Source organism: Budorcas taxicolor, chromosome 15, assembly GCF_023091745.1.
Source record: "Budorcas taxicolor isolate Tak-1 chromosome 15, Takin1.1, whole genome shotgun sequence".
NCBI lineage: Eukaryota > Metazoa > Chordata > Mammalia > Artiodactyla > Bovidae > Budorcas > Budorcas taxicolor.
This window is the reverse complement of record NC_068924.1, coordinates 48374842-48446930: the sequence shown is the minus strand read 5'-3', so window position 1 is coordinate 48446930 and position 72089 is coordinate 48374842. Positions and strand designations below refer to the sequence as shown.

At 38.8% G+C, this 72089-nt stretch overlaps 6 protein-coding genes and 1 pseudogene across 6 annotated transcripts in view; 4 read left to right on the top strand and 3 right to left on the bottom strand.

Moving 5' to 3' along the window:
• Window positions 1-955, top strand: part of LOC128060891 (olfactory receptor 51H1-like) — a 957-nt gene extending 2 nt beyond the window's left edge. Inside the window, exon 1 of the mRNA XM_052653254.1 lies at window positions 1-955. This exon is cut by the window's left edge and continues 2 nt beyond it. Coding sequence (XP_052509214.1) covers window positions 1-955 — 955 coding nt within the window.
• A 7996-nt stretch (window positions 956-8951) lies between these two features.
• Window positions 8952-9902, bottom strand: LOC128060686 (olfactory receptor 51H1-like). The gene has a single exon (XM_052653062.1). The coding sequence runs from the start codon at window positions 9900-9902 to the stop codon at window positions 8952-8954; it is 951 nt and encodes a 316-aa protein (XP_052509022.1).
• Window positions 9903-28095: 18193 nt separating this feature from the next.
• LOC128059898 (olfactory receptor 51H1-like) lies at window positions 28096-29046 on the top strand. Its single transcript, XM_052652159.1, has one exon. It carries the CDS (start codon window positions 28096-28098, stop codon window positions 29044-29046), a length of 951 nt encoding a protein of 316 aa, XP_052508119.1.
• Window positions 29047-35480: 6434 nt separating this feature from the next.
• LOC128060989 (olfactory receptor 51T1) lies at window positions 35481-36485 on the top strand. Its single transcript, XM_052653351.1, has one exon. It carries the CDS (start codon window positions 35502-35504, stop codon window positions 36483-36485), a length of 984 nt encoding a protein of 327 aa, XP_052509311.1. The 5' UTR covers window positions 35481-35501.
• Window positions 36486-44731: 8246 nt separating this feature from the next.
• LOC128060569 (olfactory receptor 51A7-like) lies at window positions 44732-45906 on the bottom strand (annotated as a pseudogene).
• A 14338-nt stretch (window positions 45907-60244) lies between these two features.
• On the top strand, window positions 60245-61183 carry LOC128060089 (olfactory receptor 51A7). Its single transcript, XM_052652332.1, has one exon. It carries the CDS (start codon window positions 60245-60247, stop codon window positions 61181-61183), a length of 939 nt encoding a protein of 312 aa, XP_052508292.1.
• Window positions 61184-65304: 4121 nt separating this feature from the next.
• On the bottom strand, window positions 65305-66246 carry LOC128060088 (olfactory receptor 51G2). Its single transcript, XM_052652331.1, has one exon. It carries the CDS (start codon window positions 66244-66246, stop codon window positions 65305-65307), a length of 942 nt encoding a protein of 313 aa, XP_052508291.1.
• Between the last annotated feature and the right edge of the window lie 5843 nt (window positions 66247-72089).

The following is a 72089-nucleotide window of genomic DNA, read 5'->3' as shown; positions in this document are numbered from 1 at the left end:
GGCAGATAATAACCACTCTCGCTTCCAACACCTCTACTTTGTCTTAACTGGAATTCCAGGGCTTGAACTAAAGTATTACTGGATGGCATTCCCACTGGGTGCTATATATGTCATTGCCCTCTTTGGCAATGGTGTCATCATCTCTACCATCAAGTCCGAACTGTCCCTGCACATCCCCATGTATTACTTTCTGTGTATGCTGGCACTGGCAGACACGGGACTTGCCCTTTGTACTATGCCCTCCATGCTAGGCATATTTTGGTTTAACTACAAGTCCATCGCCTTTGATGCCTGCCTTGTTCAGATGTACTTCATCCATACCTTCTCAGCCATTGAGTCGGGCGTGCTGGTGGCCATGGCCTTTGATCGGGTTGTGGCAATCTGGAAACCCCTCAGGTACAGCACCATCCTCACCAATGGCGTGGTCTGCAGAACAGGGGCAGTCATCTTGACAAGAGCCATCTGTGTGGTCTTCCCGGTGCCTTTGCTCATCAAGAGGCTCCCCTTCTACCGCTCCAATATCCTCTCCCACTCCTTCTGCCTTCACCAGGATGTCATGAGCCTTGCCTGTGCCAGCATCCGGGTCAACAGTCTCTACGGCCTCATTGCGGTTATCTTCACCAAGGGCTCTGACTCCCTCTCCATTCTTCTCTCCTATGCATTCATATTTCGAACAGTGATGGCCATTGCCTCAGGGGAGGGCCGGCTGAAGGCACTCAACACCTGTGTTTCCCACGTCTGTGCTGTTCTCATCTTCTATGTGCCGCTCATTGGGGTGTCTGTCATTCATCGTTTTGGAAAGCACCTTTCACCACTGACCCATGCCCTCATGGCTAATGCCTATCTTCTTATTCCCCCTGTGCTAAACCCCATCGTCTATACTATGAAGACCAAAGAGATACGGAGGAAGCTCATCCAGATATTTGTTCCAGCCAAGGTCACTGCAGAGGGTTAGGGTCTGCCAGTTTAAGAGAGGAAAAATCTCTTCTGTAAAGGCTCAATTATGACTATAAAAAATAGTTGTTATTTTTTCACATTTTCGGTGTGATTTGAATTGGGCAGAGATATTTCCCTGCTCTCAGAACATACTTTCCTCTTCGTGTACTAAATTGTCCTTTGTGCAGTATATAAAGAGTGGCATTTATAAGAACTGTTCCATGTACTTTCCTGTGGCCTTGCATTAGAGTTGGCCCATAAAAAATGAAAGGGGAATATTGCTAATTCCATTCTGTAATAACTCTTTTGAGCAGAAATAAGCCACAAGCCTAATGTCTTTTAAACTAAAGATCATTGAGTTGATTTAACATTCTAGCTCAAGAGTTAGGAATGGCCTCTATTAGCTTAATAGGGGAGAAATGAACTATACTCATTAAATAATAAGACAACACCTGGGGATAATACATTGCTAAATAAAACATGGATTAGAAAGATGGTTAAATTTTAGGATTAAGAATATAAATGTGTATAATTGAGCAGGGGGCAACCACATTGTATAACTTGAGATCAACAGATGAAGGGTGAGTTTTAACTCTTCCATGTGTGACATTGGATGTTCCCTTCCCTATCTCTAATGGCAATTTCTTCATTTTGAAGCTGGAAATATTATCACTTAACAAGCAGTGTGGCTATGAAATTAAATTTAATCATATAAGGACAAGTATTTGTAAACTATGAAGGGTTGTGCAATTATAGGAAGTGTTCAAGAATATTGAATGTAAGAAAATAAAAGTACTTACAGACTGTCCACTAAGCAAAAGACAGTACCAGAGCCTTTTACATGCTGTCATATTGGATAACTACAGCATCCCTATGGGGGACAGTGTTGTACGCTGTTTCCAAAGCAGTTCATGTGTTGGCCAAGGCTCAGTCAGGCAGATTTTCTGGGGAATGTTGAACTATCTGTATTGTGGGAGACAGATAAAATGGGTTGGTCAGGGTGGGGATGACACTCAGGGTAGAAGGTTAAAGAATTACTACAGATTTAACTTGAAGACAAAGTATCAGATTGGTCAAAACATTAATTTGGATTTATCCTTAAGACGTTATGGAAAAACCCAAATAAACATTTTGGCCAACTCAATATATGAAGAAGAAGAACAAAAGCACGCATGTACAATGTATACTAATGAGCGACTTACATTCTTTTACATGATCTACATGACTTTTGCTCAAGTTTTTATTTGACTTTTAAAAATAACCCAGAGGGATGGTATGGGGAGGGAGGTGGGAGGGGGGTTCAGGAGTGGGAACTTATGTACACCCATGGTGGATTCATATTGATGTATGGCAAAAAAAATACAGTAATGTAAAGTAAAAAAAAAAAAAAAAGGAAAAATAAAGAAAAAGAAAAAAGAAAAAAAAAAAAAATCTAACACAAAAGATTCTTTGGGTCCTTCATGGTATGTAGTTACCTATTACTCAAATCAGTAGCTATTTTATAAGTCTGTCAGAACAGACACCAGCCTAGCTAAGACAAATTTAATAATACTGTGTACAAGAAAGCTTATTCCCATTTTAATACTGCTTTCAGGTTCACCAGTCTTTCTGAATTAGTTTTAGATAGGTTCACAACAAAAATTTTTCTTAACTCTATTAAAAAACAAAGGCACATTGCTGACATTTAATAAAATGAGTAGGAAATATCATTTAAACCATCTGGAATTTGTGGGGAGACTGAGTCCTGTCCCCTCTGGAAGGGCTTGCTAAGAGTTCACCAATACTATCACAGTCCTAAGCTTGGAACAGGAATTGCTAGGGGTTATTGTTAAGAAGGGATTTTCCTGGTGACTTGGTAAAGAATCTCCGTGCAGTGCAGGAAATCTGGGTTCAATCCCTGGGTTGGGAAGAGCCCCTGGAAAAGGAAATGGCAACCCACTCCACTATTCTTGCCTGGGAAATCCCACAGACAGTGGAGCCTGGAGGGCTACAGTCCATGGAGTTGCACGTCAGATTTGACTTAGTAACTAAACCACCACCAATACCATTGTTAAAAAGATAGGTCTCTATTTGCCTGTTCCAATATGAGAGCAAAGGTCCTAGTAGCAGTGTAGTGACCAATATCCTTGAGATGAGCAAATCTCTTTGAGGACCTTCAGCTCTTGGTTGTTTTCACTCAATGCAGTGCTTGACATTTAATTGATGCACCAAATTTCTAAATCACACTCTACATTTCAGAGACAGGTGGAAATGCTCTCCATAACTATCGTCTTTGGTCCTGTAAATACTTAAAAGCTGACCCCAGAAACAAGGGTATTGGTGAAGGAGTTTTTGAGTTTCCCTCTATGTAGTTTGTGTCTCCTTCACATTTCTCCTTTAAAGATGAAGATGATGATTGCCACAGCAACTGCAGCATCAGCAGTAATAGTAATACATGCAATACCATCTACTAAATAAGAACCACAGTAACAGGTATTTTAGGTATGGTCTCATTACTCCCAGATCAACTCTACAAGTGAATATATTGAGAGGAAGGGCTTGGGTTTAAATCCTGGCTATGCCACTTGCCATCCTAGTAATATGGATAAGATACCTAGTTTATTCAATGCTAATTGTTCTAGTCCACAAAATCAGGACAAGACTAGTGCTTATTTTATAGCGTTATAAAGATTAAAGGAGTTAATGGATGTAAATTCCCAGGGCCTAGAAATAATGAGCATTCAATAAATGTCAGTTGGTATTATTATTTTTAATTAAAATGAAATATACTAAAGTGTAGAGGGTTTGTATAACTTGATCAAGTTCACACAGCAATAAAATAGAAGAGCTACAATTTGAAACCACATCTAGCTCTCAAATCCATGCTGATTCCTACTGGGTCTCATTTGTACCCTCTCCCTCACATTCTTAATGTCCTCTCCCTGGTGTCATGAGGAAAGAACTGTGTAATCTCCATACCAAAGAGGAAGTATAATCTGGTCTCTCACAATAATAAGATTTTCATTCCAAAAGAGAGATCAAGGAGAAAAACTAAAGCAGGGGGTGATCTACTACAACACTATTGAAATCAACACTATTGTTGACCTACTACAACACCAGTACACCAGAAGCATGTACTGGTGCTTGTCTGGGAACAGTCTAGTGTGTATCTGTGTGATGAGGCAAGTACAGAGATGGAGGGCATTTGAAAATCAGCATAACAGTTTGACTTTGCAGTGACACTGAAACACACAGTTTTGTGTACAAACTCAGAACAATAACGTTGTATTTGTTCCAGATAAACTGGAGAAATAAACAAAACTCAAAGTGAATTTACCACATACAGGCTTGAGAAACACAGATTTATTTAAAAAGAAGGGAGGATATTTCATTTTCTTTCAGTCAGTTGAGTTACCTATAGTTATTTTAGGCACAGAGCTGCACAATAAAAATAATGAAACCAACACTGGTTTCATTTAGTGTCATGACTGGACCCTCAAGGCTAAATTCATAGGGCCACACAATGTAATTTCAATTTCTCTCTTTACCACTTTCAGGAATCTAAATAGACTACAACTTCCCTTTACAATGTTAAAAAGCCTGAGTTCTGCTCTTTGCAATGTTGGAAAACAGCACAGAGTAGCTCCAATTTTATCTGAAGTCTTTCATACTGGCTTCTACCTCAGCTCTCGTTTCTCAAGGTCTCAGGGTCAGCTTTTCTTAAGACTGAAAAAAGGTTTCAGGCAATAATAGCATGGGACCAAGTCTCCTGGCTGAGAAGCGTATCTAAATCAGGCACAGGTAATAAACTTGGTCGTATATTCAAGATATGTTTTTCTAAGATATCTTCTTTTAAGATGTGAAGTGAAGTGAAGTCGCTCAGTCGTGTCCGCCTCCCCATGGACTGTAGCCTACCAGCATCCTCCCATGGGATTTTCCAGGCAAGAGTACTGGAGTGGGTTGCCATTTCCTTCTCCAGAGGATCTTCCCCACCCAGGGATCAAACTCAGGTCTCACATATTGTAGGCAGACACTTTACCGTCTGAGCCACATATTATCTCTTGTGCTGGTTGTTTTCTTCCCCCTGAGAAAAGTTCCCCCTCATTCCATATCACCTCCAAATTCTGAGGTGATTCACATTTTCCATTTAGATAGCATCTGTCTATATTGAGGCCTTGGATGATTGCATTCTGCACAAACTAACAATTCTCAATTAATTTTGTAACATTGAAAATGTAAACTCCAAGGCAAACTTGAAAATTTATTCTGACTCTGTCTCTATTTCTGGTTTCATCTTGGCAAGATACAAATATGTATCTTACATTTGTAAGAGCACTAAACTAGAGTGATTACCATGGACATGGACAATCCCTCCATCATGTCTGACTCTGCAACCCCATGGACTGTAGCCCACAAGGCTCCCCTGTCCATGGATTTTTCTAGGCAAGAGTGTTAGAGGGGGTTGGCATTTCCTCCTCCAGGGAATCTTCTTGACCCAGAGACTGGACCCACATTCTTGTGTCTCCTGCATTGACAGGTGGATTCTTCACCACTATGCCACCTGGCAAGCAAACATAGATGACAGAGGCAAATAAATCAAAGACAGAAGGACAGTTCCCAGATATGTGCCTGTATGTTTTTGAATGTTACGTGAATGGAGAATTTATACCTTCAAAGAAATGGAAAGTGATTATTGTGGGGGAAAGCAAGAGTTAAATATGGCTTGTGTGAGACGGAGGTATACAGAAAACTCCATGTAGAGATTGTGCAAAGGTAGTTAAAAATTAAGAGTTCAATCTTAAGAGAAGGGGAGGAGAAGGAGAGGGAAAGAAAGACGCATGTGGGCTCTATTTTAAAGCTGCTAGCATGACTGGTATCATGAAGAAAGAAATTTACCGAGGTTACTGAATGGCAAGGGGAGAACTTGGAGAAATACTCACATCATGTGTGAGAGGAAGACGTGAAAGGAGGTAGGTTAGGAAACAAAGAAGGTGGAAGTAGAAGACGCAATAGAATGCCATGAAACCAGAAAGAAGACTAAAAGGGAGGGGACTGTAAATATTTATAATCTACTCAAATACATCAGGTTGAAGGAGGATTGAGGGGAAACATTTGACTTGCTATTTCAGACTAAATCTGAGTCATGGGAACAGCTTTCATCTAGCAGTGGAAACCAAGTTAGACTGCAGGAGCTAGAAAAGAGAGTGTAAAGTGAGGATGTGGAGTTTGTGTGTGTATTGCCAGTAACAAAAATTAGACTTTTGATCTTGCCACTACATGGCTCCATCAGAGAATCAAAGATAAATGGGCACTTTCTCCTAATTGCCTCTGTTATTACAGTATTTGAACACTGTAAACATAATCCATGGTGGTTGGCTTTTATCTCTAATTTAAGGATTTCAAATTTTGGTTATGTAATTGTTTAAGAAAAAAAAAAGACACTTCTTAATATGTTTTTTAATGAATTAATTTATTTTAATTGAGGCTAATTACATTACAATATTGTAGTGGTTTTTGCTGTACATTGATAGGTTTATATTTTATGTTTATTCAGTCAAATATTATATATAGGCACACTTTACTAACTTGTATATGACAACACATTAAGAAAAATAAACATTTTTTAAAGATGAGATAAATTTAACTGAAAATAAAAGATCTACTATTTTCTCCTTATAGGCCAATTGACTATAATGTGCTTTGTTTGGGATTCATGTTTTCCATTTAGATAGCATCTGTCTATAGTGAGGCCTTGGATGATGTTTGCATTCTGCACAAACTAACAAATCTCAAGCAGTTTTGTAACATTGAAAATGTAAACTCCAGATCAGTCTTGCAAATTTAGTCTGACTCAGCCTCTCTTTATTTTCTTGGGCTCCAAAATCACTGCAGATGGTGACTGCAGCCATGAAATTAAAAGACACTTACTCCTTCGAAGAAAAAGCTCTGACCAACCTAGACAGCATATTTAAAAAGCAGAGACATTACTTTGTCAACAAAGGTCCTTCTAGTCAAGTCTATGGTTTTTCCAGTAGTCATATGGATGTGAGAGTTGGACTATAGAGAAAGCTGAGTGCCAAAGAATTGATGCTTTTGAACTGAGATGTTGGAGAAGACTCTTGAGAGTCCCTTGGACTGCAAGGAGATCAAATCAGTCATTCCTAAAGGGAATCAGTCATTCATTGGTAGAACTGATGCTGAAGCTGAAGCTCACAATACTTTGGTCACCTGATGAGAAGAACTGACTCATTGGAAAAGACCATGATGCTGGGAAAGACTGAAGGCAGGAGCAGAAGGGGACAAGAGAGGATGAGATGGCTGGATGGATGGCATCACTGACTCGATGGACATGAGTTTGAGTAAACTCTGGGAGTTGGTGATGGACAGGGGGGCCTGGTGTGCCACAGTCTATGGGGTCACAAAGAGTCAGACACAACTGAGCCACTGAACTGAACTGACCTGAAATAACGTTTCTATAATATTGATTACTAACATCTCTCACACATCACATCTTAGCATCACTGGTTCTTTCCCTCTCCCTCAAGTTTTCTTGTAAGTCTAGAAAACCCTGAGACATGTGTTAAGTCTCAATTTACAGGTTTTAGAATCAACAGATCTAAACTTGAATCGAGTTCTTCCACTTAGAAGCTGTATGATTTTGAGTAAGTTACTTAACTTCTTTAAACCTCATTTCCTCATCTAAAAAAGGTGATAACATTATTCTCAAAGATTGTTGGGAGAATTCACTGAGAGAATATATAAAGGCAACTAAAACTACTGGTATAGCAAATTAAATGTGATGTTGTAATGTAATACCTGCATGACTTGTATACATATTTCCTTGCAGAGAAATATGCCAGAAACTGTCCAGAAAGTTGGTGCATTTTTCTCTGTGTCTTCAGGGGCCAGAAGGCTTCCCAGGTGGAACAGTGGTAAAGAATCTGCCTACCAATGCAGGAGATTCAGGAGACTTGAGTTTGATCCCTGGATTAGGAAGATTCCCCTGGAGCAGGGAATGGCAATCCACTCCAGTATTCTTGCCTGGAAAATTCCATGGACCGAGGAGCCTGGTGGGCTACAGTTCATGGGGTCACAAAGAGTTGGATACAACTGAGTGATTGAACCCACATGCAGGGTCCAGCATCACGACTGGCATTTCATTAGTGTTAAATGTGCATCTGTTTAATAAGTCATCCCTCTAGCAACTTGACTGTGTAATGATTAACAAAATACATACAGCAGGTATGAGCTTCAGCGCAAAGACATATTGCCTTTGACATACTCATCCCCACACATGGGTACCCTGCTTTCTTAAACTTCTCAGTGCTGCAAGTGTTCACTTGTCCTTATACAAAGCACGGCAGTACTTTTACTTAAAGTTTTGCTGGGTCCTTTGTACACAGCAAAATAGAGTTCACTCCTGCTGGGTTTACAGGGTAAAGGCAGAGCACCTGTTATTCTACTAAATATGTGACTGAAAACTAGAACTGTAAAGAAGTAATAACCCTTAAATGAAAAGGCACATATTGAGTAACCACACATGTGTTTGTTTTAATTTTAACATAGGCACTCTTTACCCAATAAACATTGAAACAGCAAAATAAATGCTGTTTGATTATGGAACAAGTTTCTTTCCCCATATTAAGAAAAAATATCTCCGACCATTCAGCAGTGCTGTATAGCATTTTGAATCTTTCCTTATCGAATTATTTAATTAATAACTAGAGAGCAATATTACTTAACATTATATGAATAAACACTCAAAAATGTTACCTGGATAAACAGGTGATGATTTATGTCTTCACTGATGCTCACCTCCAGTTTCAGAGAAGAACAATTATATTAATTACATTAGATTTTGCAAGTGACACCAGATATAAAAAAATATGTATTCCAAAGTGGAGCATATACAGAACAAGAAAGATTTCACCTACAAGCCTTGCCCACTTTTGATTTTCCCAGATGTGCATAATTTGACTGCATTATAGTTGCTCAAAATGCTACTTATTCTCCATATTACATTTGATTCCACTACCCTAGACCCTGTTCTTTCGCCTCTGGAACACATGGATGATCCTCCTCCGTATCTGCTTGGTTTTCACACTATAGACAACAGGGTTTAGTAAAGGAGGCAGTAACAGATAGGTATTGGCCATGAATGTGTGTACCACTGGTGACAGATGTTTCCCAAACCTGTGGATTATGGTGACACCAATGAGAGGAACATAAAAAAGGAGCACAGCACAGATGTGGGAGAGGCAGGTGTTGAGCGCTTTGAGCCTTTCAGCTCTGGAAGCGATACCCAGTACTGTCTTCAGGATGAGCACATAAGAAAAGAGAATGATGAGGGCATCAAACCCCAAAGTGAAGATGACCACTATGAGGCCATAGAGGCTGTTGACACGAGTGCTGGCACAGGCTAACCGCATTGCATCTTGGTGGAGACAGTACGAATGAGACAAGACATTGGAATGGCAGAAGGGTAGCCGCTTTATAAGAAGGGGCACAGGGAAGACCACACAGACTGCCCGGATGATGATAGCTGTTCCAATCTTGCCAATGATGCCATGGGTGAGGATGGAAGCATAGTGCAGCGGGTGTCGGATGGCCACAAATCTGTCGAAGGCCACAGACAGTAATACTCCTGATTCTACCCCTCCAAAACTGTGGATGAAGAACATCTGTGTGATGCATGCATCAAAGGGAACCTCAGGGGCATTAAACCAGAAGACGCTCAGCATGGAGGGCATGGTGGACATGGAGAGACCAACATCAGCCAGAGCCAAAATAGAGAGGAAGTAGTACATAGGCTCATGGAGACTCTGATCTACCTTGATGATGGCTAGGATGGCACCATTTCCCAGGAGAGTCACGGTGTAGAGAAATCCCAGGGGAAAAGCCATCCATGGGTTTTTATCTGGCATTCCCGGGATACCTGTCAAAATGAAGCTATGGTGGTTGACATGTGATGAGCTACTGTTCATCATGATGTTCTTACCACTGATTGAGGCTGGACTCTCCCACCTGGCTTCCAGCTCCTAAACTGAAAAAAGGTTTTTAGATAGGTAAATGGCTTTATGGATGTAGAAGTGGAACAACAGAGGGGAAAACTATGTTTAAATTAGTGTCTGAGAGGTTTTTGCATCTTTTTACTTCTTAGATAATCACATGCAATGACCTCCATTCATTTGAATTTAATTTGCTTATCTTAAAAAGGGAGATAAGATGAATCAACTAGTGTTTAGACAGAAGAAAATTTTGATATCTTCCTTTAACAGCACTGAATATTTGGCAGAAAAGCAGCAGCAATATCCAAGGACCTAATAGCATTGAGAATTTTGCTAAATAATCAAAGAACAGAACTCACAGTATCATCACCACAAACATACCTACACAAAATTTCATCACCATCCAAACCTATATCCCTCATCTATATAAATCCATGTGTATGCATGCATATATATATGTATACATATGCATATATTCTCTTACACACACATATATGTGTGTGTGTATATTCTTGCACATGCCTAAATATCTATTTCACTGTTTTTATAATGGTGGCTAAGCGGTAAAGAATCTTCCTGCCAATTTGGGTTCAGTCTCTTGGTCAGGAAGATGCCCCAGAGTAGGAAATGGCAAACCGCTCCAGTATTCTTGCCTGAAAAATTCTATGGACAGAGGAGCCTGGTGGAGTTCATTCCTGGGGTCACAAAGAGTCAGACAGGACTGAACCACTGAGCACATACATACATTTGTAAATAGACACATTAGTGGACATAACTATTCAAATTAATCTTCACAAGTTTTAACTTTGAAGTTTCCATAACCTCATTTTAAAATACATGTCTACCTCTCTAGTGCCAATTCACACCATTCCCCCACCGCTCCCCAACTTTGGTCTCTTCAATCCAGCCAAATTTGCAGTCTTTAAGTTCCTGGATCTCACTAAGAAACTTCCGGATATGGAATTTCACATGTGTCCCTTCCTGTTTCTTGTGCCGTCCTCCACCTTCTATAAAGTTCCTCTTTGCCTAATCAAAGCCTATCTATCCTCAAATAGAAAGAAAAAGTGAAAGAAAGTGAAGTCGCTCAGTCGTGTCCTAATCTTTGCAACCCGGTGGACTGTAACCTACCTGGCTCCTCCGTCCATGGGATTCTCCAGGCAAGAATACTGGAGTGGGTTGCTACATCCTTCTCCAGGGGATCTTCCCGACTCAGGGATCCAACCCGGGTTTCCCACATTGCAGGGAGACGCTTTACCCTCTGAGCCACCAGGGAGGCCCAAATAATAATCCTTCTCAAATCGGAAAAATCCTTTTCCGATTCTCATGAGTTTAAGACTCCTCAGTACATAGTTTTCATGTTCTTCTTATAAGTAGGTACAGTTAATTAGACATCACATAGATATTTGTTTAGTGTCTATCTCTCCTACTAGAATTAAACTTCCTGAAGGAAAGGACTCTGTTTATCACCTAAAAGATCATATGCTGGGCTTCCCTGGTGGCTCAGTGGCAAAGATTCCACCTGCCAATGCAGGAGAAACGGGTTTGATCCCTGATCCCAAAAGATCCCACATGCCATAGAGCAACTATGCCTGTGCACCACAGCTATTGAGCCTGTGCTGTATACAGTCCACGGGGTTGCATAAAGTAGGACCCGTGTGCCTAGAGCCAGTGATCGAGCCACAGTAAGAGAAGCCACTGCAATGAGAAGCCTAGACACCGTAACTAGAGAGTAGCCTCTGCTCACTGCAACTAGAGAAAGCCTGCAAGCAGCAACAAAGACCCAGTGCAAGCAAAAATAAATAAACGAATAAATCTTTAAAAGACCATATGCCAAGCATATGTTAGCTTTCCATAGGTGTTGAATGAAGGAATGAAATCAAGAATAAATGAATATGGACGATGAAATATCATTCTTTTCAGATATTTTACAAACTCTCAAACTCCTCCCTGATTTTCTGCATGTGGGTTGAAAATCATTAATCTAGAGAAAAATCTCTTTTTCTAACAGGGCACAAACGCTTAAATGAAAGGTCTTTGGGAGGAATTATTATTATTATTTTTTTTGTTATCATCCAAGTACTGATTGTGAGAAAGGAGAAAGAAAAAGCAATGAGTGTTTCTGGGAGAGTTGGGGATGGGAGGTGGTGGTGTTGACAGGTACACAAGACCAGGTGGGCTTCCAGGCTCGTTCTTCCATCTGTTTCCCTGCTGTGAGAGGAGAGTTTGTGGTTGGGGGACAATACTACAGAGAAGGTATTTTGCAGATTCTGATCTGACACAGGAGGTCTTTGAAAGATTCTGTAGTCTTCTTACAAAGGTTGTGCTGTGTGTTGAAAACAGAATCCAGATGTCTCTCCAAATAAATCACAATGCTCAGATCTAAACAAAGCACTCTGTGCTGCCCAGCTAACCCTCTGGAGCACTTTGAGGAAGCGACATTTTTATACTTTATAAGTTAAGTGAGAGCCCTTCAGTTGGCTGGTCCCTCTTCCCAAGAAATTAGTGATGGCTTTTACTTGAGAAGAATCAGTTGGCTCATCCCTATTAGATATTTTTCTTGGAAAAACTTATACAATATTTGATAGTCTCTGATCAAGCCCCCAGGGCCTGCTAAAGCACTGCTGTTCTATGGAAATTGATTATTTTCTTTTAATTTTAATTTTTACTTTATTTTACTTTACAGTACTGTATTGGTTTTGCCATACATTGCTTATTTTATTTCCCCCTTTCTTTTATGTGCCTTTGACTCTGTTTTTCTTTACCTGAATATGTTTTACCCCATCTTCTCCTTTTTAAACAATCTCATTTCTATCCCTAGTCTTCATCTCTTTTCCATTCTCCCTGATTTTTTAGACCCTTATTTTCCCTAGCTTCCAATTCACTTCTCATTTACTCTTCCATCCACTTTTTGTTTCATTTTTTTTTCTATATGATAGACCCTCCCTCACAGTGTATCTCTTATTTTACTCCTAATAACATTACCTACATTTTACTTTTTTTCTCATCTTTTCTTTGTCTTCCAGCAACCCCATGACACTGGACACTCTCTAGGTGCTTCTCATCTGCCTTTGTCATTTTCCTCACCAGAATTTTTATGAAGATTTGATGAAATAATGTGCATAAATAATCCTACACAGAGCTTGGTATATAGAAGTCATGCCAAAAGATTTTAAGATAAATTTATTACCTGTATCAACCTCTGTGCTCTTGTTCAGAAATAATTTGGCTTCTTTCCTTCCCTGAGACTAGTAAACAGAGTACCTATGAAGTCTCCTCAAACTTCTGGTGGTGTCTCAGCCATCACGGTTCTTTATGCTCCTTAATTCCTCTGGAGAAATCCTCTGAGGCCTGTTATGTAGTGCTGCCTGACCTATTCCATCGTGAATTCCTAAAGAACTCCAAGCTGCTCCTTCATCTGTAAAATTGCCCTTTCTTCTACCAACACCTGTTTCAAAATTTCCTTCATTTTGATTTTATTTGTGTCCTGTCAGCCAAGACTGAGGAAGGAATAAGGATCTACTTCTCCCAAACACACACACACATACTTTATACATATATGTGTGTATGGCTGTGTGTATGTGTATGTGTGTATATATATATATATAATATTACTTAAGAAGTCCTAGAATTCCATCCTAATTTTTCCCTAGAGCTTCTGATTCCAAAACCAGTTTCAGTCTCATTGCTAATATAGTGCTGAGATTTACCTTGAAATAGCACTGAAGTCTATTGTTGTTTTGGATAGAGAGAAGAATTGCTTGGAATTTCCATTAGGAACAAAGAAGACAGAGTTCTTTAAATTTGTTGGACTTTGGTTTTCTGCACTGTTATTCCAGTATTGTAAATATAATTTCTTTCATTTGTTTTTATGCATTTTTTCTATAATCATATTTTTTTCATCAATGAGGTAATTCTTAGGATTGTGGAAACAGCTCATTATTTCATCAGTGTGTGCCTTTGTGTGGTCAGTCATTAAAATGTCCACAAACCCTTTCCACTACTTCATGTCTCTTTTGATACCATTTCTTTACCTTCATAGGCATATTTACATTTTTTAAAATTTTATTGGAGAGTAGTTGATTTACAAATTTGTGTTAATTTATGCTATACAGCAAAGTGAATCAGTTATATGACACATATATCCACTCTATAACCATATACATCATTATAGAGTATTGAGTAGAGTTTCCAGTGGTGTACAGTAGGTCCTTATTAGTTATTTCTTTTATAAAAAGTAGTGTGTATATGTCAGTCTTAATTTCTCAGTTCATCCCTCCCCTCCACTTCCTCCTGATAACCATAAGTTTGTTTTCTACATCTGTTGTTTTATTTCTGTTTTGTAAATAAGTTCATTTATAGCTTTTTTAAGATTCCACATATAAGCTCTCTATCATACAATACTTGTCTTTCTCTGTCTGACTTAATGAGTATGATAATCTCTGGGACTGTTCATGTTGTTGCAAATAGCATTATTTCATTTTCTTTTTGTGTGGCTGAGTAATATCCCATGGTATTTATGTACTACATCTTCTTTATCCATTCCTCTGTCAATGGACATTTAATTGCTTCCATGTCTTGGCTGTTGTAAATGGTGCTCTACTGAACATTGGGATGCTTGTATCTTTTTGGATTATAGTTTTCTCTGGATAGATGTCCTGGAGTGGCATTGCTGGATGATATGGTAGTTTCACAGATATAGATCTTTTGTGCTTTGTTTTGAATATTTTTCTTGAAGCCCAGAGTGTTACACAATGGAGTATTACTCAGCCATTAAAAATAATACATTTGAATCAGTTCTAATGAGGTGTATGAAACTGGAGCCTATTATACAGAGTGAAGTAAGCCAGAAAGAAAAACACCAATACAGTATACTAATGCATATATATGGAATTTAGAAAGATGGTAATGATAACCCTGTATGTGAGACAGCAAAAGAGACACAGATGTATAGAACAGTCTTTTGGACTCTGTGGGAGAGGGAGAGGGTGGGATGATTTGGGAGAATGGCATTGAAACGTGTATAATATCATATATGAAATGAATCACCAGTCCATGTTCAATGCAGGATACAGGATGCCTGGGGCTGGTGCACTGGGATGACCCAATGACCCAGAGTGATGGCATGGAGAGGGATGTGGGAGGGGAGTTCAGGATGGGGAACACGTGTACACCCTTGGCAGATTCATGTTGATGTATGGCAAAACCAATACAATATTGTAAAGTAATTAGCCTCCAATTAAAATAAATAAATTTATGTTAAAAAATAAATAAAATAAAATGCAAAAAAAATCATAAAATATGGGAAAAAAATTCTGAGGAGTCTCTACTCTAGAACAAACTAAATATTCTCTAGAACAAATAAAATTTCCTATTCCTCTTCAGTCAAAAGTATATGCTAAACTATTTGTTATGATTTAAAGGTTAAAATGGTTTTCATAGAATTTTCCTAAATAAAGCAGACTAATGTGCTTCTGCCATATTTACATTTTTAACAGCAGAAAACAAAAGCCAGATATAAACAATTCTTTTGAAGATACTTATTTTCAGGTATGATAGAGAATGTATGGAAGAAGTTAATCTATTTATTTTTAATTTGGATTTTTCACTTTAAATTGGGTTTAAATTTAATTTGGGTTTAAATTTTTAATTTAAACCTATTAAGAAATATGTGTATTATAATCTTCAGGAGACTAACTTTATCATAAATGTGAAGGGTTGGTGTTTTACAATAGATATTTCTGTATATTTTTTACTATGAGTATGTGACTACATCTAGACATCTATAATTTTCTGTATATTTATATTTTACATAATTATTTATGTGGGCTATATATATATATGCATGTGTGTCTATATGTATATATAGATATATATTACTATATATATATATACTATATATAGTATATATATATAAAGATTTATATTTCTTTAAGCATCCCTTGCCATTATGTGTAAGGAGTTAAAGAATGAAATCCTTGTCCTTAAGGAGTTTCTAATCTCTGAGAATATTTAATGCTTCCCAATTTCTCTTGAAGTGCTGTTAGAGACAGAAATAGCCATACACAAAATGCTTGATCTGAGTGTTTAATGGATGACTTGGGCTCCTCTGCAAACATCAGGACTTGCCTCATCCATATCTACAGAAACGGATGTCCCCTTTAGAATAGCTTCATTCAGGAAAGCCCTCATATTATTCTAACAGAATTTCCTAATATCTGGAGTTCTGCTTTATGAAGGGTATGCCTTTGCAGACCCAAAATGGTAAAATTCAGCAGAAAGAGTAGAGTCTGTGAAATCAGATGCACCTTGCTTGAAATCACCATTTTAATTTTCTGGAAGTTTGATCTTAGAGAAAGTTATGAATTTTTTTATTCAATCAACATTTCCCTGTTATCTATTACTAAACAACATCTACTGTTTAAGTCCAGCTGTTTCCTCTCCTCTCCATCTGCATTGATGAGCCCAATACACTTAGAGGAGATCATACAGCAATGTTGAGTACTGTATTCTTACTTCAAATGTATCACCAAAGACCTCATGTACTCCCTTACAGCTTTCAAATTATCATTTTTTAATGTCTTTTCTTCTATTCCATTACATCTTTCCAAATTCTTATTCTTTGTTGATGACTTTATTTCCTACATCATCAAGAAAGTTGAATTATCAGAAAACAACATCCAGTGCCCCGACCACATTTACTCATCTATTAACAGGGTCAAATATATGCTGATTTCTTTGTTACCTTGTATAAATTAGATGAACTATTCATCCTCTTTTCTAAAACCAATCCTTCCATTTTTGTACTAGATCCTGTCCTTATCATTTACTCAGCAACATCATTTAGATACTTGTTTATCATAAAGTTTTTACTCTCTGGTTGGTTATTTTTATCAATACCATACGTGATGTGATATTTTTCATCAGAAAGAAAGTGTTCCACTGGTATTGTCTCGTTTCTTTGCTTCCCTTTAATGTAAAATCTCTAGAAAAAAAATTAGGAAAAGATGGATTTCTGGCTACTTTAAAAGGAAGAGGTTGGTAAATACTCTCTTCATAGAAAAAAAAGAAAAGAAAGAAATGTATAAACCTGGATAAATTATTTTTTTAAATATAACAACAAAAGATTCTAAGGTTCTAGAAGTTTACCAAAATCAAACAACAGATTGAGAAACATATTTGAAAACCTTTTACAGTTTCAGGTAAGGACACATTCCTTCACAACTGATTTAATAAGCAAATTTTTAAAAAGTAGTTTCACCAGGTTGGAGCTGGCTCAAAGCCAACTGCTATGCTCTCAGAGAGTACAGAGTTAACTTGAGATGGAGGGAAAAAAATCCAAAGCTTTGTCAGCTATCAGCAAACCTGGCAGCAGTGTTACCCAAAAGTGAGGCCTAGCTGCTTACCACTCTGAAATCAATAAAGTCTTGTACCAGCTTACTATTAACAAAAAGTTCATTCATCTAATTAAATTCAATCTAATCTTAATCCTGACAATGTACAAAGTTCTTTTCTCAAATTTCCTTTTTCACAGACTTTTTCTCACTTTCTGGATCCAAATTAATTTGTCCCTTATTATCCTTATATACATAAGCAACCAGCTCAAGGACAAAATTATTTTCCTTTTCTTTCCTCAATAAAAAATATCGCCTGTCTTTATACTTTCTCTCACTGGCAACACATATCCTAATGCTTAACAAACTGAAATGTTTCCCCTATCATTTAAGTAGGTTTAATTACATATTCTAATTTTTAACTTTTAAAGAACCTTACGGGGGAGCCTGGTGCGCTGCCATCTATGGGGTCGCACAGAGTCAGACATGACTGTAGCGACTTAGCAGCAGCAGCAGCAGCAGCAACAAAACCAAGAAACAAGTAACAACTGTTATATATCAGTATTTTCTCATTGGTAAACTTAAGAACATATTCCATAGCCTCTAAAAACACACATTTTTCTCATACCACAATTTTCCTTTGATGTAGTACAAGATGTGTGTTTAATGAACCCAAATATATTTTAAAGTTCTACTAATTAACCCAATGCTGAGGCTTCAAGCAATTCGGGTTGTCGTGTATTTCAAGGACATGATAAGAGTTTACTTCAAGCTTTTTCTTAGGCATATTTTTATTCTCACAGGGTCAGATTCTGAAAATGGCATTTCATCAAGCTAGCTTTCTCTGTGTATGCAAAAAGTATACATTTTTAAATTTCAAAACAGCTTCACCTTAACCAAGTTTCTTTGGAGTCTAAAGGATACTGTTGCCATACGATGATTAATTTATTCATGATTTCATGGCTAATTTTTTTCTAATGAATTGACCCTGTAGTTCCCCTTTTACAAAAGACAACAATGACACCAGTCGCACAAATGGAATATATACTCACACACCAGAAGACAGAACTGTCACAAGTCCCCCAGGAAGATGACCAAATAAACACTTGCCCAACACAAACAGTTCCTGACATGACACAGGTCAGATCAATTGGCAAAATGCCCAAATAACACTCAGCGTTCACAAACTGACCCTCAATGGTAGACACATATCAGATCAATTGGCAAAAATGTCCAAATAGTACTTCAAGCTCACAGATGGTCCTTGACATCAGATACACATCAGAACCAACTGACAAAATGCCCAAATGACACTCTGTGCTCACAAACTGTCTTTGGTGTCAGATACATGTCAGAACCAACGGGCAAAATGCCCAAATAACACTTCATGCTCAAAAGACAAGTTTACCTGAATCCACACCGGGAGACTTACTGAGTCTTGGAGCTTCTCAGATGTCCAGATGTATCTTTCTGTTTCATCAAGGAAAAATGTAAGTTGGCAGCCAAAGATTCTGCCGGAAAGTGAAAGTAAAGTGGGATTTGAAAACTGGTTGTAATGAATGTAAAATGATTCAGCACACTGGTAAACAGTTTGACATCTTCAAAATAAGACAAACACCTGTCATACTATCCAGTAATTCCTTTCCCAGATATGTACCCAAACATGCCAACACAAAGACTGTCCATTAATGTTTTTAGTGGCATTATTATAACAGTCAAATCTGTAAACAATCCAAATATATATCAACTAGTGATTGGATAAATAAATATGCTTTATTTGTACAGTGACATACTTTTCATTAAAGAAAAGGAATGAATTATGAATATATTCAGCAATAGGAGTAAAACTCATAACATTGCATTACTTGAAGGAAGATGGACATAAAGAATAATATATTGTAGTAATATGACTCCATTTACATGAAATTTCTAGTAAAGGCAAATTATATAGATAGAAAGTGTATCAGTGGTTTCCTGGAGCTAGAGACAGGCCCAGGACTGACAAACCACCATCAGGGAATATTTTTATGTGGTGAAAGTCTTAAAATCAGTTTGGTATAATAATTTCACAGCTGTATAGATTTAAATTGAAACTCTTTAAATTGTACATCTAAAATGGATAAATTCTATGGTCCATAAGTTATACCACAACAAGACAAACAAGTAAGAAAACTAAAAAATCAATAATTAGGGGGCTATTGTTATATTACAGATGAGGGGTCATGGTGAATTCCTAAAATGACAGAGGTGAAGAGGAAGAGAATTTGAAGTATGTGGAAAATATTTTGGTTTGGACCTAATAGGATTTGGCAATGATAGAAGGAAGAAGGGGAGAAACTCTGTAGTTTTGATTTGAGCAGCTGAGTGAATTGTATGGTTAGTCTGATTTCTTGAAATTAACCAGCAAAAAAGTTTACTGAAGGGCTAATAGGGTAGCAAAGATGTGCCTGCAAATGGGCCTCTCTGCTAGGGCTGGACGTCCTTGCAAACGAGGCTTTCTGCCAAAGAGTCTGGACACAGCCTTGAGATTGATGGTCCCTTGCAAACGAGGGAGCATTCCCTTCTTGTGATAAAGAAGGAATAGAGGGCTTTGTACAGACTCTGCAGTAGACTAGGATTTTACTCCCCTTTGCTATATGGTAACATGTATGCACCTGCGCTGTGCTGAAAAGGCTTATTCATGCAGTCTGGAATTCTGCCTAGGGGGCTTTTATAATAAACGGCAATTAGTTTTTTGCCCAGTTCTGTTCCTCCGGCCGGAATATGCATGTCGTCTGTCTCTTGTGTGTCTTGTTCTGTGTCACGTCACTCGTAATCTCCAACAGTTTACAGTATTCATCATGCTAATTTTTAGCTTCCTATTTGATATCCAAGTGGAATTATCAAGTAGAAAGCTGATCCTGGAGATTAAGGCAGAACTAAATCAATATATAGATGGTATGTGAAGCCATGGGACCTGATAATATCCTTCAGTAGGAGAATGGACCTCATAAGAGATACATTAACATTTAGTGTTGTAGGAAGAAGATAAGCCATCAAAGGATATTGAAAAGTGGACATTAAAGCTGGAGAAAAACATGGTGTCACACACATGAAAAAGAAAACAAACAATGAGAAAAACAGAAAAGAAAGCAATTCAACATCAAGGCAATTTTCCACTGTATTGAATTTTGCTGAAAAGGAAAGTAAGATGAGGAATGTTTGGCACTAAGCAGACCATTGGTGACATACACAATGACAGTGTCACAGGAGTGGGAAAGAACTCTCACTGAGGCTGACTGAAGAGAAAATGGGAAGCAAGTGGGAAAAGGGCCGCAGATCGCAGCATTGAAAGGCTTTACAATCATGAAGCAGAAGAAAGAAACAAGATAGTAGGTGGGTGCAAGACTGAGCTCCACATTTTCTTTTAGTTTCTTTCCCTTTCTCTCTGCTTTCCTTCCTTCCTCTCTCTCCATGCATTCGACCCTCCCTCACCTCTTTTTTTTTTTTTTTTTGACTGAATTGTAAAGATTAGGCAGTAAAGTATATCTGTAATTTGATACAGTTGGTGAAATACCATTCATATGAGATTCAGATTGATTCTGTATTAGAATGGTTGTCATCACAGGTTTGCATTAGGGAAAATTAGGCCCAATATGCCCAGAAGCCTGGGTGTATATGGTCTATGCCCCTGGGCACATCTTCAGCAAGACTGATACTCTTGTCTCCAGAGAATCACCCCAGAGGGGATTCTAGACTAGATGCTGCTAGTTTATCATCCCAGTTTTACTGCTGTGGCTGTCAGTCAGCATCAGAAGTGATTCTCATTTCCTAGACTGGATTTTTGGTAAGTTGGAGACCAAGATTTGGGTGGTACTTTTTCTAGAATGCTGTCACAGAATGCAGGGAACTGTAGTATATGTGGTTTTTAGGAAAAAAAAAAAAAAAAGGTCAGTGAACTTACAGATGTTCAAGCTGGTTTTAGAAAAGGCAGAGGAACCAGAGATCAAATTGCCTACATCTGCTGGATCATCGATAAAGCAAGAGAGTTCCAGAAAAACATCGATTTCTGCTTTATTGACTATGCCAAAGCCTTTGACTGTGTGGATTACAATAAACTGTGGAAGATTCTGAAAGAGAATGGAATACAAGACCACCTGACTTGCCTTTTGAGAAACCTATATGCAGGGCAGGAAGCAACAGTTAGAACTGGACATGGAACAACAGACTGGTTCCAAAGAGGAAAAGGAGTACATCAAGGCTGTATATTGTCACCCTGCTTATTTAACTTATATGCAGAGTACATCATGAGAAATGCTGGGCTGGAAGAAGCACAAGCTGGAATCAAGATTGCCGGAAGAAATATCAATAATCTCAGATATGCAGATGGTACCACCCTTATGGCAGAGAGTGAAGAGGAACTAAAAAGCCTCTTGATGAGAGTGAAAAAGTTGGCTTAAAGCTCAACATTCAGAAAACTAAGATCATGGCATCCAGTCCCCTAACTTCATGGGAAATAGATGGCAAACGGTGGAAACAGTGCCAGACTTTATTTTTGGGGGGCTCCAAAATCACTGCAGATGGTGATTACAGCCATGAAATTAAAAGACACTTACACCTTGGAAGGAAAGTTATGACTACCCTAAACAGCATATTAAAAAGCAGAGATATTACTTTGTCAACAAAGGTCAGTCTAGTCAAGGCTATGGTTTTTCCAGTAGTCATGTATGGATGTGAGAGTTGGACTGTGAAGAAAGCTGAGCACCAAAGAATTGATGCTTTTGAATTGTGGTGTTGGAGAAGACTCTTGAGAATTCCTTGAACTGTAAGGAGACCCAACCAGTCCATCCTAAAGGAGACCAGTCATGGGTATTCATTGGAAGGACTGATGCTGAGGCTGAAACTCCAGTCCTTTGGCCACCTGATGCGAAGAGTTGACTCATTGGAAAAGACCCTGATGCTGGGAGGGATTGGGGGCAGAAGGAAAAGGGGATGACAGAGGATGAAATGGCTGGATGGCATCACCAACTCAATGGACATGAGTTTGAGTAAACTCTGGGCGTTGGTGATGGACAGGGAGGCCTGGAGTGCTGCAGTTCATGGGGTTGCAAAGAGTCAGACACAACTGAGTGACTGAACTGAACTGAACTGATTTAGTGGTAGGAGTGAAGGAAGTCAGGTCTATTGAGGCCAATCTACTGTTCATTCTTGAATCTGAATTTGATGACAGAAATTTTCTGTATGGTTAAAAGTTTATCTTCTTTTTTTAAGATCAAATAGAACTTAAAAGAAAAATGGTCAGAGCACCCCAATGTAGCTTTTACTTTTGGGATTTGGGTCAAGTTAATTAACTTGCCTGACCCTATTTTTCACTCATGAATACAGTGGCAATAATAAACAGTAATTTTCCATTAAAGTTTCATGATCATTTGAATGGAGAACATGTGAAAACTTGGAACATAAATAAGCACTTAGCAAATTTTAGATGCTTTTATTATTAAATTATTTATTTTAAAATGTCTGCCCATTATCCCTTCCATTGTCTGTCTATGACAATATGAATCTATTGCTTGTGATTTCCATTTATATAGAAAGCCTAGAGTCACCAGAGTCTCAGCAAGAATTGTCTATTTCACTTCCTTCTATTTTTTTTTCTTCTTTTTTAAGGTTTTTTTTTTTTTTTTTTGCTGTTGGGTCTTAGTTGGGGCATGTGGACTTCTCTCTAGTTGTGGCACATGGGCTCAGTAGTTGCCCAGTGGCATGTGGGATCTTAATTCCCTGACCAGGGATTAAACCTTTATACCTTGCATTGGAAGGCAGATTCAAAGTGAAAGAGGAGAGTGAAAAAATTGGCTTAAAGCTCAACATTCATAAAACGAAGATCATGGCATCTGGTCTGATTACTTCATGGGAAGCAGATGGGGAGACAGTGGAAACAGTGTCAGACTTTATTTTTTGTGGCTCCAAAATCACTGCAGATGGTGATTGCAGCCATGAAATTAAAAGGTGCTTACTCCTTGGAAGGAAGGTTATGACCAACCTAGATAGCATATTGAAAAGCAGAGATATTACTTTGTCAACAAGGGTCCGTCTGGTCAAGGCTATGGTTTTTCCAGTGGTCATGTACGGATGTGAGAGTTGGACCGTGAAGAAAGCTGAGCACTGAAGAATTGATGCTTTTGAACTGTGGTGTTGGAGAAGACTCTTGAGAGTCCCTTGGCCTGCAAGGAGACCCAACCAGTCCTTCCTAAAGGAGATCAGTCCTGGGTGTTCATTGGAAGGACTGATGCTAAAGCTGAAACTCCAATACTTTGGCCACCTCGTGCAAAGTGTTGACTCATTGGAAAAGACCCTGATTCTGGGAGGGATTGGGGGCAGGAGGAGAAGGGGACAACAGAGGATGAGATAGATGGCTGGATGGCATCACCGACTCGATGGACGTGAGTCTGAGTGAACTCTGGGAGTTGGTGATGGACAGTGAGGCCTGGCATGCTGCAGTTCATGGGGTTGCAAAGAGTCAGACACGACTAAGCAACTGAACTGAACTGATATATATATATATATTATTAGTAGAGAAATAACACTTCTAACTATAAATGAGAGAATTAGGTGGAGAGTGTGTCATTTTACCAAAGGCCAATTAGAGAAATAACAAGATCCCCCCAAATTTTGCCCTTCCCTCCTAAGTTCCAGCTCAAGGCCAATAGCAAATACATTTCTTCTCAAAGTGAACGACTGGTCTATGGTTCCTCAGAAGACAAATCCAAGGGACCAGAACTCTGTTTCAGCCTGCAGCTCAGACACTTTAAGAGTATAGATTTCTCAGTCAGTCTTTCAGGGAATAGTTCTCCCTGACTGCCTTGGGTAGTAAAGAACATTGAATAGTACTTCAGTGTTCTTCAATGTTGTGAGTAGAAAAGGGAAAAGTCTCATTTCCTACTTCTCCTCCACCTCCCCACATACTCTTCTTAAGCCATAAAGTTTCTGTCCTTTTGCTGTGAGGAAAGTTTATGTTTGATCTTCATTGTCTGTCACTAGTACTGATGGAGGGCAGAGTTCATTTGAGTCCAGTTGAGGATACATAGGTGAAGAAGGTGAACACATTGACCCATCTGTAAAGCTTATTTTTATTCAGCCTCAAAAACACATTCTACTCCTCTTTCTGATCTTGTTTCTCATGTGTTCTTTGCAAAGGGTCTTGGAAGGCAAAAAAAAAGAAAAAAAAAAGCCTCATTTTGAGCCTCTGATTATTATGACTTGTCTAGAACTTAGTAGGCATTCAACAAAGTCACTTATCAGTAAATTAGCTAAACATGAAAGCTTTTCCTGGGTTCATCAGATCTTCAGGAATCAATAGGCTTATGTGCAAACCTCACTTTGAATTTTGGGTGGGCTGTGTTAATCTCTGTGATGAATCTCCTCAGATGGTCAGTGCAGAGTTTGTTTTGTACTCCTAGTCCCTCAGAATCAATGTTCTTTATTCCTCTCTTCCTCTTACTGATTTTCACTACCTATGATTTCTACTAGTGTATTATCTTTTCATCTCTATTTTATCTAGGATCTGTTTCCAATAAATTCTTCACAATAAGCATTCATGATTAAGTGAAGAGTCACTGAGCACAGATCAGTAGAGTTCATGATCTTGAGCACTGCAAGAGTCACTGCATGCGAGCCAGTGATACTGAGTGATGGAATAAATTCACTGATGGATACAAAGATTTAGATAATATAGAATTTGATTAAAATGCATCAGTAATATATGGGTAGGTAGATATATCTATCAGTGTGTAAATAAATTCCACAGCCTATTGATATTTTTGAGATTAATTTTCACAGTTAGGCAAATATGACAAAGTTCAGAGAAAAAAAGATGCTCATTAATTATAGCTGAATTTTGAGTGTTAATTTGTCTGGTGCTTCACAAAATGCCCAATATCCCCAGTGAATACTCTTAACCATCCCACTTATTTTTAAAAGGTGAGGAATAAATCACAGAGATTCTAAAGTAATTTGTCTAAGGAAATAGAACTATGATTCAAACCCAGGTGGTTTCTCTCCAGAATCTTCAGTTTTAGTGGTACTTTCCTATTTAATTTCCAAAAAAAAAAAAAAAAAAAAGACAAAGAGAGATAGGTAAAGAGAGGCAGAGGTTATGCAGTATGAAAGACTCTTAAATCCACTTGGAGCTAAGATTTGGCAAGAGGTCAGCTAGAATGTTGGTATTCTCTAAATCTGCAGTCTGCATCATTAATTTTTCAAATCTTAATAGAATTTTTTGGAATGTTGAAAATATTCTACATGTGTACTTTTCAAATACAGCAGTCACTGGCGACATGTAGCTACTGAATACTTGAAACACAGCAAGGGCAACTAAGGTATTGATGATGTAATTAGCTTAATTAATATAAAGATAAATGGGCACAGGTCTCTAGTGGCTACCAGAGTGGACAGTGCAGCACTAAGCTATCAACTCTCAAGAAACTTGGAGCAACTTTTTCCTGTCTGCATTTATTCCCAAGCATCCAGAGTTTTCTGCCCTTTGTGTCTAACCCTAGATTTTGTCTAGTGACTTTGCTCTTTCTGTGACTCAGGCTTTTGTTCCATTTTCTTTAATATGGACTCTGAGATGGGCTTCAATAATATATGAATTAACTTAATTTCTATGCAGAATTTTGCTTATTCATGTATGTGTATATATGAGCACTTTTATTTTAGAAACTCATTATGAGATGCTCAGTAAGGATCATAACACACGGTTAAGAGCCATTATAGCACTGTTTTTTCCTTCAATCCTGAATTCTTATCATTTGTGGCTAGACTGACCCCCTAAAAGTGATATCTCAGCTGTACATTTGGATACATCTTCCTAAAAATAACAATTAGTTGAAATAGAAGATATTTAATTGTATGACATCAAGATTTTAATACTGATCTTTGTTACTGCAACTGTTAGGCACTAACATGTAGAATGATTTTTGAGTTCATCTAGGTCTTACTCCGGAGAAAGCAATGGCATCCCACTCCAGTACTCTTGCCTGGAAAATCCCATGGATGGAGGAGCCTGGTGGGCTGCAGTCCGTGGGGTCGCTAAGAGTCGGACACGACTGAGCGACTTCTCTTTCACTTTTCACTTTCATGCATTGGGGAAGGAAATGGCAACCTACTCTAGTATTCTTGCCTAGAGGATCCCAGGGACGGGGGAGCCTGGTGGGCTGCCGTCTATGTGGTCGCACAGAGTAGGACACAACTGAAGCGACTTAGCAGCAGCAGCAGCAGGTCTTACTCAGAATTACAATAGGAAATAGATCTGCTGGAAACTCAAGGAGATTACTAAAGAAGCTGCACAGTAGTGGGAATGCATAGAATGAGAGATCTTAATGCAAGAACAGGGAAACTAAGTCCAAATGTGTTCTCAACACCAAGGCCAATGACTTCATCAATCTGGGTAACGTTTGAATCTATCTTTTGGGAGATTCTCCAGAGATGGGTTTCACCTGACTGGATCAGTTGTTAGTTGTAAAACTCATTGCAAGTTCTATCTGGCATTCTGTTCTCTTAGGTGTAACACAGAAATGGATCTCAGAATTCTTTTCCGGGTATACCTTAGGACAGAGAAGTCTAACTTCCATGAAGAAAAAGGGACAGAGTCTGAGTAAATGAGACTGAATGGGAAGATGGCAAATATTTCTGAAAAGGGGTTAAAGCAACTCTCTTCTGGCTCCTCTGGATATTAGTTTTCTTCTTCTCCCACAACAAATTACCGTGAATATAGTGACTCAGCATACATATATTTATTATCTTACAGTTCTGCATGTCAGAAGAACAACACGGTTCCTACTGGGCTAAAATCAAGGTGTCACCAAGTCTGCATTCCTTTCAGAGGACTCCAGGGAAAATTCCACTCCCTTGCCTATTCCAGCATCTAGGGGCTACTCACATTCCTTGGCTCTTGGTCCCCCTCCTTCATCTTCACAAGTACTGCTGGGTCTTTCTCAAGTTGTCTCTCTGGTTTTCTGCAGCTGGGGAATTTTCTTCACTTTTGAGGACTCATATGATCAAATTTGACCTATCTGGGTAATCCAGGATAAACTTCCATCTGAAGCCGTTAACTTTAATGACATCTTCAAAGTTTCTTTTGCCATGCAAGCCACTATGTTCACAGGTTTCCAGAATTAGGAGGTGAATATCCTTAGAGACGGTTATTCTGTCTATCATAGTGGGTCCTTATAAAATTCTGAGGAAAGCCAAATAATTCCTTCCTTCATCACCTGCTGTAATCTCAGGTCCTTTTAGTACCCATACACTACTAGGAATGCAGATAGTCAGAAGTTTAGTCCTTGAAGATTATCTTTCTTAATCTGTCCCATGTCATGCAAGTGGAAAACTTGAGTCTCAATGAGGATTTTGTCTAAATCACAACAATTTAAGATCATAATTAAGATACATACAGGTCTTCATATTTGTGTTCATGAATACTCCTTATGTCTTGTTTGTGCCTGATAATATTTCTTTTCTGGTTATTTGCATCAGTTTTTATGACCCAGATAAATGTACAGCATCATTTTTTCCTGAGGAAGGAGGCAAGCAACTACTCCATATTTCTAGGTGAATTGTATTCCAATTAGCTTAGGTGTTGATTAAAGTTTTTTGTTGTTCTCCTAGATATTTTAGCATATGGTGGTCAGTAATAGAACTGCTTCACGAAAGTGGGGATATCAGTTTCTGTATCAGACTGCGAACATAAAATATTTATCACTGCCTCTCATGGTTGCCATCTCAAAACTTATTGTCGGTGATTCTAATTGAAGTTGATTGGCTTAATGAGTTCTTCTCTTTTTGCCTAGTCAAACCTTTGATCCACAATGCTATCATTCAACCAAACTATTAATAACCATCAGACCTTCACCCTTACTGGGATTCCAGGAATGCCAGAGCAGGACTTCTGGTTGGCCCTGTCCCTCTGTCTTCTTTACAGTTTCACAGTCCTGGGTATTGTCACCATCCTAGCTGTCATCAAAGTTGAACAACATCTCCATGAGCCCATGTATTATTTTCTGGCAATGCTAGTTGCCACTGACCTCAGCCTTCCATTGTCTTCCGTGCCCACCACGATCAGTGCTCACTGGCTCAGCTGGTGCTCAGTAACCCTTGATGTCTGCGTCACTGAAATTGTCTTCATCCACACCTTTGGGGGAGTGGAATCAGGTGTTCTGGTGGCCATGGTCTTTGACCGCTTTATGGCTATTCACTTTCCTCTGCGTTACGCTACCGTTCTCACTCATGGAGTCATTGGCAGGATTGGAGCAGCAGTCCTGCTGTGGAGTGTGGGGATTGTGCTCCCTGCGCCTCTCCTCATCAAAAGGTTACCTTTCTGCCACTCCAACACCCTCTCCCATGCATACTGCCTCCATCAGGATGCCATGAGGCTTGCCTGTGCTGACACCCGTGTCAACAGCATCTACGGCCTCCTGGAGGTGATCTTCGTCATTGTGGTAGATGCCTTGCTCCTCTTGGCCTCTTCCTTTCTAATCTTCCAGGTAGTATTGGGCATTGCTTCCTGGGAAGAGACACTCAAGGCTCTCAATACCTGCCTCTCTCATATCTGTGCCGTGCGACTCTTCTATGTACCTCTATTTGGCATGACTGTGATTCACTGCTTTGGGAAGCATTTGTCACCCGTAGTACACACAGTCATTGCCAGTACCTACCTGCCACTGCCTCCTCTGCTCAGTCCGATTGTATACAGTGTTAGGACCAAGCAGACCCATCAGTGGATTGTCCAAGTGTTCCACGGGGGTAGGGTGGGCTCCTAGGACTTTTGTGCAAACACAATCGAATCAGAGAAGATTATCAAGTACAGCACTGTCCAATAGGAATTCCTGCAGTGATGTTAAAAGTCTCTGTTGTTAATATAGTAACCACTAGCCACACATGGCTATTGGGCACCTGATACTTAGCTAGTGCAACCAAGGAGCTGAATTTTTAAATTATATTCAATTCTAATAAATTGAAATGAAGATTTAAATAGTCACATGTGGTGAGAAGCACCTAATAGGTTTTATATGCCATTGCATAGTAGTTTTGATGGAAGCAAAAATTTAACTTGATACAAATATGAATGTTTCTTTCTCAAAATGGTGTATAGTAACTTTTCAATATTTATATACAATAAAATTTACTGGTTTAGGTATATAGTTCTATTAAGTTTTCACAGATGCATAGTCATGCAACCACCACTGATACCTAGATACAGAAAAATTATATCACTCTCTCAAATTACCTCATGCTGCCCCTTTAGTCAACCCCTGTACCTATGCCCAACCCTGACAAGCTCTAATTTGTTTCCATGCATATAATTCTTGTTTTTCCAGAATGCCATGGGCCCTTCAGCACATAATCTTCCATGTCTGGCTTCATAGTGTAATGCATTTGAGATTCAATCATGTTGTTGTGGGTCTTTGTAGTTTATTTCTTTTTATTACTGACTAGTATTCCATTGCATGCCAATCTTTAACAACTTATTTAAGAAAAATTCTCAGATTGTGTTTGCTCCATTGTAAACATGCTGACATATATTGAATATATGATATGAATACAGGATATGTCTTTTGTCTTTAGTGTTTATTTATATGTTATGTAAATATATTTCATAAAAATAGTGTAGGCATATATAATGGGTTGGAAGCAGGAGAGAAATATATTAAAAATAAAATAGCAAGTAAAAAGTATGATGAATTCAGTGAGCTAGAATAATAGGGAACTCTGTATAAATTTTTGATATAAATTTCAACTTTATTTCTGTCCAGAAGACTTTTCTGACATGCCCTTTATTATGTTAGAATTTCTCACAGTATCTATGTTCTAATTACCTAATAGCATGTGTTCCTGCTATTCTACATACTTCATAAGAACCATACCATGAGAGACCCTTTTTATACTACATCTGTCTATCTCAAGTATGTACCTAATATAGTTCATAAGATATGTCCTTTGTGAATTAATGAATGAGTGAAAACTCTATTTTCTCAAGATTGGTTTCATGCTGCCTAACTTCTCTGTCTCATTTAATTTTAGTAAGTCTCATTTGAAATTTCCAGAATCACTCATTTTTGCTGAGAAGAGCCAGTGGAAAAGGATGGTATTTACATATAAATCTAAACATTGCTTGCTGTATAAAAAGTTTATGCTGTAACTTAATCTCTCTAGATATACATTAGGGTAGGTATCTCCATCGTTGCCCAGTGTGTCATCGTTGGAAAAATGTTTCAAGAAGGATAAAAAGTCAAGAATTATTAGATATGGTGCACACATGCTAAGTCACTTCAGTTGTTCCTGACTCTTAGGGACCCTATGGACTGTAGCCTACCAGGCTCCACCGTCCATGGAATTGTCCAGGCAAGAAGTGGGTTGCCAAGCCCTCCTACAGGGCATCTTCCTGACCCACGGATCAAACCCATGTCTTTTAAGTATCCTACATTGTCAGGTGGGTTCTTTACCACTAGCACCACCTGGGGAGCCCGTTAGATATGGTAAGAATTATTAGTTTACTGCCTACTATGGAGAGAAAGATTCTTGTCAAAATGAGGCTATAATGAGCTATAAGCGCATAGTTGAGAATCAAGCAATCTATTGAATGGATAGATCGAGAACCATGTATTACAATCGCATTTTCTGAAATATCAGTGGAAGCGGTTGACCAGAGAAGACAGTATAGCATATTGTTTAAGATTAACAGCTTTAGAGTAAGATAGACATGGGTGAATACCAGTCCTGTAACTAGCTAACTTTTACAGTTATTCAAAACCTCTTTGAGTTTCAATTTCATCAACTGCAGAATAACAGGGAATAATACTTAACCCATAAGCAAGATAATAAATAAATACAACAATGTGTTTCAAGTGTTAGCATTATTTTTGGCAAGTGTTATGAGCTCATCAAATGCTAGTTTAATTATGCTTAGAATGGTAGGTGGGCTGTAGATGTGATTCAGATAACAAGATGGCTTCTTTGAAAGGGATCCTGAGAAAGAGGAGGAACACAGGAATGACAAGGAGGGCAACAAGATTTGTTAGAAAGAGTACGTATAGGAGCTGAGAACATAGAGATGACTCTGTACTCTCCCGAGCCTGCTCTGACATCAGGGAGCATCCCGGGCTAAGAATCTGTAGCCTAAGGCAGGGTGAAGAGGAATGGTTGCAGTTTTCTGACCCAGGCAGGCAGATTTTGAAGACACCCATTACTGTCAGCCCCCAGGGCCAGGGATTTGCTTACAGCCCCTGATATATGGAATTTGCCTGGGCCTGGGAGCAGGGTTGGAAGCATGTCAGGGAGATGTGTCTGAGCTGTTGGAGGGGAACATAGTCTTATGGGCGCCATAACTCTTGATCCAACCAGTTCGTTCACCAGCCCTCTGTTGCCTGGTGACTCTACTAATCTTCCTATAAAGCCCCCACTCTTGGGAGCTGGCTTAGTTCCTGCTCTGTGGTGGGACTGAAGAGAAGTTGGTGCTATTTCCTGATGATTTGAGCAGGTAAGAATAATACATTAGTGGGTTGGGACAGAAGGGAAGGGATTAAAGTGAGAAATGCTAGGAGAAAGAGGGAAAGAGGAGATCAGTGAAGTGATGGAAACTATAAAATAAGGTAGGATGTAGAAACAGAGGAGTGTGATGGAGCCTTGAAGAAATTGAGACAGAAAAATGAGGACATGAGGGAATGGGAGGAAGGAAGAGAAAAAGGGATAGAACTCATAACTCTCTGCCTGTGGTCAAGATCATTTAGAAATCAGTCAACAATAATTAAAGATTTGTGTTATTCCATATCCTCCTTTACGTAGCTAGTACTAAGAGAAGAAAATCAGGCATTTCCAAACCTTTAAGAAACTCACACTCGAGGCAGAAAAAGGAGATGGTGCTTGCATATGTAACTTACTGATCTATATCAACCATACCTCATTATTGAGTCAAATGTTAAGATCCAGCCGTAAAGTGGAGGCGAAGTTTCAGATTAATATGGCCTGGATCTGTTGTGACAGGGTTCCAGATTGTGGAAAGAATAGATTTCAGTGTTGAGAAATGAATAGAAGAAGGTGGAGATTGGTCTATACTTTACTGATGCCAGTAAGCAGTGATGCTGTCCTTTGGATCACTACATTATTTAGTTGGGTGGATCTTATCCAAGTCATTCAATCTAGCTTTCTGTATGTGAACTGATAAATGTTACCTTCTGCCTGACCTGTCAGGTGGACAACTGGTGCTATAAAGCACTAGCCTACTCTTCTCGTTAGTAGGTAGTAGGGAGAAAATCTTGATAAAACTAGGCACTGAGCTTTGTCCTATAACTTGTTCCAGAGTGCATGGGCTTATGTGAGCTGGAGAGAAAGCCTTCTCCTTCTCCTGCCTACATATCCCTATCCCATTGGAAACAATTTTTCCAGTAGCATAATGAACTGAAATGAATTTCCTTTCCTCCTAACCCCTCATATCATCCCATATTATCTTTTTGTCCTTTTTGAGATACATTTCAAATAAGAGAAGATAGTTGATATCTAATTTTTGGTCATCTTTCGATTACGTTCCCATTCTAAAACTCCTCTCTACATCCACCAGCACATGGAGGTATACACAAAACTAATATATATGGACATCCGTTCATATTTTTATACTGATTGACTCCACAAATATTCTTTAAATAAGCCATAAGGACATTGTTCTGTGTTTTACTTATTTCTCATCTCTATACTTTCTCTAAGTCACATACTAGTATATAATAGAAACTGTTCTTTCATTTTCAAGGAAGAATATCACAGTGTTTAACTTCTCTCATAAGCCTGATTTCTCGAATGGTCTATGGTTTAATAAAAAATGGTTTAATGGATTTTGAAGTTAGTAAATTTGGCTCTGAATTTTGAATGTGTATGTACAATTTTGCCTTGCCAGTTTCATTTCCTTTCTCTAAAATAGAAGAATAAACATCTGTATCAATTTTTCCTGGTATTATATAAAATTACATATAAATTTTACATATAAATTGGCTAACAAATGATGACACATATAAAAGACTTTAATTCTTTTCCTTTTCTCTTAACTTACCCTCCTTCTTCTCCCAATCAATAAGAGGATTAATTACTCTCCTTATGCTCCCCATATCTACGGAAACAATTTGCCCTCAAAACTTCCAGTCTCAATTTGTGTTTCTCTCATCTAGTATTTACCTATCTCTCTATTATCTATCTATTCACCTGTTAATACACCTAATGAAAACTAGTTTATCTGAACTTTTATCACCATGCTTTGTCTCTGGAGAAAATATAAAGATGAACACATATGTTTTATCTCCAGAGAGCCAGAATTTTAGAAGAAGAAAGAAATGTGATCAACCAATAGAATACTAATGTAATAAAAAGCATATGTAAAGCACTGTTGAAAGACAGTCAGTAGATCGAGCGACTTTATTGCAGAGAGATTCCAGGATGGTTATCACAGAAAAGGAATTCACTTTTAATATCTTTGCTTATCAAATTGAAAAGAAGTTGTCACTAGTCTTCCTGATTCTTTGTGTTTTATTCTCAATCAACTATAATATAACAATCTAAGTATTATAGCAGAAAAAGCAATTAATTTTTTTCCTTTGGTGTAACAAGTAATTTTATCTGTAACCATCTAGAGTAGATTGAAGGATGGGAAGAAAATAACCAGCAATCCCTCATTTATCTTTATAAAACAACTGGAAAGATCTGCTACTCACAAATTCCTTGTATCTATTCTGTCGCTGGTGCAGAAAGCCTAGACTAGGGAAAAATAGGGGTAAGAATATTATGATTGGCTATATCTACACAATGGTTAGGCTAGGTATATCATTCCTTTTTGTTTTTTTTTTTTTTCTTGATAACTAAATGTCCCAAGTAAAAAATTAAAATGAGCAATGACATTAGAGCTTATTGAAACAGTCCTATATAGAATTTCAATGCTTGTCTTAAATATCAGTTACAGATTCTGCCTCCCTTATGATATCATCTGTGTGTGTGTGTGTGTGTGTGTGTGTGTGTGTGTGCAGCTATTATTCTATGGGCATCTCACTCAGCGAACTACCTGATATTCCAGTTTATGATAGCACCTCATCCTGTCTGTCTCTGAGTGTCTCTCTTTAAGCTCCTAGTCCCTACTTCCATTCCATTAAAGATTTTTACAGTCATTCATTTCATTTTGCTGAGGGCCTCTTACATTTTTTTTAATACAAGTATTTTGTCTAGCTTTACCCACTATCCCTAGATTAGGATGCTTGAAATCACGTATTCTAGAATATTATTTGAAATTTTTCACAGGATTCATTAGGGCAATCTACTCACAGTGAGTTGGTTACAAGTTACATGGTAGAGACCTATGGGAAGGAGTAGAAATAAGTACCAAAGTGTAAGCTTGGAGAAAAGGAAGACAAGGTCTTGTTATTTCAGTAGACCAGGAACAGGATTCAGAGAAACAGAATTAGAGCACAAGATGATGTGGAGTAGAGGAGAGAGGAATTAAGGAAGCTGCTCCATTAAAGGAAAAGAAATAAAGAAGCTCTGATACCTAAAGGACATTTCTAATAGAGTCCACTAGGAGAGAATGGCTAATAACTCAGGTTCAAGGGTATTTCTGGATATAAAATCCTAGCCCATCTTCCAGCAAGAACATTATGAAGTATGCTTTCATAGGTGCCCTTAAGAAGTGCCCTTAAGCACTTCTCCATTATTTCTATAACAACTCATATAGCTTGGAGACTTTTTTTCTTGAGCATACCACACAGCATGTGGGATCTTAGTTCCCCAAGCAGGAATGGAACCCATTGTTCCTGCAGCAGAAGCTCATAGTCTTAACTGCTCGACCACCAGAGAATTTCCAGCTTGGAGATTTAATACTAAGACCCAATAGTTGTAATTACAGTTGTTTTGTTGGTGTGCGTGCATATGTGCGACATGTCGATAAGTATTTCCTACTTCAAGTCAGGGCTGGTCTGGGCAATAGGGTGGGATGAACCTAGAGAGATTGATGGTTTTACTTGGGAGGTGATAGAAAAAGAAAAACAGAGCCAAATCTGATAAGAAAAATTTAAGAAACTGTAGGATTATGTGATAGGTATCATGATTAAATTGGAGGTTTTGAAGACAGAGACACATGTAATTTGGAAAGAGTTTATAGAAGAGTTAGTGCTTGGAAAAAGGCAAAAGGATCAATATGACAAATACTATTATTGTTATCTCTTTTTTCAGGGCATGTCCTCAACCCACCATGATGATTTTCAATAACACCACATCCTCCCCTTCAACCTTCCTCCTCACTGCATTCCCTGGGCTGGAACTCGCTCATGTCTGGATCTCCATCCCTGTCTGCTGTCTCTACATCATTGCTCTCTTGGGAAATACTATGATCCTGTTTGTCATCTTTGTTAAGCAGCGTCTCCACAAGCCCATGTACTATTTCCTCTCTATGCTGTCAGCTGCTGATTTGTGTCTGACCATCACGACCCTCCCCACTGTGCTTGGGGTTCTCTGGTTTCATGCCCGGGAAATCAGCATTAAAGCTTGCCTCATTCAAATGTTCTTTGTACATGCTTTCTCCTTCCTGGAGTCCTCAGTGCTGGCGATTATGGCTTTTGACCGCTTCATGGCTATCTGTAACCCACTGAAATATGCCACTATCCTCAAGGACATGATGATTTTGGCGATCGGACTATTCATTTGCGTACGACAACTAATTTTCATCTTTCCCATGCTTCTAGCCTTGAAGACTGTATCTTTCCAGGAAAGAAAGGAGCTTTCCCATCCATTTTGTTACCACCCAGATATAATCAGAGATACATATTCCAACCCCTGGATCAACAGCTTTTTGGGCTTGTTTCTTCAGCTCTACATGACTGGTACTGATTTAATGTTCATTCTTGTCTCCTATGTCCTGATAATCCGTGCTGTCCTGAGCATCGTGGCCCCTAAGAAGCAAAAAAAAGTTCTCAACACTTGTGTGTGTCATATCTGTGCTGTCACTATTTTTTATGTGCCAATGATCAGCCTGTCCTTTACACATCGCCTCCTTAGCTCTACTCCGAGGGTGATCTGTAGCATTTTGGCCAATGTTTATTTGCTCTTACCACCTGTACTGAACCCTATCATTTACAGCTTGAAGACCAGGACGATCCGCCAGGCTATGCTCCAGCTACTTCAAACTAAAGGTTCATGGAGCCGTAATGTGAGGGGTCTTAGAGGATCGTGGGACTGAAGGGGAGAAATTGTCAGTACATAAAGTATATTGAAGTAGGAGAGGGATTTATATCTGTGTCATCCTCAGGCACTGCAGTTACTAAGACAATTTCAGTTAAATTATAGGAGTAGGAAGATGAGAATCCCCTAAATTTATCAAAGAGTTCAAACAAACAAACAATATTCAAAACCAAATTAATTGTGTATTAGTCAAACATTTGGGGCTTCTCTGGTGGCTCAGTTGGTAAAGAATCTGCCTGCAATGCAGAGAGACCCCGGTTTGATCCCTGGGTTGGGAAGATCCCCTGGAGGAGGGCATGGCAACCCACTCCAGTATTCTTTCCTGGAGAATCCCCATGGACAGAGGAGCCTGGCGGGCTACAGTCCATGGGGTGGCAGAGAGTCAGACACGACTGAGCGACTAAGCACAGCACAGCACAGCCTCCAAACATTTAAAACCACTATGTGGACTTTTGTGCATATTAAAAGCACAGAAAGACTAAGCACACACAGAGTGATGTCATCTTCATCCATCCAGTTAAACAATTTAACTATCTGCTTAAAAATGATCATTCTTAGGACCAAAAGAAACGACAATAATTTTATTTTTCATTCAGCTGAACAAAGCCATTTATTTCTGTGGTCAAATTCCCCAGTGGGAATTGAAGATTTTCGGTTGAGCTGGTAAACAGAAGAGTTACATGTGTGTGCAAAGGTTCACACATAGAAATTTGTAATTTAAAACTGGGTAATTATTGTACACTGGTTTCATTTCCTAGATCACCTCTAGAGACCCTTGCCTCCTTCTGGATACATGCCGTGAACTTCTCTTTTTCTTTTTTTCCCTTTAATCCTTTTCCTCCTTAACAAAAATGAAACTTTCTAAGTTCCAATTTGTTACACCTCCAATGAGTGCAATTTATAAAGTCACACATTGCCTTTTATTATTTTCCACTGCCTTGACAGTCTAATACAGTTCTGATTCTGATTCTATGCCCCTCTTCAGTATCTACTGTGCCTCAGGACTGAAACTTCTCTCTATTCGCCCTGGTTTCTTGAGTCGTTAATTTTCTCCCTAGCTGTTAGGCTCCTTGACTTTTTTGTGTACTTGTTACCATACAATTGCACAGTGGTTTTTGATGCTTTTTAATATGACATTTGTGGATTATCTCTATCAATAATATTTATTTTGTGAAAAAGTAACCTCAGTACAGAGTTGATAGGATATTGGGAGAATTCTCCTAACGTTTGTTTCACACAAAGGGTTATGAAATTTTAATTCCACTCAGAAATTCATGTGTAAGCTCAATGGACCAAACAGATACTCTGATCTAAGGCACTTATCTCCTCCCTCTAAACCAGCTTCCTACTTCTAGCAGACAGGGAGTTGTTGTTGTTTAATCCCTAAGTTGTGTCTGACTTTTTGTGACTCCATGGACTGCAGCATGCCCGGCTCCTCTGAACTCCACTATCTCTCAGAGTTAGCTCAAATTCATGTCCATTGATTCGGTAATGTTATCTAACCATCTCATCCTCTGACATCCCCTTCTCCTTTTACCTTCATTTCCCCCCAGAATCAGGGTCTTTTTCAATGAGTCAGTTCTTTGAATCAGGTGGCCAAAATACTTCATGGATCAAAGTAACTTCATGGATCACAGCGTTGTCGTGGTGATGGGGCTTGCATAACTCAATGAAGTTATGAGCCAGGCTGCACAGAGCCATCCAAATGGACGGATCCTAGTGAAGAGTTCTGACAAACCGTGGTCCACTGGAGAAGGAGACAGCAACCCACTCTGGTATTCTTGCCTGGAAAACCAGACAGGGAACCCCACTCCCAAATTCTGGTATGTTTGCCTCAGCTTTCTGTTCAGCTGAAGCTGTAACAACCCTGTGAATCTGCTTTGCCGAAACCCCAACCCGCTTTTCTCTAACCATAAGCAATGATATCCACGTATTGTTTATAGTGAATATTATTTGTATGATTTCATTTTTATACAGAATATTCAGATTTTTTTAAAATTTCTTACTAGAATCACTTAAATGTCACACAAATGTATATGCCTGAAGCCACTATTTGAAGTGGAGAAAAATCAATGTATGAGCATACAGAAAGTAGTGCAAATGGAAATAACATTTGGCTTTTTAGCCTCCAAGACCAGCATCACAGCACAGAAGCTCTCTTGGCCTTGTGCGTTTTGTGGGAAACCTTTATATTTCATCATACCACAATTCAGTATTTCAGATTTCAAAGTTCCATCTTCATGTTGCTACCAAATGTCTCTTTGGTTATAATCTCTTCAATGGGATAGAATACAACTATTATGTAAAAGTTCAAGAGTCCCAAGGTATAGACATGAAATATCTATACCTCATCATAGAAAAAAAGGATTAAGAATGGAAGACATTTTTATTAGTGCGGTAGCCTATTAGTAAACCCAGAATTAAAAAAAAAAAAATCTTAAGGAAAGAGACTTAAGTAAGATAATCTTTTGAATTTAGATAAGAATTGTAGGAATGGGGTGAGGCAGAAAAACTCACAGAACTGGGCATGTTCTAGATGAGGTTACACACTACTCTTTGAGGACTCCAGGAAATGACATAAAATACCAAACAATGTTTTTCAATATTTATGTTTTTGAGTCCAGACATTACTACGCCTAGAGAGGAAAGAGGGCTTGGATAGCAGCTATGAAAGGCTGGTGGAAATGAAGAACTATGAAACAAGAAAGAAAAATATTTTTCTTTAAAGAGCATCACACTACAGCAGAGACTATCACTCTGAAACCATCCTGTGGCAGAGTAGACAGCTCACACCACACCCTAAGCTAACCATCCAAACATCCCTTCACCAGTTCTTACCAATATCAATGGCTTTTTAATTGCTTCTTTGGAAGAGATTTCTAAATTTATTTTTCCTTTTCTTTTTTTTTTTTGTAGATCCACAGCACTTCATAATTCATATATTTAAAAACATCTGGAAAAATACATATATATTTAAAAGTTTCATAAGTCTTGATACTCAAATGCATTAGCAACAAACAACAAAGCTAACATCAACTGTTGTGAATATACTTATGGACATTTCTTATTTCAATTGTGTGAATATTAACACATTTCACTTCAGTAATATAACTGTGTTAGAATACAGGATAATGCCCCAAGTGTTACAGGGCCTTTCTAAAGTATAAAAAATTCTGAGTTCTGAACGTTTTAGGTGAGCAATTATAGAAATGTGTGATCGTTCTTCCAGTTTTATGATGGTCAGTATATAAAGCAGCCTGCTCTATGTGTTAATCTTTCATTCCTCCGAATGTACTTTTCATAGTCAACTCAAAATTCAATTGCTCAGTACCAAAATTGCTGGCTCAATGTTGAAACACTTTCATCAGTGTACTCTATAGTCGTTGCTATTAGTAGATGACTTTGCATTTTGGTGTTATTTCAAGCAATGCATTTAATATATTTGGCTTTTTCTTAAAAAATTATTAATGTCATATATATGTATATTTATATGTAATTAAACTTTTGTGAATATATTGGGAAATACAGAAAAGTATTTAAAAGATAACAAAAATCATTTGCAATTCTAACATTGAGAAATATTATATGCTCTACGACTTAAACTCTTTTTAATAAGCCAATGTAGTACACATACAACATATATTTATGAACCAGGGTAGTAGTGTATATTCCAACATATATTTCCACTTGTAGATTTGCCTGATGTTACTCACTATTTTCCATTAAATCATATTTTATATTAGATTAACTCCCTTTAGGAAGCTTTCCTCAGATTCTTCACTAAAATAGGCAAACTGCCATTCTTTTATTTGTGCTTTCTTACATTCATGCTTAAACTTACCGTACTTTACTCAGTGAATTTAACTATTTGTTTGTTCTCCCTACCACTAGACTATAAGCTTGAGAGTGGGCCTATGTTTTATTTTCATTTAATCCTAAACATCTAATTTAGTGTTTAGCAAATACCACTTAGTTCTGACTGCTGTGTTGCATGGGTGAATCATATTTAATATTATTTGAATATCATGGTTTATATTATACTTCCTATTATTTAACATTTCAGTATTTTATAGTATTTTACTATAGAAAATAATTCTCAAAATATATTCTTATAAATAGATATTTGACCACACATAGAATGTGAATTGTTAAATTGAATGGGTTAGTTTGTAGGCTAAGGAAACACACTGCCTGGGGTAGATTCAAGTTTCTAACACCATAGTTCTGGAAAACTTTTCCCTGGAAAAGCTAACTGCTCAAAGCTTTAAATTCTTAATCCCCATAAAAGGGGGGAACTCATAAAATCTACCATGCTCTTGCAAAAATTAATGGAGTTAATGCAGGTAAGTATTTAGCCCAAAGTCTGGTACCTGGTAAATGGTGAACGTTGCATATATCATATTATTATCTTCTAAATTGTAATGATTTAAAAGCCATTCAAATATCTAATTGCTTTTCACTTTTCCTTTCAGCTTTTACATTTTTCTTATTTCTTTAGACAATTGTTCCCATCCAGAGGTTAATTTATTTACTTATATTAAAGTACATTTAAAAGTTAGCTTTGAACATACTTATTCATTTATCTTATTTTTGTGTGTGATTAAAGATCACAAACGCATGTGTAGTTTAAATAGGTGTTGATTTTTTCTACCATAATTATTTGAATAGTCAATCTATTTCAATATTGTTTTGATATTCCTTAATTATATATTAAGTTTTCATATCATGTATGGTATATTGAAGTGTGCTCTTTATATTTCCTTGTTTTTACCATTGATTCATTGACCAAACTACACAGAATTTATAGCTGAGTAATAGTTGTTCTTATTATAAAGAGCCTTGTTATAATTTTTATTTATAATTATCATAATCTTCAGTTTAATCTTATAAGTCTATTTTTGGAATTATTGGGTAAATTTCTAGATATGTTATTGGGAGCTTGATTGAAAATGCATTAAACCTGTATGGTAATTGAGGAAAAGTGACAAGCTGAAACATATTTACTCTTCTGATCAAGAAACATTTATTGACATCTTATGACTTGAGTTATTGTAAAGGTTTGAATTTCTGAGTTGAGGGTAAACACTAAAAAGAGAATAAGTATTCTTTCTCATGTTTTCATGACAATGTATTTGCTCTTTCTTGTGGTTAAACAGAACATTGACTGTTTTTTAGGACACGTTCTTTAACCTAAAATGTATAGTTACTCCTTAATGATTTTGGCAATAGGTTTTCTATAGTTCCAGATATTTTGTATGCCTGAAATTTATCATCATATTCTGAACTGTTAAGAGTTTTTACTGCTGTTGTTCAGCAATAAAATGTGTTGAGAGTTGAGAAATGTGTCAGACTACTATTCAGATGTCATTTCCATACACCATACAAGTGCTGGAGATATGCCAATCAGTGTGATGTGTACAGTTATTTTAAAGAAATCAATTATAAGAAAGAGAGGCAGACATGTGAACTAATAAACATAATTGGAAACTGTTAGGGTCCTCAGAGAATTAATAGTACAAACTGGAAGGATGTACAAAAGGTTGTCCTTCATTCTCCTAAAGAAGCTATAGACATCGAGACATCAGTTGTTGAACAAGAACTCAGTGAAATTCACCTAGGGACATCAAATCTATATTAATATTTAGCCATCTGAGAACAACTTCTTCAAATGTTTTTTGGGAACATCAATACTGTTAATTATTTGTCATTTTGACTCAGGAAGTAAAACATTGAAATTTATTAACAGTAATTTTCTCTCACTGCACAGTACAAATTGTTGGTTAGCTTATTCTAAATTTTATGCTTTCTATCTTTGCCCCCAACTAAATACTCATGAATACAACATGAACAAAAACCAAATGACATAATTCATAGGAAATAATTTGAGGTAACCCATCATTCTTAGTTGGCTATTTACCTTTTAAAAAGTGCAACTATATATGCATGAATATTATTTTATATTCCTTAATATATGTCTAATTTGTCATTTTTTCTGTTAGCGCAAAATTATTTCTAGCATTCTTAGTGTAAATTAACATGCCAAATACCAAAATACTAAGTATCTAAAAGCATTGAAATCATTATTTTAGAACCTATATTTTAAGGCATTTAAGAATATCGGTGCTTTAAAAATTATCATGCTACTATTAATAGCTTTCCTATTTCTTACTAATAGCAGAACTGCCCCTCTGTTCTTTTAGTAAATACGGTTTTTTGGAACCCTGTTTTCAGTTAGAGGAAAAGAAAAGCAGACCTACTCTGTCTTCAAGAATATTATGAGTTTATTGTCAGTTAAAGGCTGTGTCTGACTCTCTGTGACCCCATAGATTATAGTCCATCAGGTTCCTTTGTCAATGGGATTTTCCAGGCAAGAATACTGGGGTGAGTTGACAGTTCCTCCTTCAGGGGATCTTCCTGATCCAGGAATCAAACCCATGTCTCCTGCGTCACCTGCATTGGCAGGCAGATTCTTTACCGCTGAGCCACTTTGTCTCTATTTGATGGTTAAGAATAGAGCAAAGACAACATCACTAATTATTAGAGAAATGTAAATCAAAACTAAACTACAATGAGGTATCACCTCACACTGGTCAGAATGGCCATCATCAAAAAAGCTACAGACAATAAAAGGGTTTAGAGAAAATGGAATCCTCTTATACTGTTAGTGGGAATACAAATTGGTACAGTCACTATGAAGACAGTATGGAAGTTCCTTAAAAAACTAAAGTTACCATGCTTGCATGCCTGCTATGTTGCTTTAGTCATGTCTGACTCTGCGCGACCCTATGTAATGTAGACCAGCAGGCTCCTATGTCCATGGGATTCTCCAGGCAAGAATACTGGAGCAGATTGCCATGCTCTCCTCTAAGGGATCTTCCCAACCCAGGAATTGATAGTTACCATATGTTCCAGCAATCCTATTCCTTGGCATACATCCAGAGAAAACATCAACTCAAAGAGATTCATGCACCCCAATGTTCATAACAGCACTATTTACAATAGCCAAGACATGGGAGCAACCTAAATGTCCATAGACAGATGAATGGATAAAGAAGATATGGTATATTTATACAGTGAGATATGACTCAGCCATTAGAAAGAGTGAAATAGTGCAATTTGCAGCAACATAGATTGACCTGGAGACCATCATACTAAGTGAAGTAAGCCAGATAGAGAAAGACAAATATCATATGATATCACTTATATGTGTAATCTATAAAAAGATACAAATGAACTTGTTTACAAAACAAAAACAGACTCACAGACTTAGAAGACAAAGTTAGGTTATCAAAGGGGGAAGGTGGTGAGGATAAATAAATTAGAAATTTGAGATGAAAATACACAGTACTATATATAAGACAGATAATCAATAAGGACCTACTATACAGCATGAAGAACACTACCCAATATTCTGTATTGACCTAAATGGGAAAAATATCTGAAAAAGAATATGTAACTGAATCACTTGGCTGTATACCTGAAAGTAACACCACATTGTAAATCAACTATGAAAAGTGAAAGTCACCCAGTTGTGTCTGACACTTTGCGACCACATGGACTATAGTCCATGGAATTCTCCAGGCCAGAATACAGGAGTGGGTAGCCTTTCCCTTCTCCAGGGGATCTTCCCGACCCAGGGATCAAACCCAGGTCTCGCGCATTGCAGGCAGATTCTTTACCAGCTGAGCCACCAGGGAAGCCCAAATCAACTATAACCCAATGTAAAATTAAAAACAAAACAAACAAACAAACAAACAAAGAGCAAAGGGAGAAAATACATAAGCAACTCATATTTGGAAAACAGACTTTTTAAATTTAAATGGGAAATCAAGAATTTAAATTGAGTCCCCACAGTAAATACATGTCTGAAGGCTGCAGGAAAGAAAATCAGTAACTGGTTTGGAGTAATGTCTTTAGACTCCAGCTCCTCTGATATTCATTCTCTATAAGGGAAAACAATCTCTACTTCCATTTTTACATCCTTGTGTTGTAAACACTGTAACTAAAATTCCACTTCCATGTATTGGTTCATGATTTTAATTATATTACAGAATTACCCCATACATACCTATCAATGCCCATGTAAGTCCTAAGCTCACAGACCTCAATACCCAGACCATATGTTGTACCGATTACAATCATGATTAGGAAAGATAAGAATGACCCATCCATAATACTTTGCTTAGAAAGGTATTGTTTTATTCCCTGAACCTGGCTGACCCTGCCTCACTTTTCCCCATTCCTTTATTTTAGACCAAATTTCCCCAGAACCTTCTCACGAATTTGCTGTGTCTTCACACAGTAGACAATGGGATTCATCTGAAGCGGCACTAGCAAGACCAAATTTCCCCAGAACCTTCTCACGAATTTGCTGTGTCTTCACACAGTAGACAATGGGATTCATCTGAAGCAGCAATGAGGATCATGGCCACTGGGTACTTGAGCTTGCCAAAGTGGTGCATAGAAGCCAAAGAGATGATGGGCACGTAAAAGATGAGCACAGCACAGATGCGGGAGACACAGGTGTTGAGGGCCTTGAGCTGCTCCTTGTAGAATCCAATTCCCATCACAGTCTTCAAGATGAATACATAAGTGAAGTGAAAGAAAGTGAAGTCGCTCAGTCGTGTCCGACTCTTTGCGATCCCATGGACTGTAGTCTACCAGGCTTCTCTGTCCATGCGATTCTCCAGGCAAGAGTACTGGAGTGGGGTGCCATTTCCTTCTCCAGGGGATCTTCCTGACCCAGGGATGCATATGAATACATAGAACACAGCAATAAACACGCTGTCTGTCATCACACAGAGAGCAACAAAGAAGCCATAGAAAGAGTGGACTGTGTTGTCTGCGCAGGCAAGCTTCATGACACCTTAATGGAGACAGTGAGAGTGAGAAAGTAGGCTCTTCCTACAGTAGGTCAATCTTTTAAGAGTTAAAGGAAATGGGAGCACTTAGAGCATGCTTTTAATGAGAAACACCAGACCCATTTTGGCCACTCTGGCATTGGGGAGGATGGAGCTGTATCTCAGGGGGCTGCAGATGGCCAAAAAGTGAACAAAAGCCATGACCAGGAGCACTGAGGACTCCAGATTTGTGAACCTATGGATAAAGAATTCTTGAGCAAAGCAGGCACTTGGGGAAATTCCCGTAGCATTGAGAGCAAAGATCTGCAGCAGAGTGGGGAGGGATGAGAGGGACAGTCCCAGGTCAGAGACAGCCAACGTGGAGAGGAAATAGTACATGGGTGCATGGAGTGAGGGCTCTGTCCTGATCATGAAGAGGATGGTGCAAATGCCAAGGACGGCCACCAGGTACATGAGGCAGATGGGGACAGAGATCCATATGTGAACATGCCCAAGTCCTGGGATTCCAATCAGGAAGAAGGTGGTGATCTCTGCCTTAGAGGAATTGAGAGTGTGCATGATAAATTGATTGGAAAGTATTTATTCCCAGATCTGAAATGGCACTTTCAGCATAGGTCTGTTATGCACTTCTCCCTTCTTTCAGCACTTTTGTCTGAGACATAAACAGAGAAAACACAGTTTTGAAAGACTTCTCATAAAAGAACAAGGAATAAAGAAGTTTTGAAAGACGTCTCATAATAGAATGAAAGAATAAAAGAGTGAGGTATTTCTTAAAAACAGACTATTGGTAATATTGTCAGATAATGTTAACTAACAAGGAGAACCACGGATATCACACTTCCCCATCAGGTCCTGAGAAAATAAGTACCCAAATAAAGATATGGATGTCACACTTCCCCATCAGGTCCTGAGAAAATAAGTACCCAAATAAAGATATGTCCTGCAAATAAATTCCGCTTTTATTATTAGTTTTTGCCCCTCCCCATGTATAATCTAATTAAACAATTTATACAGTCAGGCTGAATTATAGGGTAGCTCTTTCTGCTTGGTCCAAAATGAACATAGAATTAAGAAGAAAAGAAGAAAAAATGGCAAAAAATAGATTTTAGTAAAGCAATTAGGAAGTGGTTTCTCCAATTTCCAGAGATGTTTGCTCCAAACACTTTTCAGGCCAGGCTTCTAAAGCTGGTTTCACTTGCAAGCTGTCTGTAGAGCTTGCTACCACTGTTGATAGCACTATCCACCAAGTAGAATCAACTGTGACAACGTAAAGGTACAAAATCAACACTTGCTCAGTCAGATCAAGAGATGAAGAAGAGAGATGGCCCTTAACAAGCTGAAACAGGGAAAAAAAGGAATAAGTATGTTAAAGAGATTAAAAAGAGAAAACATCAGAAACTATTACTCTGTGCTAGGATCATGGAAAAAGCAAGAGAGTTCCAGAAAAACATCTATTTCTGCTTTATTGACTATGCCAAAGCCTTTGACTGTGTGGATTACAATAAACTGTGGAAAATTCTGAAAGAGATGGGAATACCAGACCACCTGACCTGCCTCTTGAGAAATCTATATGCAGGTCAGGAAGCAACAGTTAGGACTGGACATGGAACAACAGACTGGTTCCAAATAGGAAAAGGAATATGTCAAGGCTGTATATTGTCACCCTGCTTATTTAGCATATGCAGAATACATCATGAGAAACGCTGGACTGAAAGAAACACAAGCTGGAATCAAGATTGCAGGGAGAAATATCAATCACCTCAGATATGCAGATGACACCACCCTTATGGCAGAAAGTGAAGAGGAACTCAAAAGCCTCTTGATGAAAGTGAAAGAGGAGAGTGAAAAAGTTGGCTGAAATCTCAACATTCAGAAAACGAAGATCATGGCATCCGGTCCCATCACTTCATGGGAAATAGATGGAGAAACAGTGGAAACAATGACAGACTTTATTTTTGGGGGCTCCAAAATCACTGCAGATGGTGACTGTAGCCATAAAATTAAAAGATACTTACTCCTTGGAAGAAAAGTTATGAACAACCTAGATAGCATATTCAAAAGCAGAGACATTACTTTGCCAACTAAGGTCTGTCTAGTCAAGGCTATGGTTTTCCCTGTGGTCATGTATGGATGTGAGAGTTGGACTGTGAAGAAGGCTGAGTGCTGAAGAATTGATGCTTTTGAGCTGTGGTGTTGGAGAAGACTCTTGAGAGTCCCTTTGACTGCAAGAAGATCCAACCAGTCCATTCTGAAGGAGATCAACCCTGGGATTTCTTTGGAGGGAATGATGCTAAAGCTTAAACTCCAGTATTTTGGCCACCTCATGCGAAAAGTTGACTCATTGGAAAAGACTCTGATGCTAGGAGGGATTGGGGGCAGGAGAAGAAGGGGACGACAGAGGATGAGATGGCTGAATGGCATCACTGACTCAATGGATGCGAGTCTGAGTGAACTCCTGGAGTTGGTGATGGACAGGGAGGCCTGGCGTGCTGCTATTCATGGGGTCGCAAAGAGCTGGACACGACTGAGAGACTGAACTTAACTGAACTGAAACATTCTTTAGGCAATTTTTACACAGTTTCACTTTCAAAATATTTGTTCCATTTTTATGTGAACTTAAATGTTTATCTGTGAAGTTTCATACACTTACTGATGAACAGGAGATAGTAAAATAGCAGAATTACTTTGAGGATAAGAGACAGTTGGCATAGTCCTGATCAGTTTGAAGCATAATAAACCTCCTACTAACAATCAGTTCAGTTCAGTTTAGTCTCTCAGTTGTGTCTGACTCTTTGTGACCCCATGAACTGCAGCACGCCAGGCCTCCCTGTCCATTACCAACTACCGGAGTTTACCCAAACTCATGTCCATCGAGTCGGTGATGCCATCCAGCCATCTCATCCTCTGTCATCCCCTTCTCCTCCCGCCCCTAATCCCTCCCAGCATCAGGGTCTTTTCCAATGAGTCAGCTCTTCGCATGAGGTGGCCAAAATATTGAAGCTTCAGCTTCAACATCAGTCCTTCCCATGAACACCCAGGACTGGTCTCCTTTAGGATGGACTGGTGGAATCCCTTGCAGTGCAAGGGACTCTCAAGAGTCTTCTCCAACACCACAGTTCAAAAGCATCAATTCTTCAGCACTCAGCCTTCTTCACAGTCCAACTCTCACATCCATACATGACCACAGGAAAAACCATAGCCTTGACTAGGCAGACCTTTGTTGGCAAAGTAATGTCTCTGCTTTTTAATATGCTATCTAGGTTGGTCCAATTTTCCTTCCAAGGAGTAAGTATCTTTTAATTTCATGGCTGCAATCACCATCTGCAATGATTTTGGAGGCCCCCCCCCAAATAAAACTGACACTGTTTCCACTGTTTGCCCATCTATTTCCCATGAAGTGATGGGACCAGATGCCATGATCTTAGTTTTCTGAATGTTGAACTTTAAGCCAACTTTTTCACTCTCTTCTTTCACTTTCATCAGGAGGCTTTTGAGTTCCTCTTCACTTTCTGCCATAAGGGTGGTGTCATCTGCATATCTGAGTTTATTGATATTTCTCCTGGCAATCTTGATTTCAGCTTGTGCTTCCTCCAGCCCAGCATTTTTCATGATGTACTCTGCATATAAGTTAAATAAGCAGGGTGACAATATACAGCCTTGACATACTACTTTTCCTATTTGGAACCAGTCTGTTGTTCCATGTCCAGTTCTAACTGTTGCTTCCTGACTTGCATATAGATTTCTCAAGAGGCAGGTCAGGTGGTCTGGTATTCCCATCTCTTTCAGAATTTTCCACAGTTTATTGCAATCCACACAGTCAAAGGCTTTGGCATAGTCAATAAAGCAGATAGATGTTTTTCTGGAACTCTCTTGCTTTTTTGATGATTCAGTGGATGTTGGCAATTTGATCTCTGGTTCCTCTGCCTTTTCTAAAACCAGCTTGAACATCTGGAAGTTCACGGTTCTTGTATTGCTGAAGGCTGGCTTGGAGAATGAGCATTACTTTACTAGCGTATAAAGGGCCCTTTGCATTTGTTTCTCAAGTGCAGTGACCCATGTGGAGAAATTACTCAAGATGTTCAAGTAAATTTATTGCCTTGAGAGACAGTCCTACATGTTATTACTAAAAAGAATTAAAATTTAGGGATACTATCTCTAAGATGAATGATATCTCAGACTCTTTATATACACTTTATTTAATTCTCAGAGAAACCTTGTGAAGCGGGTACTGCTATTATCTCTGTTTTATAAATTAAAAAGAAATAAAATAGCTAATAAGATAGCTAAAAAAGAAATAAATAGCTAGTCATAGCTATTTACTAGATAGATATGCATATATGTGCTGCATACTCAGTCGTGTCTAACTCTTTGTGACCCCGTGTACTGTAACCGAACAGGCTCCTTCGTCCATGGAATTTTACAGGCAAGAATACTGGAGTGGGTTGCCATTCCCTACTCCAGGAGGTCGTCCTGATCCAGGGATCGAACCTGCATCTCCTGTGTTTCCTGTGTTGGCAGGTGGATTCTTTACCACTGCACCATGTGGGAAGCCCCAGTCATGGATGGAACTAGAATTCAAACCCAGGTGTGTCTTATTCTCTGGCTGAACACTAAAGGCTGTCTTAGACTGCACCTTATAGTACTTTCCTTGCAGTCACGTACCACTTACCTGGAGTAGCTAGATCGTTTCCAGGACCCTCTTACAATTAACATGAGGCTGTAATATCCTCTCACCTGCCCTTTCTTCCGAGACTAAATAAAGTCCTCTCCTCTGATTTGAGTCTAGTGACTAAGATCCTGTCATCCATGGCCTGACTTCTGTACCCATGTCTACCTTCCTAGTCTTTGCTTAGACGAATACATTTCACTCTTTCAGCTGATGAGTCTGCCTATTTCCCAGTTCCTATCCCACAGAGTTCCAACTCTATCCAGCGTTTTGTCTAACTGTGCATGAACAACTGGATACTTTCTCAGATGAACCATAGAAAGGTGAATTGAACAGTGGCAATGGATGGCTAAAAGCATTTTAGTGCATTTTTACATTTTCATAGCTTCTTCTCCAAATTTAAGTTAAAAGTATCTTCTATTAGGTTAACATATCACCAAGAGAAGCTCTCCTACTCTTTCTCCCCATTGCAATCTTTTTTGTTTTTGTTTTTTACCTTTGAGCCCTTCCTATGTCAATAAGTCATCCTTATTCATCATTCTCTCTAAGGCTCAGTTCATAGTTCTCATGTTTCAGACATACTCACTATACAAAACCATATTATAAGACAATGCTATGTTAGGGCCCTACTGCACTTACCATGTAACCACACAGTGAAACAGAAATGATTTTAGGCTAGAGGCTTCTCAGCCTCAGTGTACTGCATCTGTTGACCAACCTTCATCTACAGATCACTCTTTGAGCTGTCTTTTGACTTTTGTACTTATGGTACACCAATTCCTATAGCTCTGCTATCCTCTGTAAATAAATGATTTCCCCGATAAACTTCCTAGAAATTCCCAGAAGAGAGCCTGATACAGGATTGTAGTTTTAACTCACTGGTTCCCATAAGAACATGAAAAGGTCAGACTGCAATATTCCACAGGTTTTGGAGAGTTGAACATAGCAAGGAGAGCCTGCCTGAGAGATTAGAGAAAACAGGTGAAGCTACCAATACATTATTTAATTTCAAATTAACTGATACATTATGTTAGGCTCAACACTTCTTAATTTCTTTTTATTTTCTTACAGTCAATGAAGATGTTTTCCCTTTTTAATTATTAAAATGTAAATTACATAGAGTAAGATGGATACATCTGGAGTGTACAGCTCAATTTCATTTTTATCTACATATGCAACAAAGTAGCACAAAAACAGGAAAGTGCTAAAATTGCCAAATCTGATTAAGAATTTGTCTTTTTCCAGAGAAGGAAAAGTATCATATGACATCCCTTATATGTGGAATCTAAAAACAAATAACATAACTTACAAAACAGAAGGAGACTCACAGACTAAGAGAAAGAATTTATGGTTGCCAGGGGGAAGGGTGGGGGGAAGGGATAGTTAGTTTGGGATGGATATATACAGATTACTATATTTGAAATGGATAACCAACAAGGACATACAGGGAACTGTGCTCAATGTTATGTGGCAGCCTGGATGGGAAGGATATTTCAGGCGAATGGATACATGTATATGTATGGCTGAGTCCCTTCACTGTTCATCTGCTACTATCACAATATTGTTAATAGGCTATACCCCAATACAAAATTAAAAATTAAAAACAAAAAAACTGTCTTTTTCTTTTTAGTACTGTTACTTTTTCTTTGGGTATTTTGAACCTTTCTTATTACATATATAAACAAAGGGCTTCCCAGGTGGCTCTAGTGGTAAAGAATCCACCTCCCAATGCAGGAGACACAGTGATGTGGTTTTGATCCCTGGGTCAGGAGATCCTCTGGAGAAGGAAATGACAATCCACTCCAGTATCCTTGTCTGGGAAAGCCTAGGGACAGAGGAGCCTGACGGGCTAGTCCAATGGTTCCCAAAGAGTTGGGCATGACTGAGCACACATGTATAATATTAAGACTGCTATGACAGCTTAATGAACTGATGCTTTTATCACTGAAAAATGTTTCCTTTTAACTTGGTGATGCAGTTCACTTCAGTTCAGTTCAGTCGCTCAGTCATGTCCAACTCTTTGGGACCGCATGGATCATGGCGTCTGGTCCCATCACTTCATGGGAAATAGATGGGGAAACAGTAGAAACAGTGTCAGACTTTATTTTTTTGGGCTCCAAAATCACTGCAGATGGTGATTGCAGTCATGAGATGAAAAGACGCTTACTCCTTTGAAAGAAAGTTATAACCAACCTAGATAGCATATTCAAAAGCAGAGACATTACTTTGCCAACAAAGGTCCGTCTAGTCAAGGCTATGGTTTTTCCAGTGGTCATGTATGGATGTGACAGTTGGACTATGAAGAAAGCTGAGTGCTGAAGAATTGATGCTTTTGAAGTGTGGTGTTGGAGAAGACTCTTGAGAGTCCCTTGGACTGCAAGGAGATCCAACCAGTCAAAGGAGGTTGGTCCTGGGTGTTCTTTGGAAGGACTGATGCTAAAGCTGAAACTCCAGTACTTTGGCCACCTCATGCGAAGAGTTGACTCATTGGAAAAGTCTCTGATGCTGGGAGGGATTGGGGGCAGGAGGAGAAGGGGACGACAGAGGATGAGATGGCTGGATGGAAATGAGTTTGAGTGAACTCAATGGATATGAGTTTGAGTGAACTCTGGGAGTTGGTGATGGACAGGGAGGCCTGGTGTGCTGCAATTCATGGGGTCACAAAGAGTCGGACACGATTGAGCGACTGAACTGAACTGAACTGGACTGCAGCACGCCAGGCCTCTCTGTCCATTACCAACTCTCGAAGATTACTCAAACTCATGACCATTGAATTGGTGATGCCATCCAACCATCTCATCCTCTATCGGCCCCTTCTCTGCCCACCTTCAATCTTTCCCAGCATCACGGTCTTCTCAAATGAGTCAGTTCTTCACATCAGGTGGCCAAAGTATTGGAGTTTCAGCTTCAGCATCAGTCCTTCCAAAGAATATTCAGGACTGATTTACTTTAGGATGGACTGGTTTCCTTGCAGTCCAAGGGACTCTCAAGAGTCTTCTCCCCAACAACACAGTTCAGAAGCATCAATTCTTCAGTGCTTAGCTCCCATATCCATACATAACTACTGGAAAAACCATAGTCTTGACTAGACGGACTTTGTTGGCAAAGTAATGTCTCTGCTTTTTAATATGCTGTCTAGGTTGGTCATAATTTTTCTTCCAAGGAACAAGTGTCTTTTAATTTCATGGCTGCAGTCACCATCTGCAGAGATTTTGGAGCCCCATAAAATAAAGTCTGACACTGTTTCCACTGTTTGCCCATCTATTTCCCATGAAGTGATGGGACCAGATGCCATGATTTTAGTTTTCTGAATGTTGAGTCTTCAGCCAACTTTTTCACTCTCCACTTTCACTTTCATCAAGAGGCTTTTTAGTTCCTCTTCACTTTCTGCCATAAGAGTGGTATCATCTGCATATCTGAGGTTATTGATATTTCTCCCAGCAATCTTGATTCCAGCTTGTGCTTTATCCAACCCAGCATTTCTCATGATTTCCTATGGCCATATATGGATGTGAGAGTTGGACTGTGAAGAAGGCAGAGCACCGAAGAATTGATGCTTTTGAACTGTGGCATTGGAGAAGACTCTTGAGAGTTCCTTGGACTGCAAGGAGATCCAACCAGTCCATCCTAAAGGAGATCAGTCCTTGGTGTTCATTGGAAAGACTGATGCTGAAGCTGAAACTCCAGTCCTTTGGCCACCTCATGCGAAGAGTTGACTCATTGGAAAAGACTCTGATGCTGGGAGGGATTGGGGGCAGGAGGAGAAGGGGATGACAGAGGATGAGATGGCTGGATGGCATCACTGACTCGATGGACGTGAGTCTGAGTGAACTCTGGGAGTTGGTGATGGACAGGGAGGCCTGGCTTGCTGCGATTCATGGGGTCGCAAAGAGTCGGACACGACTGAGTGACTGAACTGAACTGAACTCTGCATATAAGTTAAATATTCCGGGTAACAATATCCAGCCTTGATGTGCTCCTTTCCCAATTTGGAACCAGTCTGTTGTTCCATGTCCAGTTCTAACTATTGCTTCCTGACCTGCACACAGATTTCTCAAGAGGCAGGTAAGGTGGTCTGGTATTCCCATTTCTTTAAGAATTTTCCCAAGTTTGTCATGGTCCACACAATCAAAGGCTTTGGCATTGTCAATAAATCAGAAGTAGATATTTTTCTGGAACTCTTTCTTTTTCAATGATCCAATGGATGTTGGCAATTTGATCTCTTGTTCCTCTGCCTTTTCTTGCTTTAAATCCCATGTGCCCTGGAATTTATGGTCATATTCAATTTGTATTGGATGCATGACATTTTCCCCATCCTTTTACACTAAACTTATCTGTGTCTTTTTATTTACCATGCAATGTATGTAGTCAGAATGTTTTTTAATCTTGTGTGACAAGAGTTCTTTGCAATCTTTAGCCCAGTGGACTGTAGCCCACCAGGCTCCTCCTTCCATGGGATTCTCCAGGCAAGAATACTGGAGTGGGTTGCCATTTCCTTCTCCATTAGCCCAATATAGTTAATACAATTATTGATACTTTGATTGTATGTTTATCATTATTTTATTTGTTTCCTCATTATGTCATCTGTTTTCTCTTCTCTGTCACAACTTTACTCACTTACCCACTTCTTTTGAATCTTTAAATCAAATCAGTTCAAGTAAGTTTTGATATTCCATTTTATTTATTCAGTTGACTGTTTGGCTATACTTTTTTGTTTCTGTTTTTTTGTGGTTGCTCCTTGGGTTATGGTATGCAACCTTAACTTATCAGATTCTGCCTATGAATTAATATATTCTACCCCACCCAAAAATCCTACTACTGGGCATATACCCTGAGAAAGCCACAATTCTAAAAGACACAATGTACCCCAATGTTCATTGCAGCATTATTTACAATACCCATGTGGTGGAAGCAACCTAGATGTGCATCTCTGGATGAATGTATAAAGAAGCCGTGGTACATATATACAATGGAATATTACTCATCTATAAAAAGAACAAATTTGAGTTAGTTCTAGTGAGATGGATGAACCTAGAATTTGTTATACAGAGTAAAGCAAGTCAGAAAGAGAAAAGAAAACGTCATATATTAATGCATATATATGCAATCTAGAAAAATGATACCGATGAACCTATTTACAGGGAAGAAATGGAGACACACATGTAGAAAATGGGCTTGTGGGTACAGTAGGGGAAGAAGAGTGTGGGACAAATGGAAAAAAGCACTGACGTATATACACTATGTATGTAAAACAGATACCCAGTGAGAAGTTGCTGTATAACCCAAGGCGGCCTCCAGCCTGGAGCTCTGTGTTGACCTAAAATGGTGGGGGAGGGGGAGGGGAGGAAGGCTCAATAGAGAGGGGATAAGGAACAAGAGACTTTATTGACCTCTCTCCCCTTCCCTCTCTCTTTCCTCTCCTTAACCCTTCCTATCCTTCCCTGTTTTTCTAGTCCCCCGGTCCTGGACACAGGAATCTGGTCGAAGGGCCCTCAGCCTGAGCTGAGGATTGGAGACTGATCACTTTCTCTTGGCAGAGAACTCGAATTCTGGTTCTGGTCTGGTCTGATATCTGGTAGGGCCGAGTTTCAGTCCTCCCTTCTCTGGAGGCCCAGGAAAAAGTCCCATAATGCCTGGGTATCTGTAGGTGGCAGGAGACATCTGTAAGGCCACCCCTTTCCCACCCCTGCCTCCCGCCTCCTCCCCATTCTTCTTTCAACCTTGGCTTCCTTTCCTCCCTTGAAATCTTTGATGTTAGTACTTGGATCTGAAGTTCTGTGTCTTTATAGGAGGTTTTCTGAGAGACTGTATTCTTGTATTTAAGGGCTTCCCTGGTGGTGCAGAGGTTAAAGCATCTGTCTGCAATGTGGGAGACCTGGGTTCGATCCCTGGGTTGGGAAGAGCCCCTGGAGAAGGAAATGGCAACCCACTCCAGTATTTTTGCCTGGAGAATCCAGGGACAGAGGAGCTTGGTGGGCTACAGTCCACAGGTCTGAGAGACTTCACTTTGAAGACTGAGAGACTTCACTTTGACTATATGTATGATTATGGCTGATTTGCATTGTTGCACAGCAGAAACCAACACAACATTGAAAAGCAATTTTTCACCAATTAAAACATAAATTTGGAAAAATAAAATAAAATCTTATACTACCCCATAGGTAATGTAAGAAACTTTTAATAGTATAACTCGTTTATCTCATTTTGACCTGGATGTAATTATTGCTGAGTACATATTTCTACCTCTGTTACAAATCTCTCAATGTAGTGTATTTTTTTTAACCTTAAAAAGTAAATCATCTTTCCTAGCAAATGAGAAAGGAAAAAAATATTTTATGTTTACTCACATATTCACCCCTTTTTATATATGTCATTCTTTTCTGTTTAATCTAAGTTTCCATCTTGTACTATTTTACATCAGCCTGGAATGCATATAATTTTGGAATACTTGGTTAGAAATCTAACAGGAAGTGGCAGAAGATGTCTATTTCAAGGCTTGTCTAATCGCATTTGCCAAAAATGGGTCAAATTAGTGAAATCACTGATAAACTATCCTATAGTTTATAAAGTGCCTTCTTAAACATTTGATATTTTGTGTATTATTTTTCCATTTTGTCGGTGATTAAACTGAAGTAAAAGGTAGGTGGTATGATCTCAAATTAGAACTCAAATATTTTGATAACAAATAGCCTATTCTTTTGCCTATATTGCTGAGTCTCTGTGACTGACACATATCAAGCATCCTTCATCAATATGATTTCCAGCATATTTTTAACTTGAGTAGTTTTCTAATTGTGTTTTGCCTCAATTGGTCTCTAGCTCCTATTGGAGTTCCTGGGTACCAAAGAGTTAATGTACTATGTCAAGCCCTTTCTACTTAAGTTTCCTGGGAGATTACAGAGAGCTGGCTACTTTTTTATTCCACCCAAGGGGCTGCATCCCAGAGGGAAATAGAAGTAGGTGCATCTAGATAAATTAAATGTTAAAGTTGAAATTTCTTGCTCTTGTCATTCAGGGATATACTGAGCATCCAGTATTGGTATGGGCAAGTAGTTAAAACTCCGCTTGAAAACCCTAAGCTAAGGCTTTGTGAAACAATTCATATCTGAAGAATTGACTATGGGGAGGAAGAAGTAGCTTGAGAGAGAGAGAGACTCTGTGTGTGTTCTTGTGTGTGTGTGTGTGTGTGTGTGTGTATGTGTGTTAAAGGAGTATGGATGGCGTTGTGTGGTCTGAAGGTTAAAAATAATTTTATTAAATCTGATATTAGCAGGATCCCATTTATTGGATCATATAAAAAGTAATAACAAGCCTTAATGTCAACTGAAAAAATGAAAAACCTTCTTTGGCCAGTCTAGGACTTCAGGTGAAGAAGAAATTTTAGGAAATTTTTGTGGAAATATATAATAGTAGCTGATACTTACTAATATATTCAGTATGCAAAAACTATATCGGACTTTCTAAGATAACTATGTTAGATAGATATTATTGTTTACAACATTTAACAGCAGAGTAGACACCAGAAGTTTGCCCAAGTTCACACAGCTGGTAATCTGCAAAGATGAGACATATATCCAGATGTTTCTGTATCAAGCATTTGAGGGTTTATTTTTTACCTTAAAGAATGGAAATTCTAAGAAATCTAGGCAATGTTTGAACTGATGACCATCTCCTTGAAATATTCCATGGGAATATACTATATCTCACTCTCTTAATTTTTCTTCCTGATGTCCAGATATTCTTGAGCAAGATGCTCTCAACAATCATGCTACTCTTCAGGGTTCAATCTGAGATTTCAATTTTGTCTTTTGCACAGTTTCCTAGGGGATCTCATCTACTCCAGTGACCATAGATATCAACTATCAGTTCAATATTTCAGAATTGATGACCAATATTTATGTTGAGCTGCTTTTCCTGATGTTCAGACTCTGTATTCAAAAGCATAGTGTATAAGAACAAGTTTACCACTGAAAATGTACATGAATGGACTGAGCATAAATATCCCTTGTTTACCACTACAAAAGAAAGGGAGATGGCACTAGGAAATGCTTCTATGTCTTATATTTGTTCCACTCACATTCACTCTTTGCATGCCTCCCAAGAAACTTTCATAATCTAGAAACTATGTTGATGGCAGATATATGAAGACAAATAAAATCCCATCTATACTTTACAGTATTTAGCAGTCTGTGTATATGCTGGGGGTTTGGCTGGGTAGGTATACATGAAAATAGTACATTATAAAAATATAGAAGAGACTATAGTAAAAACTGCAAAGCAGAAACATTCCCTGGAAGACCAAAAGCAACACCTCTTAGCCAAAAACAGCAAAAAAGGAAAGGGTTATGTGCTTTTGGGAAATGAGGACTTCCTCCTGGGGTGGAAAGATCAGCATAAAATCTGCTAAATAGGCAAAGTTTGACAGATTACATACAGAATGAGGTTTACAGCATTTGAAAATCTACTACCATCTCCAAAATGCACTTTCTTTGGACTTGGCAGGAGGCTTGCTGCCATGGTGGGAGATAAATAAGATCTGTCCGACTGCTTGGGGGCTCCAAGTCAGCAGGTGAGGCTTGTTTACAAGCTGACAAAAGAGAACTGCATAGAAAATACCCCAAAATGTTGATATATAATATGAACCAAGGGCTGCTGGCTATTTATTACATTTTCTTGTTTATTCTCTAAAGAATTATAAAACAAAATATCAATTCACAATCAAACTTCAATTTAGCCAAATTATTTCCAATGTCCCCTATGTTTTCCCTTGGAGACTGATGATTTTTCATCTCTTGCAATTTGAATTTATAAATTCTCTAATGAGGTTAATGTGTCACATGAACTCTTGACTTCCTTTGTCTCTCCCTTTATTTTTGTGTTTTGCCATTATTTTTGTGCAATTGAAATTATTACTTTAACAAGTTGTATTTACATATGCATGTATTCTTTATGTTTACCAAATACAAATGGGATTTATGATGGTTAGCTTAAATATGTGTATTTCTCTGGTAATTTATATCAATTATCCAACAATGGGATATCTTAAAGCTCAAAAATTTCATAAGCTGCAAGACTGCATATTTTACCTTTGAAAGCATAATCTGTGAACACTTTAATGACATTGTTCAGTTGATAAGTTGGGTCCAATTCTCTGCAGTCAGGCTCCCTTGTTATTCACTGTCTCCCAGTTTGTTCCGATTCATGTAAGAGACTTTAACAATAAAATCAAAAAATTTTAATTTTTTTTACTTTTTAATATTTAAATTTATTTATTTCAATTGGAGGCTAATTATTTTACAATATTTTATTTAGTTTAATGCATAGGTGGAGTTAAAATTTTTACCTTACAAAGGTAAATGGAATGTTTGGGATATTTTTCATTTTGAATTTTGTTGACTAATTCAGTCATAGAATTTCTTTGACTAATTCAGTCATAGATAAAAACATAAGATAATCGATCAAGAGAAACAAGATGAATATGATACTAATGCATGGCTTCAATATTTTCTCTTGAAATAATAATAACTTGAAGTGTGGCCCAAAGGTGTCTGAGCTAGAAATTATCATATTTTGTGTAGGAAAATGAAGGCATTATGGATACATAACTCCCAAGGGAGTATCCATGTTCCATTTCTCCTAGCTTTTCATTTGAAAACCACTATATCATCAATATTAATATATTACAGATACTTGTTCATGATTTTTTGAGCCTAGAGTGGTGTTTATGCTCATGTATAAAATAGAGTAATAAATACCAAGATCACAAATTTAAGAATTAAATTAGTTTATAAATTTACTTTCTAGCATTTGATATTCACCATAGTGTAGATATCTACAGGGATCTCTGTGTAGGAGAACTACTGAAGATCATGTGGAAAAGCTGCAGAAAAGATTCTGAGTATCTGTCAGCAACTCAGTCAAAGCAGCTTTGACATGAGTTTCATATTTGGCTAGAAATTTTGGAAAACCACCACCTTAGGATAATTCACTGTAAGTAAAATTCTTATGTTAGAGGACATGAACATGTTTAAGGCTTTTTGATAAATGTTGGCAGTTCCTTTTTATTAATATTATGTCAAATACGTGCTCCTGTATATAGTATAAGAAAAACTGCTCATCTTCCCCTGCTCCTCCCCACTCCTGCCCAGCACTGATCTTTATCCAAAAGCGTTACTGCTTTTTGTTTATGTGATTTTAGATCTGGCTAAAGAGTTCATATTCCCACTTCTCATGGCTGTTCTCAACAACTCTGAGGTCCAGCTTTTCCTTCTGATTGGAATTCCAGGATTGGAACATGCCCACGAGTGGATCTCCATTCCCATATGCCTCCTATATCTGGTTGCCATCATGGGCAACAGTACCATTCTCTTTATCATAAAGACAGAGCCCTCACTTCATGAACCCATGTATTATTTTCTTGCCATGTTGGCTATCTCTGACCTGGGCCTGTCCTTCTCCTCTCTCCCTACCATGCTGAGAATCTTCTTGTTCAATGCCATGGAAATTTCACCCAATGCCTGCTTTGCTCAAGAATTTTTCATCCATGGATTCACAGTCATGGAGTCCTCAGTACTGCTGGTCATGTCTTTGGATCGCTTTCTTGCCATTCACAATCCCCTGAGATATAATTCTCTCCTCACTAGCAACAGAGTTGCTAAAATGGGACCGATTTTAGCCACCAGGAGCCTTCTCTTAGTGCTTCCATTTCCTTTCATGCTAAGGAGATTGAAATATTGTCAGAAGAATGTCCTTTCTCACTCATACTGTCTTCATCAGGATACCATGAAGCTGGCCTGCTCTGACAACAAGATCAATGTTATCTATGGTTTCTTTGTTGCTCTCTGTACTATGCTGGACTTGGCTCTCATTGCTCTTTCTTATACACTGATCCTGAAGACTGTACTCAGCATTGCATCTTTGGCAGAAAGACTTAAGACCCTTAACACCTGTGTCTCCCATTTCTGTGCTGTACTCATTTTCTATGTGCCCATTATTACACTGGCTGCTATGCACCGCTTTGCCAAGCACAAAAGCCCCCTTGCTATAATCCTTATTGCAGACATATTCTTGTTGTTGCCACCCCTAATGAACCCCATTGTGTATTGTGTAAAGACTCAACAAATCCGGGAGAAGGTCTTGGGGAAGATATCTAACATATGTAGGAGATAAGATGAGGATGAGATGGTTGGATGGCATCACCAATTCAATGGACATGAACTTAGGCAAACTCCTGGAGATAGTGAGGGACAGGGAGGCCTGGCGTGCTGCAGTCCGTGTGGTTGCAAAGAGTTGGACACAATTTAGCGACTGACTGAGAACAACAAGAGACAAGAACTGAACATTTAGACAATAAACTGTTGACCAGTATTTATTGGCATCTGTAATATATTCAGGACTTTCCCCGATGGCTCAACAGGTAAAAGAATTCACCTTCAATGCAGGAGACACAGGAGATGCAAGTTCAATCCCTGGGTCAGGAAGATCCCCTGGAGAAGAAAATGGCAATCCACTCCAATATTCTTGCCTGAAAAATCCCACGGACAGAGGAGCCTGGCAGGGTAGTGTCTATGGCGTATGAAGAGTTGGACCTGGATGAACAACTAAGCACGCACAGTGCATTCAATGCCACAGCACTTACTATTTAATGGAAGACTGGGGGCAGAGTGAAAAGCTGTGCAATATGGAATTTATTATAAAGTCAAGAATACATCATGAATAGAGCACTTAATTTGACAAATAGTGATGGAATATTTATAAGTAGTATGAGTGATTTTGGTACTTTTAAGTGTCTTCAGAGGAGTCTGAGCCTCAGAATTCTCACAGAAAGGTGCAGTCCATTTCTTCCCTTTTCCCATCATTTCTGGGTTACATACGTTGCAAAGTTTAACAATTACAATAGTAGATACAAAGGACTTCATCTTAGGTCCCTCAGAGCATTTTTAACTCTCACAGTTGCCTAAGTCAAGGAATCTTTTCTGACAGTGACCTTAAAACATCAGCTTTGCCTAGCATTCCTGTCCCCTGTATTCAATATCAAATTATTGCTTTCTAATTTTCCACTAGTTAATGTTCACTCACTTAGATTTAGCCATACTGGCACTGGTCTTTTTGTTTTTCCTACAACCTTTCAGTTTGGGTTTGTTTTTTTTTTTTCCTTGTCTTTGTTTTTTTTTTTCCCCACCCCAGACCATTGACATTTATTCTGCATTTTTGGAATGCTTTTCCTTTCAATCATTTCATGTCTCACATAACTTAGAATTTTATTGAACACCCCCCCCCCCCCCCACCACCACCATTTGGTTTCCTTCAGAGCACTTGGTGCTGTCTGAAATGGTTACTCATTGATTTTTCTATTGTCTGTGTCTCTCAGCTCTGTAACAACCTAGAGGGGAGTGATGGGGAAGGAGGTGGAGGGATAGTCAAGAGGGAGGGGACATAGGTATACCTGTGGCTGATTCATGATGATGTTTGGCAGAAACCAACACAATGCTGTAAAGCAATTATCCTCCAATTAAAAATAAAACAAAAAAATAAATAAACCAAGAACAAAGTCTTTCTTTAATATTTTGCTCACTGTGTTTCTAGGATGCAGACTCTGCCTAGGAAAAAACAAACAAACAAACAAACAAAAAACCCACACTCAACAAATACTTGTGGACTGAGGGAATATTCCTTCACACACAGTTTGGGCTTCCCTGGTAGCTCAGCTGGTAAAGAATCCGCCTGCAATGCAGGAGAACCCCGTTCAATTCCCCTGTTGGGAAGATCCTCTGGAGAAGGAAATGGAAACCCACTCCAGGATTCTTGCCTGGGAAATCCCATGGACAGAGGAGCCTGGTGGGGTACAGACCATGCAGTCGTGAAGAGTTGGACCCGACTGAATGACTAAGCAAAGCACAGAAAAGCACAGAGTTTTGTCTATTTAAATTCTGCTTGTTCTTTAAGAAGCAGCTAGGACATTCCCCTTGGGAAATTTTCCAGTTTTTTTGGAAGGAAGTGGTTCTCCTTCACCTCAGGGCTGTTTCAGAGCTTCTTCTCTGACTGATTACACATTCTCCATGGTATGTTTTATTCTGTGTCATTAGGCTTTGTTTTAGGGATGAAAGTAACTAAAATTTATTTGAAGCTAAAAAACATGCTAAGATTTGTTTTGAAACTTTCATATATATATATATATATATATATATATATATATGTGTGTGTGTGTGTGTGTGTGTGTGTGTATATATATATATATATAATACTTGGACTATGTAAAAAGCCTTGTGGGATAGACATTGTTAGATTCATTTTAATAGTAAAAGTTCCTAAGTTCACAGTTAGAATCCAGAACTTTCTCAAAACTGACTCCAAGTTTACTCTACTGACTAGTATATCACAGTAACTCTCTAATTCATTACAAGATATAAGAGAACATGACTCCCACTGAAGGACTGCAATTGCCTGTAGATGGCATACATATTGTTTCCAGATGTGGAGTTGTAACGTATGCTTCAGTATTTGCAGTGGCTTTGTGGTTGTTTTGAAGTTTTGTGGGTGCTTCCTAAGTGAAACTAGTGATAAAGAACCTGCCTGACAATGAGAGAAACACATGAGCAATGGGTTCAATCCATAAACCACTCATGATACTCAAGGACATATTCTACTTGCTGTCTATAAGAAATCTTGGATCTTTCAAGCGATATCATCTAAGGTTCCCACATAGCTGTCACTGAAAACAGTTTTCTTATGCCAGACTGGATGAAGCACTGGTTGGCAGTGGGACATGATGCATCCAATGTTAAATGCCAAATGGGATAGGTAGCCTTGAATGAGACTAACTTCCAGTGAGAGAGAACAGGCTCCACGTAAAGGTCCTAGTAGAGAATTCTATCCTTGGCCCTCTGTCACTCTCTTTCTAGACTCTGAACTAAAACTATGCAGGGATACAACATCTTCATGCTTCCCTCTAGATGTTCAAAACTACCCTTGGTCGTATCTTATCCAGGCCTGCTTTCCTTGCAAATATCTCCAAGTCAAAATTACAAATACTGTTCTGACAAGTATTATTCAAAAGATCAATTAAAAAAAATATGGAGCAATGTAGTAGCGCTGCAGTGCACAAACAGGAGGGTGTAACGAATTCTCTCCTTTTAGTTCATTGGGTTATCACGATAGGGTCAGTGCCTCCACCTCAGTCCACTTACCACCACCCACCCCCACATTATCTACTCTTCTCTGACTTGCTAGGGAAGAACAATGGCAATAAGAACGACTTCAGATATTTTCCTGAAGACAGTGTCCTCTCTCTCACCTCTGTGTCAGGTTAGCAAATGCTGTTTTCTCAGGCTGGACCATCACTTTCCAGTTTGCCTGTCTAACTTCAATACATCCCTGAAGGCTGCCTTCTATGCCAACTCAAGGAAACCTTTCATTCCACTTGTTTCCCTAGCTGGAGGAAGATATCTTTCTTTTAGCTTCTTTATCAACATTTTTCACTTTAACACAGTTAACATATGGAACACAGTTAACGTATTGTTAACAAAGAATCCCAAAAGGTAGTGTCTTAAAAACATACATACAAACAAACAAACAAAAAACCAGATATTCATTTAACTTACAAATCTGCAACTTGGGCTGGGTAAAACATTGGTTGTTTTACCAGGTGCAAGTGGGAAAGACAGGAAGGTTGGGTGTTAGAATAATTTGAAGATTCATTGACACTAGTAGTTGATAATGATCCAACCAAGTCTGAGGCCTCAGCTGGGTCTATTGGCTAAAACACCTAAATGTGACCTCTCCATGTGGTTTGAGCTTCTGCTCAGTATGATGGCCAGGTTTCAAAAGCAAGCACTGAGTGAGAGCTATAGATACATATTGAAAGAGAGACAGAAAAAGAGGGAGAGAGAAAGAGAGTGAATATCAATGAGTAACATATCACCTCTTATGACTCAGCCTCAGAAGTTTTATAGCATTGCTACCTCAACAGCCAATCCATTGAGCTGCTGAGTCTGACCCAGTTACAAGGGGAGAAGCTACATACTCCATCCCCTGATGGAGGACTCAGGCATTTCTGGAAGAGAATTGGGGATGAGACGTAACTCTGTGGCCTTCTTTGGAAAATACAAGCCACCATGCCATATTGCCATGTATTTCCTTGATACCACAGTGAGGATTCCATGACAGCTGTGACTTCTTATTTATTCAGTAAATAAATAACAATCTCTTCCACTTCATGCACATTAGATATTATAAAGAATAGAAGAGTAAGGGTACATTTTAAAAAACAGTGCCTCCAAGATTAGAGCCAGCTAGAAACAAAAGGCGTGGGTCACACGATCGCGGATCTGTTTGGTCTTCACACTGTAGACGATGGGATTCATCAGAGGAGGGAAGAGAAGATACACAAAGCCCAGAATCACCTGGACCAGATGAGGTGCCTGCTTCCCAAAGCGGTGGATGACAGACAGGCCAATCATGGGAGTGTAGAAAAGGAGCACAGCACAGACGTGGGAAACACAGGTGTTAAGAGCTTTGAGCCTCTCGGCCCTGGATGCGATGGACAGCACGGTGCGCAGGATCAGGGCATAGGAGAAGAGAATGAGCTGTGAGTCTATACCCACTGTAGAAACGATGACAAACATGCCGTAAATGCTGTTGGCTCTGATGTCTGCACAGGCCAACTTCATCACTTCCTGGTGGAGGCAGTAGGAATGTGAGAGGACTGGGGAGCCACAATATGGGAATCTTTTGAGCATAAAAGGTAAAGGAATAATGAGTGCTACACTGCGACTCAAAGAAGCCAGGCCGATCCTGCCAATGACTGTGTTGGTGAGAATGGAAGCATAGTGCAAGGGGCGGCAAATGGCCACAAAGCGGTCAAAGGCCATAGACAGGAGTACAGAGGACTCCAGGAAGGACAAGCAGTGAATGAAAAAGAGCTGGGCAAAACAGGCATCATGGCCAATGTCTCGTGCCCCAACCCAAAAGATGCCTAGCACTGTAGGGAGGGTGCAAAGAGACAGACCCAGGTCAGTCAGAGCCAGCATGGACAGGAAGAGGTACATGGGCTCATGGAGCGAGGGCTCTGTTTTAATGATAAAGATGATAGTGCAGTTGCCCAGGATGGAGACTGTGTATATGAAGCACAGTGGGATGGAGATCCAGGTGTGCATGTGTTCCAGGCCGGGAATGCCACTCAGCAGGAAGGTGGAGGACATGCTGCTGCTGTTCTCCAGGGACCTCAATGGCATTGTGTGTGGAGGGAAGGGGAAGGTTGGGGTTCCTTCAAATTCCTGAAATGAACTGAGGAAAAGCTAGTGACTGCACCTGGGAAGATATTTTTTTTTTAAAGAGAAAGGTTAGAATCAAATAGATTTAACTCCTCCAGAGGTCATTTCCTTCTGGTCCCTGGTTTCCTCTCAACTTTTTTTCTTTTTGTTTTGAAGAGAAAATCTTTTCTTTGAAATTGTTTTGCCTTGCTTCTTCAGGCTAAGAGTTGTGAAACACCTTCACTACAGTGCATATAATTCACCGTCCGTAGCAGATATCTAAATTTGTTACACTTAATTTCATTTACATCTTATGAGTAGGTCTTTAAAGAAACACTTCCTCATATGCCTCTTTCCTGCTGGGGCTCTCACTAATATTTCAACCTTTCTTCCAGCTTCTCTTCTTTTCCTTCTTCATTCCTTTCCTATTGCATTATCTTTTTTCTTCCTTCCTTCCCTCCCTTCCTCCTTCCTTCCTTTTCTCTTCCCTTCCTTCCCTCTTTTTTCCTTCCTTCTTTCTGTTTTATTTCCAGTTGTGTATAATTGGTAAACTTAGATACTTTCTCACTTTCTCCTTTGATCTTCCTACTTTGGAAGCCTAGCTTGATCCAGAAAACACATAAATGATACTCAGCTAACAGAATTCCAGAGAGAACTGGAGGGTACAGGAATGGCTGTCTGTAAAGTTACTCTTGGCTGCTGGGATAAGAAATCAAAGCTCTGATGCTCAAAATAGTCAGAAACTGCCATTCCTTCTAAGTCTATGAATTCAACTACTGTGAACCTAGGTGGGAGGAGACCCTGGCGCACCATCAACCATGGCCATGACCCCAATCACAAGGCAGAGTCCCAGTGCATCCAGAGAACAAGAGGCAACAATGCTAGGGTTTATTCTGTTGATGAGAAGATGAAGACTTAGAAGAGGATATTACTGGGTGGAAACCATGTGTTAATTTTAGCCTCCCGACTTCCCGGGCATCAATCTTTCCACTACTAATCCCACTACAATGTGAACTCAAAATGGGTGAGGGTTTTGCTTTGTTGACTTCCGTCAAGACAGTGCTTAGAAGGTACCTTAGTATACAGAAAGTGCCCAGCATTTTTTTTTATGAAAGAGTAAGAGTTCAATTTTATTTAGCTAGCTCTTACTAACTTCATGCATGTTTTATCTCCTTAAAAAATCTGTGAATAAAGTTCTATTAACAGTACCATGTTATGGATGAAGAAACAGAGGCTTAGAAAAATCTGACATTTCTAAGATCAAACTAAAAGTAAAATGGCCAAAATGGGATTTGAATCAAGATCTGATTTTTCTCTAGATTTCAAGCTCTAAATAATGGCTACATACAACACTGTCAACTATCAGCAATTAGCATGAAATCAAGGCTTAATGGACCTTCAAAAAACAGTTCTGACTCTTTAGTTGAATTAATAAATAAACTTCCTGGAGAAATACACACAATTGTATACACAGACAATTTCTTTCTTGCTACAAATACCAATGAAATGAATAGTCAGTGCCATGAACTCACTGTTCACTTGAAGATCAGGTTGACTTTCAGTGTTCCTCAGTTTCTTCTTTGGCCATGATCAGTGCCCAGCACATTATTTATCAAAGTAAATTCAGAAGAGCTGCGGTAACCTTACATGTCAAGTAAGCTATGTGGTAACAGGCAACTTACATGGTGGCTAACAATGAAATTCATAAAAGCTAAGGCATAAAATATTTTAACATGAAAATGAGGTAGGATGGTGAAGAAGAAAGAAAGAACACTTTTTTTGGACATCTGCTATATGCCAGCCACTGCACAAAGAACATGGCAAGTGAAATAGCACTTAGACCTTAGAAAAGCTTTGCAAGTTAATATTGTCACCTCAATTGGCAAATAAGGCAAGAGAAGCTTAGAGAATTTGTAATGTGTCTCAAGTCTTACAGCCAATCAGCAGCAGAAATGGGATTCAAGCTTAAATCTCTGGAACTCCAAGGCACAGTCTGAAAATTCAGAAGTGTTTAGGTTAACAAATCCAGTCTGAGAAAGCCTGGAATGGGTAGAGATTAAATGAAAAATGAGAAAGACAAATATCAAAGGTCTGGGTGCCTACCTCCATTTAGTCAAGACCGACTCTGGAATCAATGCTTGTACTTCAGAATTTAAGGGAGCAGAGCAGAACAGGAATCAAAAAGAGGATTTATGAGGAAAAAAGGGAGCAGGCAACTTGGACATAAAAGAAAATTCAGAATACTGAAGCTGGGAGATCTCTGCTTGGAAAAGATTGGCTGAAGAGATTTCAATAAGATGACTATGCTAAGTTCTTCTTAAAGTATCTTTAGAGTATTCATCCTCAGGTTTGCTGAGAATTTCATTGTTCCTGACAGGACAAAAGTCAGTTGTCCAGGGTAGAGGTGGGTGGCAGATTCAACAGATGGCCTTTCTGCCCCAGTTGCTCTGCTTGGAGATCATTCCTAGAGGGACTTAAACAATTGCAGTGATTGCTTCTAATTCCACTAGTCATACACTGTGGTCATTCCAGGAAATGTCCTTTTATATCACAGTCTAGCTTTTCTCCAGAGGATCACATTATTTCCTACCACTCTTTGCTTCTCGAAAATAACCTCTGACTCTTGTAACATTGTGTTGAGGCTAAGAGGTAGATATGGAATCTATAGTAACTTAAACAGAGACCTGATGTTGCCTACTAAATCAGCAAGATCTGATGGCAGCAGTCACCCCCCTCGGGCAGGCACCCTTGACAGCCTTTCCTGTCACTTTCAGTCCCTTCTCTCCTCTCTATCTCCAAAGCTCAGGCTGAGACTTTGGTGGCCTCTTCTTGGTTCTACAGTTCGGCACCAAACACCTGCTCATTATAACGACTCCTTACATACCAGAAGCTCCAGGTCTTGCAATAGAGCACAAAGCTCTGGGGACATGGTGACACTGGAAGGTGGATGCTTAACTTCCTGATTTTTATGAAACTGCCTGAGAGACTCATTGCAAACTTTTTAAGGATATTTAATCTATTTCCTACTAGGACTGGTTCCCTAGCCCTCATTATCACATACCCTGGAGATAGAAGAGTGTGTCCCCTTGAGCTATCTGGATGGGAAGCCCAGAGGATCTTATGCACTGTAACTAATTTTAAATACCTGGTGAAAATTATGAACAACCCTCACAACTTCACAGAAGCACAGTGTGTGTAGATGATGGTGCCTTGTTAATGAAATATCCTAACTATAGTTTATGCACAACAAATGTGAAGGGTGCATCTTTAGTTTATTTCAGTCACTCAGTCATGTCATGGACTGCAGCACACCAGACCTCCCTGTCCATCACCAACTCCCAGAGCTTACTCAAACTCATGTCCATCCAGTTGGTGATGCCATCCAACTGTCTCATCCACTGTCATCCCCTTCTCCTCCTGCTTTCAATCTTTCCCAGATCTGGGTCTTTTCAAATGAGTCAGTTCTTTGCATCAGGTGGCCAAAGTGTTGGAGCTTCAGCTTCAGCATCAGTCCTTCCAATGAATATTCAGAGTTGGTTTCCTTTAGGATGGACTGGTTGGATTTCCTTGCAGTCAAAGGGACTCTCAAGAGTCTTCTCCAACACCGCAGTTCAAAAGCATCAATTCTTCAGCACTCAGCTTTCTTTATAGTTCAACTCTCACATCCATACATGACTACTGGAAAAACCATAGCTTTGACTAGATGGACCTTTGTTGGGAAAGTAATGGCTCTGCTTTTTAATATGCTGTCTAGGTTGGTCATAGCTTTTCTTTCAAGGAGCAAGAGTCTTTTAATTTCATGGCTGCAATCACCATCTGCAGTGATTTTGGAGCTCAAGAAAATAAAGTCTCTCACTGTTTCCATTGTTTACCCATCTATATGCCGTGAAGTGATGGAACCAGATGCCATGATCTTCGTTTTCTGAATGTTGAGCTTTAAGTCAACTTTTTCACTCTCCTCTTTCACTTTCATCAAGAGGATCTTTAGTTCTTAAATTTATGCTATAAGGGTGGTGTCATCTGCATATCTGAGGTTATTGATATTTCTCCCAGCAATCTTGATTCCAGCTTGTGTTTCATCCAGCCTGGCGTTTTGCATGATGTACTCTGCATACATCATGGGTGACAATATACAGCCTTGAAATACTCCTTTCCCTATTTGGAACCAGTCTATTGTTCCATGTTCAGTTCTAAACTATTGCTTCCTGACCTGCCTACAGATTTCTCAAGAGGCAGGTGAGGTGGTCTTGTATTCCCATCTCTTTCAGAATTTTCCACAGTATGTTGTGATCCACGCAGTCAAAGGCTTTGGCATAGTCAATAAATCAGAAGTAGATGTTTTTCTGGAACTCTCTTGTTTTTTCGATGATCCAACAGATGTTGGCAATTTGATCTCTGGTTCCTCTGCATTTTCTAAATTCAGCTTGAATATCTGGAAGTTTACAGTTCACATACTGTTGAAGCCTGGCTTAGAGGATTTTGAGCATTACTTTGCTAGCATGAGAGTATTGCAATTATGCGGTAGTTTGAGCATTCTTTGGCATTGCCTTTCTTTGGGGTTGGAATGAAAACTGACCTTTTCCAGTCCTGTGGCCACTGCTGAGTTTTCCAAATTTACTGGCATATTGAATGCAGTACTTTCACAGCATCATCTTTTATTTTATTTTTTTTCATTTCATCATCTCATAATTTATTGGTGGACTTGGTGTGTGAATGTGAACATCAGGTTAATTATACAGTGAATATGTATTATAAAGTTTGATGTATTTTACAACTACATGTAAATAATATAGAGAAACTTACAGAAAAAGGACTGATGAACATAGTGGAGCAAGGTTAGAGTCACAACACTAACCTATGGTAACAGTTCTACATTTACCCAGGGAAGTTCCATGTCATCTAATTTAAATGAAATATATCTCTATTCCCCCGAATTGTGTGTTATATAGAAAGATAACACTGATCTTAAGATTCAAAACTTCCCCAAATTAAACATGCATATAATATACATAATATCACCCTTAATATGGATATCCAGTTCTTTTATTTTTAAACACCTTATGAAAACATTGTTTAGGAATACTATTGAACTGTCAATTATAGTCATGATAGAATTTGTTTCTATTGCCCTGAGATAGTTCAGTTCAGTCACTCAGTTGTGTCTGACTCTTTGCAACCCCATGGGCAGCACACCAGGCTTCCCTGTCAATCACCAACTCTTGAAATAGTTCAACTAGAGTTCCATCACCTCTGCTAGCTTTGTTCCTAGTGATGCTTCCTAAGGCCCACTTGTCTTTGCATTTCAGGATGTCTGGCTCTAGGTGAGTGATCACACATATCGTGGTTATCTGGGTCATGAAAATTTTTTTGTATATGTGTGTGCATGTGGGTAAATATAAAACCATATTAACATTAAATGGGGCTTTTTATTTTTATTTATTCTATTTTTTAATTAATTTTTATTGGAGTATTGTGTTCGTTTCTGATGTACAGCACAGTGAATCAGCTACACACACACACACACACATACCACTATTTTTTTTTTAAATTTTGTTCCTATTTAAGTCACCACAGAGCATTAAGTAGAGCCCCCTGTGCTAAACAGTGGTTTCTCACTAGGTATCTATTTTATACAGAGCAGTGCAGAGTTATCAATTCCAATTTCCCATTTCATCTCACCTTCTCCTTCCCCTCATTGGTTTCCATATGCTTGTTTTCTATGTCTGTGTCTCTATTTCTTCTATGCAAATAAGTTCATCTGTATCATTTTTCTAGATTCCTCATATAAGTGATAATATACAATATCTGTTTTTCTCCTTCTGACT

What these genes read in the sequence shown, in the direction of transcription:
- LOC128060686 (XM_052653062.1), bottom strand. Translation starts at nt 9,902, where the DNA reads ATGATGAACAGTAGCTCATCACATGTCAACCACCATAGCTTCATTTTG.
- LOC128059898 (XM_052652159.1), top strand. Translation starts at nt 28,096, where the DNA reads ATGCTATCATTCAACCAAACTATTAATAACCATCAGACCTTCACCCTT.
- LOC128060989 (XM_052653351.1), top strand. Translation starts at nt 35,502, where the DNA reads ATGATGATTTTCAATAACACCACATCCTCCCCTTCAACCTTCCTCCTC.
- LOC128060089 (XM_052652332.1), top strand. Translation starts at nt 60,245, where the DNA reads ATGGCTGTTCTCAACAACTCTGAGGTCCAGCTTTTCCTTCTGATTGGA.
- LOC128060088 (XM_052652331.1), bottom strand. Translation starts at nt 66,246, where the DNA reads ATGCCATTGAGGTCCCTGGAGAACAGCAGCAGCATGTCCTCCACCTTC.